This window comes from Triticum urartu, chromosome 6A (assembly GCF_056163025.1).
Source record: "Triticum urartu cultivar PI428250 chromosome 6A, HENAU_Tu73, whole genome shotgun sequence".
NCBI classification, from domain to species: Eukaryota; Viridiplantae; Streptophyta; class Magnoliopsida; order Poales; family Poaceae; genus Triticum; species Triticum urartu.
The window spans coordinates 408,532,222-408,604,310 of record NC_141878.1 but is presented as its reverse complement, the minus strand read 5'-3'; the positions used below and the strand labels follow the sequence as shown (position 1 = coordinate 408,604,310).

At 43.6% G+C, this 72,089-nt stretch overlaps 3 protein-coding genes across 3 annotated transcripts; 1 reads left to right on the top strand and 2 right to left on the bottom strand.

Annotated features, from left to right (window-relative positions):
- Positions 1–18,591: 18,591 nt before the first annotated feature.
- On the bottom strand, positions 18,592–23,835 carry LOC125513594 (uncharacterized). The gene is made up of 4 exons (XM_048678733.2): positions 23,646–23,835; positions 23,405–23,557; positions 19,402–19,466; positions 18,592–18,857 (listed from the first exon to the last, which is right to left on the bottom strand). The coding sequence occupies exons 2-4, from the start codon at positions 23,550–23,552 to the stop codon at positions 18,789–18,791; spliced, it is 282 nt and encodes a 93-aa protein (XP_048534690.1). The 5' UTR covers positions 23,553–23,557; positions 23,646–23,835; the 3' UTR covers positions 18,592–18,788.
- Positions 23,836–23,955: 120 nt separating this feature from the next.
- LOC125513593 (polyribonucleotide nucleotidyltransferase) lies at positions 23,956–33,944 on the top strand. Its single transcript, XM_048678732.2, has 16 exons — positions 23,956–24,362; positions 25,088–25,243; positions 25,336–25,506; positions 25,772–25,897; positions 25,968–26,129; positions 26,937–27,056; positions 28,036–28,173; positions 28,269–28,431; positions 28,772–28,897; positions 29,374–29,504; positions 29,613–29,832; positions 29,910–29,981; positions 31,335–31,414; positions 31,546–31,689; positions 32,434–33,165; positions 33,312–33,944. Exons 1-16 carry the CDS (start codon positions 24,039–24,041, stop codon positions 33,408–33,410), a joined length of 2,964 nt encoding a protein of 987 aa, XP_048534689.2. The 5' UTR covers positions 23,956–24,038; the 3' UTR covers positions 33,411–33,944.
- Positions 33,945–34,250: 306 nt separating this feature from the next.
- LOC125517620 (GDSL esterase/lipase At5g33370) lies at positions 34,251–36,615 on the bottom strand. The gene is made up of 5 exons (XM_048682830.2): positions 36,310–36,615; positions 36,051–36,178; positions 35,732–35,974; positions 34,782–35,034; positions 34,251–34,673 (listed from the first exon to the last, which is right to left on the bottom strand). Exons 1-5 carry the CDS (start codon positions 36,554–36,556, stop codon positions 34,429–34,431), a joined length of 1,116 nt encoding a protein of 371 aa, XP_048538787.2. The 5' UTR covers positions 36,557–36,615; the 3' UTR covers positions 34,251–34,428.
- Between the last annotated feature and the right edge of the window lie 35,474 nt (positions 36,616–72,089).

The following is a 72,089-nucleotide window of genomic DNA, read 5'->3' as shown; positions in this document are numbered from 1 at the left end:
TTGTAGCAGATGATTGGCTCCGCAAAATAGCTAGGGAGTTGACCACAGCAGGATGCACAGATGCGGAGAAGGTGAAGTTTGCCGCACATCAGTTAGAAGGACCCGCAGCAACTTGGTGGGAGAATTTCACAGCCACCTTCCCAGTCGACACTGTCACATGGGACCAGTTTCAGCAAGCTTTTCGTACCGCCCATGTTTCAGCAGAAGCAATGGCCATGAAGAAGCGTGAGTTTCTTAACTTGCGCCAAGGAGGACGGACAGTTGGCCAGTATGTGGAGGAGTTTAGTAAGCTAGCACGTTATGCACCAGATGACGTTGCTACAGATGCAGCTAAGCAGGAGAAATTCCTGGAAGGATTGAATGATGAATTGAGCATGCAGTTGATGGTAGCCACCTTCAACAACTACCAGGAGTTGGTAGATCATGCTCTCATGATTGAAGGGAAGCAGCAGCAAATTGAGAACCGCAAGAGGAAGTATGGACAAGGAAAGTATAATTCAGGAGCTCAGCAGAAGCCTCGCTTTACCCCTAGACCAGGAGGACATTTTCAGCATACCCATGGAGTAGGTAGCTCGCACAATCACAATGGCACCAAAAATGGTAATGGGAATGGAGGAAGTAATGGACAGAACCGCAGCACCCCATCAACCCCAACCAAGAAGGACTTGAGCCATGTCACTTGCTATAAGTGTTCGAAGCCAGGACATTTTGCAAATGAATGTCCTGAAGGCCAAAATGGCAATGGAAGTTCTGGAAAGAAGCCGAACCCTTTCAACAGGGGACAGGTGAACCACGTTAGCGTGGAGGAGGTTGAAGCTCAGCCCGATGCAGTAATAGGTAAGTTTTTGGTTAAGTCATTTACTGCACTCGTTCTTTTTGATATTGGTGCATCACATTCATACATCTCAAGGGGATTTGTGGATAAGTATAACCTATCAACCCAAGCCCTTAGGTCACCCATGTTAGTAATAGTATTGGAATCTCAAGGATTGGATGTGATATTAGGCATGGATTGGTTATCAAAGTATAAAGGGAATATTGAGTGTGCTAGTAAGTCAATCTTGCTTACCACACCAGATGGGAGAAGGATCAAGTATGTATCCCGGCATGTACCAAAAAGGACACAAGTGAATTGCCTAACAGGAGTTGTGCAAGAGGAAGTACCAGTGGTAAAGGATTTTCCTGATGTATTTCCCGAAGAGTTGCCAGGCATGCCACCGGATAGAGACAATGAGTTTTTGATTAAGCTATTGCCAGGCACTGGGCCAATATCAAAGAGACCATATAGGATGCCCGCAAAAGATTTGGTGGAAATTAAGAAGCAGATTAAGGAGTTACTGGTTAAGGGATATATTCGCCCAAGTTCTTCGCCTTGGGGATCACCAGTACTTCTAGTGGAGAAGAAGGATGGATCGTTAAGGATGGTTGTTGACTATCGAGGATTGAATGAAGTAACGATCAAGAACAAGTACCCACTACCAATGATCAACGATCTGTTTGATCGATTGCAAGGAGCAAAAGTGTTTTCCAAGATCGATTTGCGATCAGGATACCACCAGTTGAAGATTCGAGAACAGGATATTCCTAAGACAGCTTTCACCACCAGGTATGGGCTGTATGAGTATACCGTTATGTCATTTGGACTGACTAACGCGCCTGCCTATTTTATGAACATGATGAACAAAGTGTTTATGGAGTTTTTGGATAAGTTCGTCGTAGTGTTCATTGATGATATCCTCGTTTATTCGAAGAATGAAGAGGAGCATAAGGAGCATTTGCGTTTGGTACTTGGAAAGCTCAGAGAACATCAGTTATATGCCAAATTCAGCAAATGTGAGTTTTGGTTGAAGGAAGTAGGATTCCTCGGACACGTTATATCCGGAGAAGGTATAGCAGTAGATCCCGCTAAAGTTGAAACCGTGACCAAGTGGGAAGCACCAACAACAGTTGGAGAGATCCGGAGTTTTCTTGGACTCGCAGGATACTACCGGAGATTTATTAAGAATTTCTCAAAGATTGCAAAGCCTATGACGGAGTTGCTGAAGAAGGATACTAAGTTCAAATGGACTGAGGAGTGTGAGGCAAGTTTCCAGAAGTTGAAGAAACGTTTGGTTACCTCACCAGTGTTGATTTTGCCTGATCAAACCAAGGATTATGAGGTGTATTGCGACGCTTCACGTCGAGGACTTGGAGCGGTGCTTATGCAGGAAGGGAGAGTTGTTTCGTATGCTTCACGACAACTGAAGCCCCACGAATTGAATTATGCTACGCATGATTTGGAGTTAGCAGCCGTAGTGCATGCATTGAAGACATGGAGACATTTCCTCATTGAAAATCATTATGAGGTGTACACGGATCATAAGAGTTTGAAGTACATTTTCACGCAGAAGGAGTTGAATCTCAGACAAAGGAGATGATTGGAGCTTATCAAGGATTATGATATGAGATTGCATTATCATCCCGGGAAGGCTAATGTAGTAGCTGATGCAGCCGCAAGAGCCATGTCAATACACTGATGACGGGAGAAATACCCAAGGAGTTAGCAGAAAACCTTCATGAATTATGTGTGGAAATAGTTCCGAGAGGCTATGTAGTAGCATTGGAAATTCAGTCAACTTTGATGGATAGAATCAGAGAAGCTCAGAAATCTGACAAAGGGATTGCCGCTATAAAGGAGAAACTGAGCAAAGGAAAAGCTAGAGGATTTCATGAGAATGAGCACGACACCCTATGGTTTGAAGATCGTGTTTACGTGCCCAATGACCCGGAGATCAGGAAGTTGATTCTGCAAGAGGCACATGACTCACCGTATTCGATTCACCCAGGAAATACCAAGATGTATTTGGATTTGAAGGATATTTTCTGGTGGACTGGAATGAAGAAGGATATTGCGGAGTATGTAGCAGTTTGTGACGTGTGTCAGAGAGTAAAGGCAGAACATCAGAAGCCAGCAAGATTGTTGCAACCATTGCCGATACCCGAATGGAAGTGGGATAAGCTAGGCATGTATTTTATCACGGGATTACCAAGGACTCGTTCAGGCTATGACTCGATTTGGGTTGTAGTTGACCGATTGACGAAAGTAGCACATTTCATCCCAGTAAAGACCACTTACACCAGTGCTAAGTTGGCAAAGATATACATGACCAGGATCGTTTGTCTACATGGAGTTCCGAGGAGTATTGTATCAGATAGAGGAACCCAGTTTACCTCAAAGTTCTGGAAGCAGTTGCATGAGACTTTGGATACTAGGCTAGAGTTTAGTACAACTTTTCACCCGCAGACAGATGGACAGACTGAGAGAGTCAATCAGATTTTGGAAGATATGCTGAGAGCTTGTGCGCTAGATTATGGATCTAGTTGGGACGATAATTTGCCATATGCAGAGTTTTCTTACAATAATAGCTATCAGACCAGTTTGAAGATGGCCCCTTTCGAGGCTTTGTACGGAAGGAGGTGCAGGACACCGTTGTCATGGGACGAAGTTGGAGACCGCCAGTTGTTTGGACCAGATTTGATTAAAGAGTCTGAACAGAAGGTGAAGTTGATTCGCGATAGGCTCAAGGTAGCCCAGTCCAGCCAGAAGAGCTACGCAGATTCTAAACGCAAGGAGACAGTTTACGAAGTTGGAGATAGAGCTTATCTTCGAGTATCCCCACTTCGAGGGATTAAGCGCTTTGGAGTTAAGGGGAAGTTAGCGCCACGATTTGTAGGACCATATCGAGTTTTGGAGCGTATGGGAGAAGTGGCCTACAAGTTGGAATTGCCAGAAGGATTGGCCGGAGTGCATGATGTGTTCCACGTTTCTCAGTTAAAGAAGTGTCACGCGGAGATGGCTGATATACCTTTGGGAGACATAGTACCATTAGAAGCAATTCAGTTGGATAACAATTTGACCTATGAGGAGAAACCAGTCAAGATCCTCGAGTTTGCCAGCCGAGTTACTCGCAGCAAGGTTATCAAGTTTTGCAAAGTTCAGTGGAGCCACCACACAGAGGATGAAGCCACCTGGGAGCGAGAGGAAGATTTGCTCAAGGACCACCCTCACCTATTTTCTAGCCAACCCGAATCTCGAGGGCGAGATTCATCTTAAGGGGGTAGGTTTGTAACATCCCAAATTTTTAATTTGGAATGTTATACATTAGGTCATCATGCATATCATATTTTATTTTGCTTTTGGTTTTGATCCTAGAAAATCCTAAGCAACTCAAGGCCCCACGGAGAGAGTTGGGGATTTCGTTATTTACATATTTGAGTTTTCTCACATTATGTAAACAGGATCATTTGATTTTATTTATTTTATCATCAATTATTTCTATTACAAAAATATGAGAGAGGGAATAAAATGACTTTCCCAAAATATAGAAATATTGAAGATTTAATAAAAAAAATCAAATAAGATTTATTTCAGAGTTTTTCGGTATTTTTATTTGAATTTAGAAAAAATGCGTGTTTTTCAAAGTTGTAGTTCGGGCCCAGATAAATGTTCACTTTATCGGGCTTGATTTTAGAAACCCGACAAAATTTATTTCGTGATTTTTGGAGTCCGTTTAGTATTTCTTTTTATTTATTTTTTCCGAGCGGATTTATATATAAAAAAAACGCAAACCGACTTCGGGCCGTACCCGGCCAGGACTCCCTGGCCCGGCGCCTTTATATAGCGCCCGAGGCCCGGCCGAGAGCCCCAGCCCAGCCGAAACCCTAGCCGCCGCCTCCCAGCCGCCGTCGCCGGAGCGCGCCGCCCGAGGTTCGCCGCCGCCGCCTCATTTTCCGTGCAGTTTTTTTTAAAAAAAATTCTGTTCGTCGTTTGTCTTTTTCGTCGGATTTTCCGCGGTTATTTTCTGATCGCGATTTCTGATCCGATTTTCGTTTTAGTACAACTTTTCGCTCGTTTATCGGAATCAGGCGATTCAAGCGCCTGGAGTTTCGTCTCGAAACCCTCTTTCCGAATAATCAACTTAAACATGTTTTTGTTACTGTAAAATTTGCCCTAGATCCAGATTACTAGAACGGAGTTGTTTTCTTTCGCCGTTTGATTTCTTTTGCTTCGTTCGATTTGATTTTTTTGCCAACCAGGGTTCTTAAGTTGAACTTTCTGGTTAGATCTTCTATTTGAGTTTTACCTGTGCATTAGATGAGTACTTATTGTATGCTTGTTGTTTGTCTGTGATAGAATACCCGGAGTGCGCCGCCTGTTACGTTGAATCTCTAGGTTACGCGGATTATCAGCAAGGCAAGTAACACTTTGATCATACCTTTTTCTACAACCCAGTTTTATTGCATTAGATCAATCCTCACACATTTCATGATTAGGATCTAATTAAACTGCGGGATGGGAAGTAGATGAGGTAGTACCTATTACCTGTTTATTATCAAACCTTTGGGAGTTACTTCTACGTTTGCTTATTATGCCATGCTATGCTAGTAGACGTGGATTGGGTGAGTGATATCCATGACAGATGTGAGATTGTTAATTAATGGTTTATCTAAGGTGGCAACCTAACACACATCTGGGTGGATTGAGGCACCTGGGGTTTCCAGGACTTGCCTGTTTTTATTGGACCGCCACCCAGGCCCAAAGGGATCATGAGATTATTCATACTAGAAACTTCCGTGTGCAGCCACAAGCCATTATGGGCTCTGGCATAGTTGACTAAGTTGTGCAAACTCTTACAGTGGTAGACTAGCAGATGTAGGGGTTGTAGGTGGTACGGTCTACCCGATCGTAAGGTGCTAGCGCTTCTGAAAGACTATGTCTCGGTCATCCGTCTTCTCAAACACCCTGTAGTGCGAGAAACCAAACGGAGGCGATCGAGTCTTGTGGGGAAAAGTGCGCAAACCTCTGCAGAGTGTAACAAACTAATCATGGTTAGCCGTGTCCCCGGTTATGGACAAATCTTGAGTATCTAGTACTTGGATTATCATGTGAATCTCAACATGTTACTCTAAATTAATTTTGATGGGTTTTAATGATGTTACTTAATTGGGATTGAGGATGCTGTCAACCATTCTCAATGTTTCACAACCACCATGATAGTAATTAATTTTATTCCTTTGAAGTAGGGAAAAATTGGCTTTACGCAAAAACAGTAACCATAGAGCTTTCCACCAGCCAAATATGCATATAGTATAGTTGTTGCATTCCATTACTCTCTATGTGTTACCTTGCCAGCATATTCCATGTGCTGACCCGTTTTCGGGCTGCAATGTTAATGTTGCAGACTTTTCAGACGATGATTAAGGAGTTTTAGGTCGTGGTTCTATACTCAGTGATGCCGTTGGAATTGATGGACTCACTTATCTTCCAAGCCTTCCGCTGTTATCGTTATTAGATGGCCTTAAGCCATATTTATTATAATAAGTTCTCTTTTGAGACACTCGATGTAATAAGTGTGTGATTGCTACTCTGCTATAAATCCTCCGAGTACTGTGTGGTGTCAGCATTACTGATTCAGGGATGACACCGGAGCACAGAGATCAGACTGTTTGAGGTCTGGTCGCTACAGTTCCGCCCATGAACCTATGCATAGGGGTTGGCACACGTTTTCATCATGATTCTCCGGTAGAAACTTTGGGGCACTCTTTGAGGTCCTATGTGTTGGTTGAATAGATGAATCTGAGATTGTGTGATGCATATCGTATAATCATGCCCACGGATACTTGAGGTGACATTGGAGTTCTAGGTGACATTAGGGTTTTGGTTGATTTGTGTCTTAAGGTGTTATTCTAGTACGAACTCTAGGGCTGTTTGTGACACTTATAGGAATAGCCCAACGGATTGATTTGAAAGAATAACTTTGAGGTGGTTTCGTACCCTATCATAATCTCTTCGGTTGCTCTGTGCTATTAGTGACTTTGGAGTGACTCTTTGTTGCATGTTGAGGGATAGTTATGTGATCCGATTATGTTATTATTGTTAAGAGGACTTGCACTAGTGAAAGTATGAACCCTAGGCCTTGTTTCCTAGCATTGCAATACCGTTTACGCTCACTTTTATCATTAGTTACCTTGCTGTTTTTATTTTTTCAGATTACAAAAACCTTTATCTACCATTGATATTGCACTTGTATCGCCATCTCTTCGCCGAACTAGTGCACCTATACAATTTACCATTGTATTGGGTGTGTTGGGGACACAAGAGACTCTTTGTTATTTGATTGCAGGGTTGCTTGAGAGAGACCATCTTCATCCTACTCCTCCCACGGATTGATAAACCTTAGGTCATCCACTTGAAGGAAATTTGCTACTGTCCTACAAACCTCTGTACTTGGAGGCCCAACAACGTCTACAAGAAGAAGGTTGTGTAGTAGACATCAATTATCGACCACCGGGACCGAAGTGATCGGTCGGAGTGGTCAATTCCACTCACGTTGCGAACATCAAAGTGTTCCTTCATCCGAAGCCAACAAGCATCTCTACTTTGATCACCTCCAACGGATGGATCTCTCGACACTTGCAACCAAGTATTGCATAGTAAGATGTCATCGGCGTTGGTGTAATTGCCCGCTCTCCCTTTCGGTGCGTGGACAATGCCCTCACCCTCCTCGTCCACTTCGAACTCATGGTTTTCGAAATGCATGTCATTGGTTTGAGACCAATGCGAATTGTTGGAGCCAACACCCATCGTTGACATGTATGCATCATCATTGAGACTACAAAGTTTTTTGAACAATGCAAATAAGCTATCTATATGTGAATGCATTCAAAAAATAACAAAAAAATGAAAAGTTAGAATTTTTTTACCTTGGGGGCATTTCGTTGAACATGTTGTGCGCGTCGGCTGCCGGCTCAACGAGTGAGCTCGCCGGCGCTTCGGTAGCCGCCGCGCCCGTCGCACGCCCTGCAAGTTTCTTCCTCCTCGCCTTGGAGGTGCCGGAGCCGTCCGCCGCCTTGTTTTTCTTCGCCGATGTCTTGCCCTTCTTTGGCCGCGTCGCATTGGGGAGCTTTGAGGAGGAGGGGGCGGCGGCTCGGGCCGGCGCCGGCGCGACGCCACCCGCCGCCCAGGTCATCCGCGGCGGCATGAAGAGGCCGCACGCGAGGCCTATGGTCGGAGGAGTTTCGGCGGAGGCGAGGCCAACGCCACCCGGGCTAGGGTTTGCAACGGCGGCGGCGGGGGGGGGGGGGTGTCGCGGCTATAGGACGGGGTGAGCGGGGTGCAGGCGTGTGCGTCCATGGGGTGCGGGTCGCCGGCGCCGGCGCGCGCGGGGCGTTGGAGGCGGAGAAGACAGAGTTCACCGCGAGCGCTCGAGTGTGCCGCGCGCGAAAGCGGACGTCGCAAATACACCGCGCGAAATAGCGATTCCTGCTGCGCGCCCAACTCCTTATACCGCGCGCACGGTTATTACGCGTCTGCTGGAGCCACTTGCCGGATTGCGCGCGCACTAAACTGAATATATTTACGGCGTGGTGTCTGTTTAGCGCGCCTGTTGGAGATGCTTTAATACCTTTAGTTCATTGGCTGCATGCAAAAGGGAGAGAGATGACGCTGGGTATGGGTTGCATGCGTACTTGAGTGCCTCGTTTCTATTGGCTGCATGTAGGAGAGCGATTGAATTAATGGACTGCTAACCAACGATTCAGCCACAAGTCCCACTGTACCTTCCTAGAGAACCTGTCTTTGGGACTTTTAATCCCAGACGGAGGTAGTAATTCTTTACATACAAACTTAAATATACAGCGATGAATCAAGAAATTATGTTGAACCGTAATAATAAAATGTGCCCCGTTGCAATGCACATGTACTTAGCGAGTACCACTAAAGTGGCAGCTTTTCCATTTTTTAAAAAAAAGTAGCGGCTTTTTCCTCACTTCCCACGAATTTGTAAAAAGGAAAATAGCAGTTTTTCTCAAAACAATCTCCTGAGCGAGGCGATTAGACATACAGATGGACTTTGGCGGCGCCCGTGGATAAAATCAGCGGTATTTGAAAATGGTTCAACGTGTATCTAGAAAATGTTCAACCTATATGCATAAAATGGTCAATGTGTATTTAAAATAAGTCAACATGTATGAAAAATAAATAAAAATAAACTAAATGAAAATAAAAATGGACGAAGCCTAATAAAACTAAACGGATGGTTTGTAAAACCGACCATGGAAGGATTTCAAAACAGTCCGTAGAAGATTCACAAAACCATTTGGGTATGTTGTTGGGCTGGACCACTTCGCCGGACACTGTAGGCGAGCTATGCTTTTGTCTCGCAATAAGCAAGACATAGCATTTGCTTCCGCAAGCACTGGACCCAGAAAAAAAATTGTTAGCCGTTTTTTTAGTGTACTTTGCTTTGGACGTTATGATGTGCATGTTATATGGATGTTGTTCTAGTAGGATTTGCTGAACAATTTTCAAACATGCATTCTTTCTTCCCATACAAACTTAAAACATGCATTTCATTCAGCCATACAAATTTCAATTTTAATACTACATTGATTATGCTTATTTCGAGGTTGCATAGATATCTATTACAAAGCAACAGTGCACATGCACATTCCTAAAAAAAACATTGCACGTGGGCACATTATATCTTAACTAAGCCTGCAAGCACAATCATTACATGTTTCAGTTCTCTTTTTTATTCAACAAGAGCACTCTCATTGCTCCCCTGCCTACCATTGTTTTCCTCTTGGTCCTTCTTGTCACCCATCTTCATCTTGCTCTCCTTCTCATCCTTGCTCAATTGCCTAAGTTCAACAATGTTGTCTAGCTAACATTGCAATGTGCTCAAGCTCCTCATGTGCCAACATCATTTCAACGTACTCTTAAATGCAAATTACATCCAACAATTTTTTCTAGTCCACTCTAGCCAAATTGACAAAGACAACCTCACACCAACAATAGAAAACAATAACTTCGATTTCACAGGATAAGAGGCAAATCTCAGATTGATTTAGGGCTTACTATGTGATATGTGTTAAATGTAATCGAGAGACAAGTGATAGAGAGAATCAAGTCAGTCTTTATTGATAGATGATATGAGTTTATATACAATCTCAACAGGTTTCTCTAAAGGAGGCGACTATTCCTAAAAGGTTGGCTCCAAAGGTTGCAACGCTTCAAGGAGAAAGCCGCTCCATCGGTTGGAACTGCCCGTGCGGGAAGAGTGGAGATTATCCCATATTTAATGATGGGTTAATTATTCTTAACACTCCCCCTAATCACCGCTTGACTGCATAAGGATCCATCATCTTGATTAAGTTCTCCTCCAAAAACCCTGTGGGAAAAATGTGAGGAGTATAGTGTTTGATATGTTGCTAAAACTCCTTCAAACCCAGTGGGAAAAATAAGGAGAAAATGATGCAACATATAATGGTTATTGTCTCTTATAACTCAATATGAGAAAACCCATAGAATTTAGAGAACAATAAATATGTCATATGTACTTTCCTAAAAAACCCAGTGAGGAAAACCGAAAGTATGACATGTAATCTTGTGTTGATATTACCTCATTTAAAACCTTTATGATAACTTGTATATTAACTCATGAAGGGAAAAAGAGCATAATATGATGCATTGAACAGGAACAACTTAGGAAGATACTCCCCCTGATTCTTGCAAATTCCAAAGTCGGCATATACACATTCCTGGAATGTAAAAGTTGGTAGAGACTTGGTGAACAAATCAGTTGCATGATTTGACTTGCAAGATATGCAATATAGTGATATTGCTTATTATGTAGCCTGTTTGCATCCGGGCAACACAAACATTATCGTTAAGATAATGGTTGGTGGATGTAGCCATGAGGTATGTTTCGAAGACTCTTCATGAGAGGGCTTCCACATCTAGTAGGAACACTAAGCTTGTCTATGATCTGACATAGTGGGGATCTGATCGATGTATCCAATGATATCGGTGTTCACATTTCTGTGAAACTGAAAAACCAGGACAAGATGTTTGATGCCTTGGAGATATCGAAAGATATTTTTGAGTACCAACCAATTGTGTTTGGTGGATCCAATGGCATTATGGAATGTTGAGTCCCAATATCTCATCGCCATCATCTCTTAGTCTAAATAGATCTTTCTCTACGTCTAGAGAATGAACTACCATGAGAGTTATGGATGGATAAGATTTGTCCACAATGAATTTCTCCAATATATTATGGATGTAGACAACATAGTATACCATAATGTATGAATGAAGGTGCTCAATTTGTAGTAACGAGCGGTATTTTGGTTTACCCAAATCCCTCATTTTAAACTCCATCATTTAGATGATTACATGTGTTGTCATTGCAGACACACAAACATGGATAATCATCATTGTAGGAGTAATCCTTGTGTATAAGGATCTCACTACGTCGGCTGTACCATATGTACTGAGAAAAATAAGTCGTATGGTGACTTACTGAATTTACACAATGTATGTTGCATTTTGTATTTCGATTCAGAATTGAGACTCCATCGGGAATCAATCATATATGTCTGAATCTAGTGATCGACATGTATATGTAATCACTACATCTATCAACTGCAGAGATAGATGATTTTGAACTGCCAATGATATAAGTTATCGGAAAGAGATTCCACCTCTGGAGAATAGTTGGGTATCTGCGTGAACCCTTGTGCTACAATACTTGCTCTATGTTTCACCACCTTGTTGTTCTCAATTCTATTTTCAGAAAAAAACTGGTGTAGGTATTGCTTATGAATACCCTCTCATTATTGAGCAAGATCATTTCTACCTAGATTATACCCTTTGCTTGAGTTCAGTCCGAGTGTTGTTCACACTTTGCCATGGCCATGGTCTTTGGATCTGAATCACTTGAAAGGTTTTTTCAATCTAGTTGAGAAATGTATGTCGACAATTGTAGATTTCCGGTTATATGTTTCTCCAGATTCTATATATCAATATATAGTTGATGGAAATATCATTACCCGTAGTGATTGCTCGCGATTTCCCAATGCGATTGAGTCGGGTATTCCGATGTCCCGGTCATTGTGTGCACTATGACCTGGGTTGGTGGAGGTTTCCCGTCCACTGGGTGTATACTACCCATTAGGTGTGTGCCAACGTGAAGTTGACTTGCATTTACTGATTCACAGGCTTTGATATCCTTGCTTGCGAGAAGCTGAATCCTGATGTACTTCTGCCATACATCTCCCCCTATTGCTTTGAATGGAGAGTGGAGTGGATTTTGTTGGTACCCCCAGTCTTTTAGGCGTACTTTTGCAGGATTGTAGGATTGTGTGACACCTTTATAGTCAGTAAATGAATCTGGCAGGTTATTTGCAATATGTTGCAAATCTTCTGAACACATGGTTCAACTCTTTGAGTACATGGATATGAGGCAGAAATGTGTTGAAAATTCCACTAATTTCCTAGCATTCTTTATGGTACTTGAATTCTCCCCCTAATGCCTGGAAATATTCCTCATTGAATCAACATACTGGCCTTGAATAACTCCCCATGTGAGGGGCTTGAGGTATTGATGGTAATACAGTTATTCCTCGCATAGATCCCAACTATATGTTGAGGGGCCAATGATGTATGTCGGGGTGGTGATATCGGTGTGTAATCGAATTACCGCAGATAGGAAATACTTGGTAGATTTCCATGTATCAAAGACAAAGGGGAATAATATTATGCAGTTTGGTCATGAGCGTGTAAAACTACATGACTCCAACGTAAAGTTGGTAATTTGCAATTCCAGAGTAAAGATAATGCAATGAGCTTAACTCTTTGGATAAAGGGTTCTACCAAACCATTTTGTGTCTAGACATTAGGACAAATTGCTAAACTTCAATTCGAGGGCCATAGAGAAAGACACTCAAGGAGAATTCTGCAATGTTATCCATACGATTTTCTTGAAATCGATGTCAGGATAATGAGCCAATAGTTTTGTGTGAATAAAACACACATTTAAGACCATCATGTAGATATGTCTTTTAGAACCATGGAATACCTTAATAGTCTAGTCAATGGACGGGAAGAGCCACTTACCTCAACTTGATGCATTCAAGGAGTCTGAATGGTTCAACGTAGACTTAGCTTCCCTGTGTCACTTGTAGTGCACATAAAATCCAAATGCTGTTAGAATTTAGCATCATAATAATCATAAACTATTGGAATTGCTGACAGTTTGGGTTTCAACCCAATGTCTCGATGACCAAGGCGAGAATGCCAAATTCGTCATGTACAAGACATTTTGGAAAACTATCTTGTAAGCAACATGTGCTACGAGTTTTGTAGTATGTGTAGTACAATCCTGATGATACATAGAGAATGTGCTTGACATATCCATTACATATGGTAAAGAGGAGATATTCCTCTTTGTTGTCATCATAAGTTTCACTATGGAAACTATTTTGATGGATATCTCTATAGTTTAGTATGGTACGAGTTGATCCAGACACGATAAAGCATCCTCGATTCTAGTCAAGTACCCATAGGGATGGTAAATATGACTCGAGTTGAGCCAACAATTACATCATCGCGTCTAGGCGATTTTAAAATATCTCCTTTCTCTCAATGAGAGTGGAAACATTGGACTTCCCTGAGTATAGAGTTTGTGGTGCATATGTCCACAAGGCACATATCATTTTTCATCGGATTGACCACTGTAGAAATCTATATATAGACTTGAAGATTTTCAAAAATGAAAATCAAAGTCAGATATATAGAATACATACAAATGTATTTGTACCAAAGTGCTGATACAATATATTGTGATATACAATATATGATGACAACAATACTTATGTTGTTGTTACAACATCGTAAATGGACATTAATTATATTGACCACTTAGGAGATTAAAAGACTATTCATAGTCTCCAAACATGTCGGTTGAGACATATTCAACCATCACATTCTCTGTGCCCATAGGGTCCCCGTCATAGCTAGTGATGTCCGCTTGAAGGTTGAAGTAAGATTCAAACCTTTGCCCTCGAGGTTCATTCCCAGGAATTGCTAATCCAGAATAACCAGATGCTGAGATCTGAATCTAATGTCTTGTGATATATAAGACATCATTTTTCTGTTAGCGGTGTGATCCTGATCAGAGTGAATCCAGGATTGCACACATTATCCCATGAGACACAAGAGCGATCATGATGTCCATGGCCCAGATAGTGCAGTGGTGGCCACTGAGGGTGAATGCCTCAAATTATATAGCCATATGTTACCGCTATGGGTAAACCAGACATAATTAATTTACATTCAGTAAATTAAATACCATCATGGTTGATGTTGTAATGAACTTAGCAAAATCAATGGGTATTTCAAGAAGTTATCTTGAAATCATTAGTGTGAATCTCAAATTGCTAAATATGACACATTGAAGATAATCTCCAAAATGGAGTAGATCACGCAGCACTTTGTAAAGCAATTATAATATCATAATGACAAAATATAGGCTTTAACAGTAGTCATCGATAATCTGCGTAGGCAGTAGATCCATATGACTACCTTATGATGTCAAGCATCAATTTGAAGAAATCACCTTGAATTTTGCATTCTTATTTGCAAGAAATTGAAAATCTCAATTGCAAATAGACGTATTAATTTCGACATGTGTTTAACATGGAGATAGGTAAATCATAGAAAAATTCCGGAATACCTCGTACTCAACGGAGAAACAGTACTGCAGATAGGTACTGGATTTATCTTTGCAAGAGATTAAAAATCTCTATTGCAAATGGACATAATTAGTCTCAACACGTGATAAACGTGGGAATGTATTACATCAACTTAAAATTTGGAATACATCTCAATACTCAACAGAAAAATACTTCTAATGTAGTGAATAATAATGATGTTGCAAACTTGATGTTCAAGTGAAAATCTTGAATTGTATAGACCTCAAATTAAAATGAGATAATGTTGTATCAAGTTGCAAGATAATTCAACAAGGTGAATTAATAATATTCGAGAGATAAATGATCTCAATCGCAATGAGATTGTTTTGCGAGAAAATAATAATTCTCAATCGCAAATCTCCATTGTTGTGCGAGAAAACTTAATATCAATCGCGAAAAACATGTTCTATAGAATTTGATATGTGGTAAACACATTGAACATGTCAAGTATCAACATACACATATTTCTGGAATTATAAAATTCAACAGAAAATAGGCTAAATGCAGATCTATAGTCTTATTTGCAATTTATTGTAAGCCTACCAGCTTAACAGATAAGTGCAAGGACTTACTGGGAAATTTGCGGAGCATTTCGTAAATAACATAAAAGGTAAGGGTTAAGACGAAACATGATGAAGAGACAAGGTTCTCTATCGCTTCATGTGGTCTTGCATACGAATCAATGGATTCGTCTAGCTTTGCTCTAGCAGCCACGCCGTCGAATCCGCTGTGGGAGAGGCTGTGACGGCGAGCAGCCACGCCAGAGGACACCCCTGTGGTTGTGCTCTGCGTGTCGCGCTCGGACCTGGCAACCGCGGAGGGCGCCGTTGGCCACCGGGCCTTGTGCGAGCAGCACTTACAGGGGTGCCCCGCTCGGGCCGGCCGCTGTGGTTCTGTGCAGAGGCTCCGACAGTCGGTCGCCGCGGACGCGCGCTCGAGGGCCGGGGAGCCTTGCCTGACGTCACCGCCTTGCTTCAGCACCGGGCTGAACCATGCACCGCGTAGCCGCCGTGCGGAGGGGTGCCGACCGCTGCGCTATGAGCGGCCATGGCGTGTGGAGATGGGCCGGGCGCTGCCGCAAGCTGGGCATCGTTGGCTGTAAGCCACCGCCGTCGCCTCTGCCGTTGGCGAGAAATCGCGATTCTGGCCCGGGGGAAGCAGCGATGGAACGCCGTGCGACGCCGCACTGCTGCTACTGTGCGTAGGCACACCGTAACTGAGGGCCATGACGGCGTTGAGGCTCAAGGCCGGCCGTCGCAGAGGAGGGCACCGTGCGCCGGGGCTATTTCGCCGGCTCTGTTCAAAGAGAAGAAGGGAAGAAGGGGGCTGACGCGGCTCGCCGCGGTCGGAGAAACCGGGCCGTGGTCACATCCATCACGCCGCCCGCCTCCCGTGATGCAGTCGTGTCCAGCCGCTGCCACCACATCAGGGAGTGAGGCCGCGACGCCACGCGCGTGCCTGCGCTCGCTGCCGGTCGAGAAGACCATGCACACCGCCGTGTCGCTACACGCGCCTTGCCGGCAGGAGGGAGCGCTTTTGCCCGTTCGTTCTCTCCTTCTCGTCGAAATTGCTCTCGCCGGAGAGCAGTGCTGATAACGTGTTAAATGTAATCGAGAGACAAATGATAGAGAGAATCAAGTCAGTCTTTATTGATAGATGATATGAGTTTATATACAATCTCAACATGTGTCTTTAAAGGAGGCGACTATTCCGGAAAGGTTGGCTTCAAAGATTGCAACGCTTCAGGGAGAAAGCCGCTCCATCGGTTGGAACTGCCCGTACGGGAAAAGTGGGGATTATCTCATATTTAATGATGGGTTAATTATTCTTAACAATATGAGCATTTAAAGAACACACATGGCTAGGATTTCATGTGTGACTAAGACATGTCGATAATGGTGTCGCCATGGACAACCACGAGCTCCCAACCGCACTCGACCTTCCGACCATGGCGAAGAGACAAATAAGAGAGAGCAATTGATGAGATCAAGGGGATTGACAACCCTCTTATCTTTATTGGGTGCAAGCATTTGCTTTTTGTGTGTATTGGAACCGTTCACGTTGTTTGTGTGTCGTCCCTTTCTGATTAGATAAACCTTAGTTCTTAACCGAGGGAAATACCATCTGCTACTATACTACCTCACCCTCCCTCTTCAGTGAAACCCAACAACTCTATGAAGAGTAGCATCGGGATAAGTTGGATACACAAATATTGAACATGACATCACACGAGGGAATCAAATAATTCTAGTTTGTGAAATGGTAGGAAATATGCCATGCAGAAAATCAAGGATACATTTCAATCCAATCGAACTTCCTCTTGATATTTTGATCCAACTTTGTGCCTACTCAACTTCAAGCTTTTTCCTATCATTCTATTGAATTTGGGGCTAGATTACCTGTTGAAGAGTCAGTGGAAGAACGGGTAGCTGCCCTAGGGTTTGCTATGCCTCAATAAGATCCTTGTGAGCTCCGCTATTGCAAATGATGGAAACGACTTTGGAACCAAATGAATCTTTCGATATGAGAAGAGACCATAAAAGTGGCTTAGTAGCTGCGATGGAGTGAAAAAGCGGATCGGCCTATCATTCTAAGGTTAGGATTTAAAACAAGTCTGTCCTCAAACAAGAGTTGTTTTCAAAGCTTTTTCGAAAAGTGGACACCGTGATCTTCAATCTCCATAGCTGCTGCGCATTGGAGAGGTCGCATGCAAGCTCAAGCTTCCCGAATCGTCATCATTATGAGAGAGTCAGTGGAGACTTTCCTCATCTAATTGGTCTAATACCCTCCACTCAAAACCCAACTTATTCATGCAAGGTACAAATACTGATAGTGTGATATGATTGCGGATCTGGCAGAAAATACATGTATCCTATTTCTATTCCTTTAGAGAAGCGTCTTTTTTTTCCAGTCATGGTTTCACCAGTCCCGATCTTGAAGAGAAGTGGATGCCACTAGTTACAGATGCGGCTTTCTCAAAGCACCAACCTCCTTTTGAAGAGCTATAGCTCCTCTACTTCATCCATTGTGGCCCGTAATGTTGTGGAGCTATAGCTCCTCTACTTCATCCGTTGTGCCCCATAATATTGTGGCCCGTAATGTCATAGCTTTCGAGGTTGAGTTATGAACTTATGATACAACTCTATTCCTGAAATTTAAAAAATAAGACCAACCCAAGGGCTAACCCTCGTTGGCATTTTTTATAAGAGAAACTCCGCGGGCACCGCGCATCCGAGCCGGGATTCGAACTCGGGTGGGCTGGCAGCAACATCAGCTGCCAGCCAACGGGTCGACACCCCGTCCTCAAAAAATGAGACCAACCCAAGGACTAACCCTCGGTGGCTCTTCTTTATAGGAGAAACTCCGTGAGCACCGCACGTCCGTGTCAGGACTCGAACTCAGGTGGACTGGCAGCAACCTCAGCTGCCCAGCTATCCCTGGAATTTCGACCCAAAGGTCCGCCAACTTACAAAAAGGAAGGGCAATGACTACTGTATCTACTGTACTGTGGTGTTGAGGTGAAGCTTCCTCAAGAATTCAATCAGCAACAAAATTTGGTGAAGGAAGAAGCAGCGCAAAGGGAATAACAATCAGATTTCAAAGTTCAAAAAAAAAAATCTCACATTCTCATATGACTGTTGTGTGTAAAGTTTCATATAGAAATACATCGCCAAGCGAGCTAAAAGAAACACAAAATCATGATTTTGAAAACAGTGAACACTGTATGTACTGTTCACTATAAAAAACAATGATTTTGCTTTTTTGTCTTTTTGTGTAGCTCACACATCAAGTTTACATCATGAATTTTTTTCACATCTAGCATACATTCATATGAATATGTAGATTTTTCAGATTATTTTTTAAACTTTGAAATGCACTTTTTTTTAAAACGGTCTGACTTAACCCAAGCACACAAACGCCACTATATAAGATCCAGTACAAGTATCATGTATGTCAAGCAGATTGTAGCATCACTTGCTTCAGAAATGAACATCACAAATGCTAGAAAAAATGTGAACGCAGAGTAAATCAACATTGGTAAGAAAAAACGAATTTATGCTGAGGCACAAAGTTTGTTATTACGACTAGTCCACACGTAGCAATCTTGACGAGGTTAGATGCTCTGAACATGGGCACCGTAAGAAAACATAATTGCAAAGATGCATTGCATTCTTGTAAAACAAGTAACAACTAGAGCATCTAGAAACATATCAGTTCTTGTTTTCAGTTGAGGAGGCTCCGAGTTCGTCCCTGGCACATTGTGATACATATGGCTTCAACTGCAGTTATTTAAAGAAAGAGGAAACTGATTAGTTACAACACAAAGGCATAAAATGAAGGGAAAGATGATTCTCTCGGCCAAATCACATAGGGAGCTTTTTGCCCAATACACGTGATATCATCCACTTTCAGTTTCTCCACCTTTGCTTATAGGTTAAACAATGCAATCGTACTAAATTTGGAACATTAACTCTTAGCTAAATTTGGAATGGATATCACCCACTTTCAGTTTCTCCACTCTGGCTTATATAGGTTAAACAATGCAATGGTACTAAATTTGGAACATTAACTCTTCTTAGCTAAATTTGGAATAGTTTCATAGCTTCGCTTAAAATATGTTTGTGATTTTCTGTTTGTAGGTACTGCTAACTATTTTTACTATTTTAGTGCTCTATTTTTCTGAGTAAAAGAGCTAATATTCCAATATTCTACATCTTTTCCCACAAAATTGAGGTTGTAATAAAGTACATATAGGCAACTTTGGTACTTAAACGTAACTGGAAACTGTGCCAAATATTGAAACCCCAAAAATATGAGAGTCACCTTAAAATCAGTCAAGTCAGGGACCACGAATCTTGGTAACTTTGCATCCACCATCACATAGCCACCTACAAAATTACATCAACATTTCAAAAATAGTAAAACTCTTCCCTCTCATGAAAGAAATCCATACAAAAAACATGAAAGTCATATCCTAACATGAAAGTGATTTTTGTAGTTGTACAGTAGCATGAAAGTGATCGCATATGTTTACTTGAACCAAGTAACTTCAAGAATAGAATATCCGAGGAACTGGATCCTTATGTATAACAGTATAGGCATGCAACACATAATCAAATTAATCTATTGCAGCTAAAATATGTAAACAGTTTACAGTTCAAAGAAGCATAGTGTATTAGACTTTCAGTAGATGAGTCACATCTACACAAGGGTACCAGAGACAATGAACCGATCACAAGGTACTTGGAGCTTTCGGACGAATAGCGAACTAAAAAAACACTCAATGAAATCAAATGGACAAAAAACTTAAGCATAGTATCTTGAATTTGTTTCATTGAAACCCATGCTAAGTTTTAGCTGACATCAATACAACAATTATCTTATCTAACACATACACAACGCTTCAATGTTCCGAAATCTACCCAGATTCTAAGTTCAGCTAAATACCCACCATCACCAGTACATTATTCCTTGGCATTATCCAGCATGTGGTCTCCACAATGACCGAGCAATATAGCATTATTCATATTAGCTGGATGCACATACAGTTGCATTTCTTAGTGCAAGGTTGTATTACCATTCTTGTACATCATCATCATTATCAACACTCCTATAAATATTGGACTGGTGGTTCATCTAACATCCTACCCCCCCCCCCCCCCCCCTTCCAAGGTAACCCACTGACTGGTGGGGCGTTCTCCACGATTTCCACAATCCTGTTCAAGGGTATGCAAAATATGTACAATTCCAGTTTTAAAAAAAAATGTACAATTCCAAGAAGCTTGAATTATAGTGTTTGGATAGGTCCACTGATTTTTTTTTATTTCTCATCATGTGATCTATGAAAGAGTTTTTTTCCCCTTTGCATCCAATGTCGCCCCTGATATTTCGTTACTCACCGAGCCCATTTTGTTTCCCTCCGAGCCGGTCGTTCAGAATGCTAGTATGAGACATTATGATTTGCAATATTTGCTTCATAATCCTGCTGCAGGTCCAGGACTTCGGCTGATCGCTGACCCTCCAGTGAACAACCCAGGAAATGTCCCTGCTCTGGCTGGCCCTGTACCCCTGGCACCCATCCATGCTGGCGCGTGTTAGACCCGCCCCAAGCTACACGGATCATGCCACCTCGTCGAGCACATCGAGTGTGCTCGACGCGTAGCCATGCAGATGGTGCAACATCTGATGGGCCAGCCCAGCACTCGGCTTCGCCTCACGTTGGCGATCATTCTCCTGCTGGGCTTCCTCCGTCTCCGGCTCATGCTCCTGGACCGCTTACAGCAGCACCGGTGTGGCCTGTGATCACCCGCGGTGGTCGCATCAAGTGGTTCCGACGGATGGCACCATCTGCTATGACCCCAATAGACACGCCTTCTCGCCGAGCCTGTCTCATACCGTGCTGCTTGAGGTGATCCGCAGTGGCGCTCAGCTATGGAAGACGAGTTTGCAGCGCTTCGCCACAACTCAACGTGGTCGCTGGTTCCTCGCCCACCTGGTCAGAATCTCATTGGTTGCAAGTGGGTGTTTAAAGTTAACAATGACCCAATGGCTCAATCGACAAGTATAAAGCTCGCCTCATTGCCAAGGGTTTTACGCAGTGACACAGCATCGACTACGTTGGCATTTCGGTCCTGTCGTCAAACCGGCTACCATGCGTCGCTTGTTGTCTCTTGCAGTTAGTCATGGCTGAAATCAATAATGCTCCTTCATGGTGTTCTCCAAGAGGATGCATATATGCAGCAGCAGCCGGGTTTTGAAGATCGTGCTCATCCGACGCATGTATGCAAGTTGCACAAAGCAATCTATGGACTTAAACAGTCTGGTACTCACGTCTGAGTGATTGGCTTCAGTACATCTGTTGGTGGACACATCTTTGTTCATCTTCTCCCATGGCAGTGTCACCATCCATATGCTGGTTTATTATGTCGATGATATTGTCATTGCAAGCCCTTCTGTTGCAGCAACAGATCATCTTCTTTGCCATTTGGCTGCCACCTTCCCGGTTATAAGATCTCAGCCAGCTTCAGTACTTCATGGGCATTAAAGTGGCTCACAGTTCCAGGGCCATTGTCGCCGCGCAAAAGAAGTACACTCTTGATCTGCTTTAGCACACTCAGATGACAAATTGTAAGCCAGTTTCTACGCCCAAGTGTGTTCATGAGAAGTTGTCCCATGACCTTGGCATTCCTCCTCTTGGCGAAGCCGACATTCATACCTACCAGAGCACGGTCAGTGCACTGCAGTACCTTACATTGACTCGGCTGGATATCTCCTCTGCTGAGAACAAGGCGTGTCAGTATCTCTCCCAGCCAACAAATGTTCCTTGGGAAGCAGCCAAGAGGGTTCTCCGTTTCATCAAGGGACAAGGGTACAATAGCTACTGGCCTACATATTTGGAGGTCCAAGAACACATTGCTTAGCGTGTTTACAGACACACAGGGCAGGTTGCACTGATGACCGGAGATCCTCCAGCGGGTTCACAATTTTTTTCCGGTCCTAATCTCATCTCTTGAAGTGCTAGGAAACGGCCTGATATTTCCAGATCGTACACTGAGGCAGAATACAAAGCCCTGGCAAATGGTGCTGCAGAGCTTCTTGGGTTCAGTCGCTTCTACGAGAACCTCATGTCCCTCAGCCAAGACCTCCAGTTCTATGGTGCGATAATCTGGGTGCTAGTTCTTAACTACAAACCCAGTGTTTCATGCACGCACTAAACACATTGAAGTGGATTCCCACTTTGTTTGGGAGAAGGTTTGCATTTGGAGCTTTGGAAGTCTGTTTTGTGTCGTCAGCAGATCAGGTCGCTGACGTCTTCACCAAGCCATCAACGAAGCAGATGTTGGAACGTTTTAGAGCCAATCTCAACCTTGTTCATAGTGGTTGAGATTGCAGGGCATATTAACTCTTGTATATACTAGGCACTAGTTGTTCAGTTCCTAGTTGTTTCGTTTCTGCAACTCATATGGTAGCACTAGAATCAGTAACTATATCCATGATCTAGTGATCATGACTGTTTGTATGCCCGCACGGCAATATACAAATATAAGACAAGCCTACCATCGTAGGCATGACCAAAAACATCTCTTCTCACTTGCCATATAATCACAATACTGTTTTGCTATTTCTAAGCTGCCTTGTTTTTCCTAACTCCAAGTTTGTGTGGCCATGATAGAGAGACTGATGTGGCACATGATTGGAATGGCTCTTCCTCCATGAAGTGCAAGGCTGTATCAGTATTCTTGTATGTTATCGAAAGAAGCATCTATATTCTTCTTTGGTGAAATTGCTGAATTTGCTCTCCACAGTTGCAGTTCTTTCTAGCCATATGGTGTATGCATGAACAACGATTGAAAATACCTGGTACTAGTTTTTACAAATCCATGGTTAATACTAGTTCCCATGAACCTCCCCAATGGCTATAGACCGCCTACATTGAAATGTTTTGCACCTTGTCCACTCACCAAACTTTACCATATTATTATGATGTCAAATGCCAAGTAAGCATGCACTTGGTTCACATACGGTTTAATGGTTTACTCAGAACAACACACTTCACATTTGACATCCCATATTCGTTCCTAATATGGGGCAAATACTAGTTCCCATACGTCGAACTGAGAGCCAATTTGATCCGCTGTGCCATGTTATTTTAACTATCTGATTCAAAATCGTTTAGATTTCTCAACCGACCAGACCATGGCCTGCATCTTTGAATGTAAAAGACGCATCGAAGCAGAAGGTGATAAGAGCTGTGGTCTCGAACAGCGGGCATAAGATACCGAGAAGACAATTAGGTTCAGATCAGAGTTGCTGTCTAACTTGTCACCTTTGCGGGTGTGGAACCCGGTGGGCTTGCAGTTCTTGCCCTTGTAGTAATCCCGGGGCGCCCTCTTGGAGGAGAGGATATTGAGCGAGGACGTCCGCTTCCGCCGCATCGACCTCCCGATCGAGCTCAGTATCAGCCCCAGCGGCATCGTTCCTACGAATCCCGACGGCAAAATCAGCGGTCAGAAAGGAGGGGAGGAGAGGCGAGGCGAGGCCAGGAGAGGGCGATATGAAGGGCATACCGGAGGAGCGAGTGGGGCGACGGCGAGGACGGGAGGAGGCGCGGTAGGGTTTTGGGGGGTTTCGAGTCGGAGCTCTTCTTCCCGGCGGCGGCGGCAGGCGATCAGTGCGGGAGAGAGAGAGAGAGAGAAATGGGGTTTCTTTCGACACGATACGGGCGTCCTGAGCCGTCGGTCGCTCCTCGTACGGTCCAGATCTCGTGAGGGTCGTAAAACTGGAGAAGCTGTGTTCATTTGGCCCACTGACACATGGGTCCAGGATCGACCGCTGCACTGCACGGACCCGTGCCAAGACGGCGAAAGGCCCAACCATTTCGCCTCGCCGCTTAAACCCTAAACCCAGGCCCAAACCCCTCTTCCTCTTGCTGCCGCTCCTCCCAGTCCCCGCGCGCCACCATGTCGATGGCGGTGGCCTCGCTCCGCTTCCTCGCGCGCCGCCGGCACCAGCTCCGGCTCGCCGTCCCGGGCACGCGGGCCGCATTCCTCTCCGACACGGCGGAGGAGGCCCCGCAGGCGGCGCCGCCGCCGCCGGGGCGGAAGGTGCTGGAGAGCTTCCGCGAGGAGTTCGAGATCGGGGGTCGCCTCATCGCCTTCGAGACCGGGAAGATGGCGCGCTTCGCCAACGGCTCCGTGGTCATCTCCATGGAGGAGACCAACGTCCTGTCCACAGTCGCCGCCGCCAAGTCCTCCGACCCCGTCCGGGACTTCCTCCCTCTAACCGTAAGGATCGTTTTCCCCCTTCTGTAGACGTGACGTGTATTTCAGAGCCTGTTAATTCTCCTCCTATGTGGCAATTTAATCTGCATATACACAAACTTCCATTTGACGCAGTTTTAACTGTCTTCCAGCTACAGCATTTGATTTGTGCGACATGTTTTTCCTTTTTTGTTAGCACGATATGGTTCACAAGCACGGTTTGGTTGCAGTACTACTAATTATTATGCGTTCATTTGTGCGAATTACCAGTTTGGCGTAAGAGATTGTTCAAATTAAGGCTGTGTGTGGCATTGCAGTGGATTGTCATAATCCCGGTTGCCCAACCAGCTTTTGCCTATTTCCACGCTTGATTTTGGGCAGGTAGTGTTCAGTGCTACACGGTAATAAAGCGTAATTTTAGTACCCTCAAGCTGTTTCTTACAGCTGCTGATACCCTGCAGTAAAATTTGATAGAGCTAAATACATTGTCGACCCTTAAACTTCACTGAAGCACTTAAATAATCTACAGTTTTCTAGTTTAGGGACCTACTTGACCACCCCGGACAAGCTTAAAGGCCCATTGTGTACTTCACTTCTCTCATTGCCAATTGAACTTACTGGGGATATGCTATGCTTAACCCAAAAGGAAGAATGGAATATGTTTGACTTCACATTTTCAAGGCAACACTATTCATTTGCTATCTGCATCTTTCCCATGATGAGCATGTTGGTTATTTTGTCGCCTGTAGGTTGATTATCAAGAGAAGCAATATGCTCAAGGTGTTATTCCCACAACATATATGCGCAGGGAAGGTGCCCCTAAGGAAAGAGAACTTCTGTGCGGGCGCATAATCGATCGACCAATACGGCCATTGTTTCCTCATGGCTTTTACCATGAAGTCCAGGTGATTTTTCTGTTTAATATTTTATTCCTGAAGTTCGTGAAGTTTGCACAAGCATTATCACTCATTGATGGATTTGCATCCTGCTTTTGTAGATCACGGTAAATGTACTTTCCTCAGATGGAAAGCAGGACCCGGATGTTATGGCTGCTAATGCATCTTCAGCTGCTCTCATGCTTTCTGATGTACCTTGGAATGGGCCAATTGGAGTAATACGTGTTGGAAGGATTGATGGGAATTTCGTGTTGAACCCAACAGTGGATGAGGTAATATCGATCAAGTGCTACAATATGTAATCATTTTTATCTATCCTCCACTGTGCCTCAGTTGTACCCATGATGGTGTACGTCTGCACTCTTTGTGGATATAACATTTCCCAGGAGCGTTTCGTGGCTCATGGTGCCTATTCCATTTCTTTGTTATTTGCACCATAACTAACATCAGTTTATATGTGGTTTTCACATCCATTGTAAATATTGTGGTTTCATTCACTTTACTCATATTTTCTGTATATTTCTCTGTAACTTGCAGTTAGGTTTGAGTGATCTCAACCTAGTTTATGCATGCTCACGGGATAAAACACTAATGATAGATGTACAAGCTCGTGAGATAACTGAAAGGGATCTTCAAGCAGGAATGAAGCTTGCGCACTCTGAGGTATTATTTCTTTCTTATTTTAGTTGATGCATTATAATTATATTCTCATGCAGTTGGCTATGATTCTCAGGCAGTCAAGTATATCGACCCTCAAATTAGATTGGCCAAGCGAGCTGGCAAAGAGAAAAGAGAGTACAAGCTGTCAATGATTTCAGATGAAAACTACGAGAAAATCAGAACATTATCAGAAGCACCAATTGAGGAAGTCTTCACAGATAAATCATACGGCAAGGTATGTTGGGTATTCTCTTTTGACTGCAGGTCTTCCTTTCTAGTTGAAGTTCTTCCTTTCTAGTTTGTGGAGTTAAAAGCGGAAATGTGCGATTGTGAACTTTCTTAACAATTTTTGCCTCCGTCTCTAAGGGTGCATTTGGATCGTGACCAAAGTGAGCCCTGCTAATTTTTTGGTCAGGGCCAAAACATTGGCTTTTGTTTGGAGTATGACCAACCTTTTGACATGTCAATGCTCCAGCACCAACTTTAGTACATTTTTCTAGCCAATGTTGGCCAATCCATTGACAAGCAAATCTTCAACCAATTTTGTGTCTAGCCAACTTTTTGGCATGGCAACTTGCGGCACAAACTAAACATACCCTAAATGTAAGTTGCCCAGCCCTGGGATTTTGTGTGGTCAATCTTTATAAACTTTGAATAATAATATGTTTGGAAGATAAAGATTGACTTCATGGAAGTTGCCCAGCCCTGGGATTTTGTGTGGTCGATATTTATAAACTTTGAATAATAATATGTTGGAAGATAAAGATTGACTTCATGAAAGTAATGTAATTAGATTTGTCTAGAATATCATTTTCACTTCCTTTTGCAAGTATATTATGATGAAAACTATGTTCAAAGGTTGCCCAAAAAACCATATTTTGACTGCTTCAACTATAAATCATGAAGAATCAAAAACCATGAAAACCATGAAGAATCAAAAACTAACCTCTACCTTTTTGGAGGAGTCATCCAGTAATAAGTTAAATCTGTTCTTGTTTTCTGCTTGCACCATGAATTCATTGGATATTTTCATTTCCTGCAGTTTGAGCGTGGAGAAGCCCTGCAAAAGATCACAGAATCTGTAAAAGAGAAGCTTGAAGAAGAATGTGACGAGGAAAGCTTGAAGTTTCTTCCTAAAGCAGTTGATACTGTGAGAAAGCAGGTAGAGCACATTGATTTCTCTGGAAACTGGAAGATATAGATAAAAGTGTGGTCTTTGTTTGACGCGTAAGTGTGGGCTTTGTCAATAGATGAGCGGAAAATACATTCTTGCTGTTACAAATGCATCTATATCTATACCAATATAAAAAAGACCTGAAGGGGCAGATCCAACTAATCTAGACCATCAAACCATGTCAATCCAACGACCTAGATTACTCCGATGGCGAGCGCTCAACATGTTTAACATGCACTTAATGCCGTACCAAATATGAACGGCAGCACTAATCATGTAATTAACGTGCAATTAATATCCAACCTAATATGAGCGTGCAATTAATAGACTACGTAATAACAACGTGCATTGCACGTACACATTTACTAGTAGCTCATGGGTATCCTGTTTCAGTATGAGGAATGTTAACTCCAATGATTAATGTTTTAATCATATTTTTTGCCGTGCCTAAATGAATGATTCTGTCATATCTCATTTTACACACTGAAATCTGGAACTTTATGTAACATCTGCTGATCTTATCTGTTCAATGCACAAATGTATGTGCAATAGAAACAACCGAGCACATTGATCTCTTTATAATAGCGAATTCTTAACATTTGGCAAACTTGCAGCCATTGTACCAAACCTCTGTTTTCAGTCATGTGCATGAGTAATTTATAATTGGTAAACGAAAGATCTGGTCCCTATGCATTCACCTGACCTATTGTTTGCTCTATCCTTCTATACCTCTATTTCTGAATTCAGGATAAATTTTCTGTTCCAGTAGTACACGGAAAACTCTGAGAACTTGTGCAAATTATATTGAGTTATTGGGCTTATTAGCTTTTAATATCAAGATGAAAGTTGTGAGGAGCTACCATCTATCATTGGCATCACTTGATAGCATTTCATTCAGTGCAATTTTGTGTGTAGAATCACTTATATTATTTCAGTTCATAAAGAGTTGTGCCCTTCTTTTGTGCAGGTCATACGCAAGAGAATAATTAAAGAAGGCCTTAGAGTCGATGGTAGACGACTTGATGAGGTGCGGCCGTTGTACTGCGAATCAAGCACATACCCGATATTGCATGGTTCTGCACTGTTTTCACGTGGAGATACTCAGGTTCTCTCTCTCTCTCTCTCTCTCTCTAGCACAATGGCACACCAGAAAATCTGAATATGTATACACCACATGAATAATCCGAATTTTGCTTGTAGGTTTTATGTACAGTTACCCTTGGTGCTCCTGGTGATGCCCAGCGATTGGATTCAATTGTTGGCCCACCAACAAAGCGTTTCATGCTTCATTATAGTTTTCCACCATTTTCAATAAACGAAGTTGCCAAACGTGGGGGTTTGAATCGACGTGAAGTTGGACATGGTACGTATTTTCATTGTTGGTGCAGAGCTGCAGTTTAAAGAACTTATCTGTCCGTAAAGAGATATGTGTAGTACCATGTTTTAAAGAATACATAGCCTAGGGAACTTCTGCAAACTGCGCGGTTCAAAGCGTAGACTTTTGGTTTGTTGTGTGCATACTTGGGTTTCTACTATATGCTGAACGGCATCTGTTGCAATATTTAAGTTCTTGATCTGTGATTGTGTTTTCCTTTGTTTTTCTCCTGTTCAGCTTTTCTAATTTCAGCCTTAGTTTGTGTTGAAAGTTTTATGAGGGAAAATGAATACCACCAATTTCGCAATTTTGTTTTTCTATTGTGCAGGCACTCTTGCCGAGAAAGCACTACTTGCTGTGCTTCCTCCAGAAGGTGACTTTCCATATACTGTTCGGGTAAATTCAGAAGTCATGGCCTCTGATGGTTCAACATCAATGGCATCAGTATGTGGAGGTACGCATCTTTATTTAGTGTTACTATTATACACAAAATGGAACTCTTGGAGATGTTATTTTATTAGAACTAAATGCCATTTTATCTGATTGACCTTCATCCGTAGTTTGGTGATGGAATGCCATTCACTTGCAAACGCGTTAGTTTTGCAACATCATGTCCTGCACTATGTAAAATGAATCAAGGGTCTGTGCTTCGCTCTGTAGCAAAGCCATGAGAGGCATTACAATTGCCTTTATCATGTCTATAATGCAGAAATATCTTAAATGATTAGCAAGTGTAACACTTCCAAGAGACCTCTAAAATGACTTTATCTTGTATTGAGTTTAATAGGTTTCTAGGGTTCATCTGTTAATCTGGGTATAAAAATGCCTTTCCAGCGTCAATGTGATGTCCTTGAACTGCTCTGAAGTTTATTTTTATTTTTTGATATTATAAATTCTGCTTTTCATGCATTTCAAAATGGTGACTGACAGGAAGCATGGCTTTAATGGATGCTGGGATACCTGTAAGGGAGCATGTTGCTGGTGTTTCAGTGGGTCTTGTCAGTGAAACAGACCCAACTACTGGAGATATTTCTAGTTACCGTATATTAACGGATATTTTAGTAAGTCTTAGACACTCTTCATTTTCCTTGTCAGATTTTGACTAACTGTATATGTTGCTAGAGCAAAAAATTCCTTTCTGAACTAATCATGGCCATCGATGTACTCAGGGTCTTGAGGATCACCTGGGTGACATGGACTTCAAAATTGCAGGAACAAGGAGAGGTATTACTGCTATTCAGCTGGATATAAAACCTGCTGGAATACCATTGGACATAGTATGTGAAAGTTTGGAGCCTGCACGAAAGGCTCGTAATCAAATCCTTGATCGCATGGATCAGGAAATAAGTTCTGCTCGTGCTATCAATGATGGAAGTTCTCCTCGATTAGGTTTGTTGATGCACTTTCACTGTTCCCTTTTAGGTTAGGTTGATTTGTTGATGTCACAATTGCCTCTCTATTTGCAGCCACACTGAGCTTCAGCAGTGATTCTCTTAGGAAATTGCTTTTCCACAGGAAAAAAATTGAGCAAGATACAGGTATAAAGCTAGGTTTTACCTGATTTTTGTTCATGCCGTTTCTTAAGCTCTTCTTTAAGACATTATTCATGTCACATTTGACGCGAGGGTTAAATATTGCTACCTCTGTCTCATAATATAAGACGTTTTTTGAGACTGACAGTGTCAAAAAACGTCTTATATTATGACAGTGGGAGTACTAGTTTGTGGAATTTTGTAATTGTCTGCTGTGCCACAAATTATTTTGATGATTGATAACATGTGTTTCAGTTTTTGGCAACTTATTTTGGATCCTGTTTGCACTTTTCTTTTTCGTTGTAGAAAAACTGAATTGATTTTTTGAAGGCAACACTAAGAACCATCATCGACTCTGCCTAGATGAAATGAAATGAATAAAAAAGGGCAGCCTGGTGCACGTGGCTCCCGCTTGCGCAGGGTCCGGGGAAGGGTCCGGCCGCTTTGGATCTATAGTACGCAGCCTTTCCCTACATTTCTGCAAGAGGCCGTTTCCAGGACTCGAACCCGTGACCTCATGGTCACAAGGCAACAGCTTTACCGCTTGCGCCAAGGCTCCCCTTCATGAAATGAAATGAATACTTTTTGATATTTGTAAAGACTAAAAGATTAATCTCAGCTGAGCATTGACTGATTGCAGGGTTGCATTCTTTGAAATTTGAAGTTTTTCTTTATGGTTGCAGAACCTGGACTAATAATAAGAATAAAATACTGATACAGATTGTTTCATTTGATGATAGGAACATATGTTGCTACATACCACCTGTAGATCCCACGTGAGTTCGTGCTTGGAGATTCACATATTTTTATCTTTTCACTGTAGCGCATACACATTTTTTTTCCAAAACGGAGCGCATCCACATTTCACACCCTAATAAAAAAACAAGTGTACGCTACTGTCATGTCTAAAACATGGGCGATACAACCTTTATTCTGTCATCACGAAATGGCTTATTCATTTCAAGTCCTGATATATGGTCAAGTAGCTTGGGGTGGCGTCATCATCATCTGCTCGGTAGCAGTAGGGGTGTAAAAATAAAACCACGCTCTTTGATGTTAATACTCCTTGGGCTGTGTTTCTACAGACTTGCTTTTGGGCTGTTACTATTAGCTGTCACTCTGTGTGGAGGTCTAGATCTGCATGTCTGTGATAAGCCAAAGTCAGAAATTCAAGTTCCCTTCAGGATTAACTGGATATGGACGTATTCTAAAAGAAACTCAATATGGGCATATTTTGTCACCATTCTGTTTCGTAACTTGTATATTTGAATCCATGTATGTAGTTCATTTAGCTATCCCTTCTGTATTTTGTAAGAATTTTAGGCAGCTAACTTTGTAACTAATTTCCATTTTCTCAAGGTGCACGGGTATCTGTTAGTGATGGTACAGTCACTATTGTTGCTAAAACTCAGCCAATTATGGATAAGGCTATTGAGAAGGTATGTATCAGTTATTCAATGGCAGGTCGCTTAAGCCAGATATGACATCACCTTCTTTTATCATTCCTTGCAAGTGTTTGGGAGGAAGAATCTTTACATGAGAAAGTTTAACCTGTTCTATGTCTTTGCAGGTTGAATTTCTTGTGGGTCGTGAAATTGAAGTTGGCAAGACATACAAAGGAATTGTTTCCTCAATAAAGGAGTATGGCGCTTTTGTGGATTTCAATGGCGGACAGCAAGGTCTTCTTCACATTTCTGAGCTATCACATGAACCGGTATTTCTCTTGAAATTCTGCTTCACATTTCTGAGTTGTTTCATGGACCAGTTTTTATCATGAAATTTTGTAGAAGGTTGATAGGACTGACTATCTCGATTCTTTTACTTTGCCTTGAATAATTCAGTGCCATTCCTTCAGAATATACTCCCTCTGTTCACAAATATAAGATGTTCTAACTTTTTTCTGAATCGGATGTATATAGACACGTTTTAGTGTGTTGGTTCATTCATTTCAGTCCGTATGTAGTCTATATTAAAATAACCAAAACATCTTACATTTGTTAACGGAGGGTGCATGAATATTTTTGGGTATGTGGTACTCAAGTTGAAAAGTGTTTGCTGATACCGTTTGAATTCTTTAAAAAATATTTGGTTCCAGGATTGGATTGGTCTCTTTGGTTCAAGCCTTTCTTACTTGGTTTGAAGAACAGATTGGGTTGGTCCACCACCAATCCTAGTTTAGACTCCTGCTTTTTTCTTTCTGTTAATAGAGATTCCTCTTTGCTCTCCTTTTGAATGAAAGTGGTGCTTGCGATGCCCCTCCTTTTACTGCCTTGACTCACTATAACTATAATAGACAAGGAGCAATGACACTGCCACAAAAAACCATGAACCAGAGTTTTTGTTACCTTCTACACCGCATTTATAAGTTCTCCATTGTATTCTATATACTGGCAAAGCAGCTTTTAATTAGTTCTAACTATTATTTGTTTATTTTGTTTTATTTCCTTTCTTCCATCAGGTTTCAAAAGTCACGGATATTATATCTGTTGGTCAAGCGCTCTCATTGACATGCATTGGACAGGACGTGAGGGGTAATATTAAACTTTCACTCAAAGCAAACCTACCCCATTCCCATCAGCCTGAAAAGGAGTTAGCAAGTGAGGATGCTACTCTTTTGCCAAATCAAGACCTTGTTGGTTGGGCCGCCGTGGAGAACATGCCCAGCAAGGATGCTGATGTCAATTCATCCAATAGCAAAGATGAAGATGACACAACTGAGGAAACGCCTGCATTTTCTACTCCTACAGTTATAATTCGCAGTGCTGCTGACTGTGATGCTCAAGATGTTGCAAATGGTCCTACTAAGAAACGTTCAAAGGCGGCAAGTTCTAAGGTTGCAAAGCCATCCCCTAGAGCATCTAAACCAACCAAAGAACAGCAGGAGGCTAGGAAAGCTACCCCTAAGAAAGCATCAACTACGTCAACTGCCAAGAAAAGTAAGAAAGAAAAGGCTGATGATTCTGCAAGTAATGGGCTCGATAAAGGGAAGGCTGATGATTCTGCAAGTAATGGGCTCAATGCCATTCCAGAACAGGAAATAAGCAATACCCTGAAGCATTCGAGTCCCAAGAACTTCCGCTCAGGTTCTATAAACCTGGGCGATGTAGTTACTGCAAAGGTCTACCAAATACGGGCCTATGGATTAGTACTTGAGCTGAGTGATGGAGTTCGTGGAATGCACAAGTTTGTGGTAATTTCCTACCCATCTCTCTGGTGTTCTCTATTGGTTAATGCTGCCGCACGCAGTATTTCGTACATTGTTCAATTTTTTGAACCCGTTGTGGTTATGTCATCTTTTGGTCGTTGGTACTGAAATTCGGGTGAATGTTTTTGCAGGAAAATAGCCAGAACAACTTTGAGGTTGGAGAGGAAGTGCTTGTGAAATGCGACACTTTCAGTGCCAAGGGTGTCCCAGTCTTCTCAGTGCTTGATTAGTAAAATTTTGATGGGGCTAATTTGCTCTACTCTAGAGCTCTACAGAGATACACTTGTAAATGTGTACTCCCTCCGTTCCTAAATACTTGTCTTTCTAGGCATTTCAACAAGTGACTACATACGGAGCAAAATGAGTGAATCTACACTCTAAAATATGTCTACATACATCTGTATGTAGTAGTCATTTGAAATGTCTAGAAAGACAAATATTTAGGAACGGAGGTAGTAGTAGTTAATCCACTGACTTAATAAACATGGGAAGCAGCGAAGTAGCCTCAAATTTCGTCGGAATGCTGCACGAGTTTGTGCTTTTGCAGCCGTCGTGAGCATTTTGCTCCTGCATTTTTACTCTTCTAGCATGCAACCATGCATAGGAGGATGGGAAAATTGATCATGTGACTCAGCTGAAACATCGGACAATATGCAGCTTGTCCCAACTTTTGTATATTGTTAATTTTGATGGCCACAATGTTGCTCATTTATTGTATTAAACAATTGTTAAAGTCAAATTTCATTTATATGTACCATGGTTCATCCCATCAGTTCACTCCGTTCTTAGCAGTTTTCTAGGACGTGCATCAATATAATCATCTTTTTTTTGTGTGGACAAAGCTGAATTCACTTCAAAGAAGACTTGGTTATTTTCTTCAGAAAGGAATCAGGTATAAACTTAATTCAGTAACAAGTATCCTTCACGTCGTGACCATCGAGATAGAATGTTCACTCATGACCTTTTCTTTTGGACAGAAACTTGCACGCAGAACAGAAAAATAGCACTGAATGCATTATTTTGACTGTTGCATCATATCCGTGTCATTTGTACGCAGTACAAAAAGGCACTGAAACATTATGCTCTTACTTGGCCAGCTATCTTTTTTAAACACAGCACACACACAAATACACTGGCTCCTGTAAACGCACATGCACACACCCTGCCCTAGGAGCAAACTACTTCTAGCCAAGTACACGTGACATCGATCGATCAGGAGGATTAATAATACATAGCAGTGGTAATTAGCTAAAGAGAACCCTCCTGCAGCTGGTCCATGGCGAGTATGGTGCTGAGGTTCATGGGGTGCATGTAGTCGGTGGACCCATGCATGAACTGGCCGACGATGATCCGGTTGGCCCGCTCTGTGGGGTGGAAGGCGTCCCAGAAGGCGAACACCTCCCGGTTGGCGCACACGTTGGACGCCGCCGTGCACAGACCGATCCCGTTGTACGGCCCCTGCCCACAGCACGCCACCTTCACGTTCGTGAACCCTGCACGCACGCACGAAGGCAACCACAAGAACCAATCAGTATCAACGATCACACGGCGGCGTTCTGCGGGATGTCGCTCTGGGCGGCGGCAGGCAAGCACGTGTTTACCGTAGCTCTGCGGGTTGGTGAGGTAGTCGAAGTTGGCGCGGTAGGCGTTGGCGGAGACGAAGACGTCGGCGCCGGCGTCGCGGTTGAGGCCGCGCACCATGTCCACCAGCTGCGGGTTGAAGAGGTCCACGGCGCGGTTCAGCTCCGCCGCGCACTCGCCGTTGCTGCTGTGCTGCGCCAGCTCCGCCGGCACGCACCCCAGCGGCCCTGTCCCCGTCACGATCACGCGCCGCGCCCCCAGCTCGTACAGCCTCTGCACGCACACGCGGTGTCAGTTCATCGGTCTCATTCGGAATGGAGGGCGAGTGAATTCGAGAAGCTGCTGCACTGCACTGCACATGCACCGTACGTGCTGCAGCGCGCCAGGAGTGAATGCTGCAACTTCCGTCGGTCGCCAAGTCGCCATGTGTATACGGTTGTCTTTACCCTGCACCTACGGTACCCTTTGCTGGCTCCATTTACACTTGTCTTTACAGCTTGGGCAAAATGTGTGTGGATTCATGCTGCACCAGTTGATTTGACTGGTAGGTCATCAAGTGCTGCTGGCTGGTCTATGTTTTTTCATGTGCTCAAACTTAATTCATGAGCAGTACTCGATCGTTGGAACTGTAGTCGCAAATCTGGCATCCATTTATGTGGAGATCTTCCTTCTTGCTTCAATTCGGTCATAATTCTATTGCAGCGTGCATGCACGAATCGGCCATGTCAGGCTGCAGCTAGAGCAACAACTTGAATATACGATAAAAATACCAGATCTGTCACTCTCTTCTTCGTGCCACATGCCCTTACTTCTTATGGCCATGTCAGTTTGCAGTTAAGCAACAAACAGTTGAACGTACTAGTACGTTCTAATTACTAATTACCTACTCGCAAAAAAAATTCCTAATTACCTAGCGCACTGTGCACAAATTTGGGAGGAACATCAACTGTAAATTCACCGGAAGACTTACCGCGAGGATTTTCCTGTACTCGGAGATGATGAAGCTTACGTAGTCCGGGAGAGCGTACTGGCGAGACCTCATGGACATGGGCACCAGGTAGTAGTTGTTGACGAAGTCGTTGCCTCCCAGCGTGATGAGCACGAGCGCGCCGTTGACGAGCCTCGCCGCCTGCTCCTCGCCGGCGAAGGCCCTCAGCTTGCGCTGGTACTCCCCGAAGTAACGCAGCTGATCCCCCATCCTAATTATGTTCACCTGCTCGACCAATCATGCATGCATTATACATAAGCCGTCAATGCATGTTAATATGTCAGGGAAATGGAGCACGTACAAACTGCACTCCCGTGTCGTTGAGGATCCCGACGCCGGCCGACGCGAAGTTGGCGCCCACGAGCAGCTTCGCCCCTCGGAGCTCCGGGCTCAGGTACGGCAGCGCAGGCTCCGCCCCGAGGTGCTCACCTGAAACGACGGCGTCACCGCGTCAGTGCCTGACATTGTGTGCTCGAGTTCGAGCTCAACATAGCAGCATTCTCCTATCTGAAATTGAGATGCATGCATGGCGAATGGAGGCATGGAATGTACTGCATTACTGATGATGTCGGGGATGTTGAGGCCGTTGGAGAAGCGGCCCGTGGCGCGGTGCGACGGGAAGTCGATGCCGTAGGGCGGCGCGTCGGCGCGCGCGGTGGTGAGGAGGTAGTTGTTGTTGCCGTTGTCGACGAGGGAGTCGCCGAAGACGAAGAAGGCCCGCGGCGCCGCGGACGCCGCCGGGGCACGCGCCGCCGCCACCACCACGAGCACTACGTAGACGAGGAGAGGAACGAGAGCGGCGCCCATCTGCTCGCGACGTACGTACGCTTGAGACTTGGAGAGAATATAGATGCACGGGTGGCAAGGCTACGCGCGCGCGCTTTATACAGGCCGTCCGGGCAGCTTGGCGCCTGGGTGGCAAGTGCGTAGATGCGAGGTGGTTGGGGGATGGGTAGGTAGGTGGTGCCTCGGGGGACGTACGCAGTACGCTCGACCGGCTTGGATCATGTGCCCAGCAACGACCCAAGCAGCGTGTGATCGACACAGGTTGGAGAAGCCTTTTTGTGTTCGTCAAAGGAGGGGGGTTGCACGGCCGGTGCGTGCCGGTATTTAGGGTTCGTACGGAAGGAAATAATGCTTTGCTTCACGGCTGTCTCGTTTGCTGGTTGGAGGGGAGAGAATTTCAGTTATGATGAGTAGGAGTAAGATTTAAAGTTGGAATTGCATGTTTAGTTTGGCATCACGACAGTTTGTTAATTCAGTTGAAATTGCCGTGGATTTTTATTTTTTTGACCTACTCACTGATACATGCTTCTCAGTAAATTCAGTAGTATGTTGTTACAGTACTATTTCCCAAAATATAAGGTGCGGTTCATTTTTTCTGGTCTTTGTTGCGTGACTTTGACTACGATTTTCACTTATTGTATGTCTATGTCTGTAAAATTAGTGTAAAGACTTATAAAATAAAATTGTTTTGCAAGACAAATACGATGATGATGTCATTTATGCATGTGTTAATCCATGTACTCTGGTATATATTAACAGTTAAAGTCATGTATCAATAACCATGCAAAGTCAAGAGCCCGTGCGTCTACATGCCCAATAGAAATAACAGGCCTTGCAAGCCCAATAGAAAATAACTTGCAACCATGATAGGAAATAATGTGCAACCACGTACGGGTAGAAACATTTGCCCTTTATTTATTTACTAGCAAAAGATCCATACGTCTACAGGCCCAATAGAAATAACGGGCCTTGCAAGCCCAATATAAAATAACTTGCAAGCACGATAGGAAATAACGTGCAACGACGTACATGTAGAAACATTTGCCCTTTATTTTTTTGCTAGCAAAAGGGCCCGTGCGTCTACAGGCCCAATAGAAATAACGGGTCTTGCAAGCCTAATAGAAAACAACGTGCGACCACGATAGAAAATAACGTTCAACGATGTACGGGTAGAAACATTTGCCCTTTATTTATTTACTAGCAAAAGGGATCATACATTGCAACGGAAGAAAAATACCACAGACTCTTTAATTATAATCAACACTATTTACTTCTTGCCATAACACCCCATCTTTATTTCTTTATGGTGCACATCCCATATTTATGGGGTCTTTATTTTATTTCTTGTTGTGTCTTTATTTTTTCTTATAAAACACATTGATGAAAATATGCCCTAGAGGCAATAATAAAGTTGTTATTATTATATTTCCTTATTCATGATAAAAGTTTATTATTCATGCTAGAATTGTATTGATCGGAAACTTAAATACATGTGTGTATACATAAACAAATACCGTGTCCCTAGTGAGCCTCTACTAGACTAGCTCGTTGATCAAAGATGGTTAAGATTTCCTAATCATGAACATGTGTTGTCACTTGATAGCGGGATCACATCATTAGGAGAATGATGTGATGGACAAGACCCATCCGTTAGCTTAACATATGATCGTTCATTTTGTTGCTACTGATTTCTTAATGTCAAATACATATTCCTTCGACCATGAAATCATGCAACTTCCAGACACCTGAGGAATGCCTTGTGTGCTATCAAACATCACAACATAACTGAGTGATCATAAAGATGCTCTACATGTATCTCCGAATGTATCTGTTGAGTTGGCATGGATCGAGATTGAGATTTGTCACTCTGTGTTTCAGAGAGGTATCTCTGGGTCCTCTCGGTAAAACACATCACAAGAAGCTTGAAAGAAAAGTGACTAAGGAGTTAGTTACAAGATGATGTATTACGGAACGAGTAAAGAGACTTGCCAGTAACGAGATTGAACTAGGTATGAAGATACCGACGATCGAATCTCGGGCAAGTAACATACCGACAGACAAAGAGAATTACGTGTTGTCATAAGGTTCGACCGATAAAGATCTTCGTAAAATATTTAGGAACCAATATGGGCATCCAGGTTCCGCTATTGGTTATTGACCAGAGAGGCGTCTCGGTCATGTCTACATCATTCTCGAACCTGTAGGGTCCGCATGCTTAACGTTCGTTGACGATATAGTATTATACGAGTTATGTGATTTGGTGACCGAATGTTGTTCGGATTCCCAGATGAGATCACAGACATGACGATGAGCTCCGAAATGGTCCAGAGGTAAAAGATTGATATATATATAGGACGATGATATTTGGTCACCGGAAATGTTTCAAAGTGTATCGGATAGTCATCAGATCATCGGAAGGGGTTCCGAGAAGCCCCGGGAGGTTAATGGGCCTTATGGGCCAAGAGGGGGAACACACCAGCCCACAAGGGGCTGGCGCACCCCTTCCCTTGGCCGCCGGCCCTAGGGATAGAAAGGGGGGAGGGCTAGCCCCTCTTTCCTTCCCTCCACCTAGGAGGAAGGAAGGGGGGGGGTGCCACCTCCTCCTGCCTTCCCCTACCCCCGCATGCATACAAGGAAGGGGGGGGGGCTGATGAGGACACCACAACCATCGACAAATCTCCAACAATTATAGGTCCAATCACAAGAAGCCGCGCCAAACTAATAAGTGACCAGGTGAACGATAACTTAAGTTTACCTTGTAACCTTGATGACACAACTATGCTTTCATCCACATTGTTGTTGGTTGAATTTAGGTATCACATGGAAGAAATCCAACAACCTATGAGCTCTTGAAGCAACCGGTTTGGAGGAACAAGTTTGGAGAAAACAAGTTTCAAGTGAAGCCGATGCTATCAATTTTTAGCTCAGATGTTTCGTTGTGCCACACCCATGTGGTGAAAATACGGGGCCATAGGGTTACACCAACATAAGCTACATCAAATTATCTTTCCAATGCAAAAAACCTCACCTCATTTGGAGTTGTGAGTCAAAAGCTGTAGTCATTCTCGTGGAAGGTGTCCAGGTTGTCAAGGCTTCGCGAATTTTCGAGGAGCTCTCCAACAACTCTCAAAGCTGACTGCTTATTCCCCCAAGAAAGCCATGCAAACCTGTTTACTTTTGAAACCATTTTCACACCTAACTAAGGGGAGGTTGTCCCTACTATAAGATCCCGTCTTCCCCATCCTCTTAGGAACCTTTTGTCAAACCATTTAGCTATAAGCTTATGCAGCAAGACTGCTAGAGAGATCCGAGAGATCTTGCTACCTTTACTCTTGTGAGTTCATTCGGATTCGTGAGAAGGAGCCTTTGGTTCCCCCTAGTTTGTGCTCTACGGTTCCGGCCGTTTTGTGTGAATTAGTCCCGGTTTGTGGTTCTGTGATTGTCCGGACAACGGGTTGGAGTTCTTGAGTTTCAGCCAGCCATCCCCAACGTACGGGTTGCATCCAACCTTGGCAGGTATAAAGCTAGTTATCTCGGCTGCTTGCAGCTAGTTATCCCTTCCGATTCGATCCTACGACGTGGGGATCGAGCCACCCTCGGGCGTGAACTCATTCAGCGGGTTCCCACCTATCATCTAGTATCAGAGCCTTCGTTGACACGGTAGGATCTGTTATCCAAGTTTATCTTGCTATAATCCCTTTAGATCGAGTGTTTTCATGCTACATTTTCTATCCTAGAAGTCCAAAGCCCCACCAAAAATAAATCCAAACCTTGTTGGTGCTGAGATCTTGTTGTTGCATACCTTGCATGTTCTTCATCTTTTAGATCTGCACCAAGTTCATCTTCGTAATTGCTTTCAGATTTGGTTGTTGTGCTTTGGAAAAAGAGAGAAAAAAATTGACGAAAAATCAAAGAGAAAAAAAGAGTGGAAAAAAAGTCAAGAGAGAAAAAGAAAGTGTTGTGTAAGATCCAAAAGTTTCAGCTTGGTAGAAAAATTTCAGAAGCTTGTGTGTTGTGTGTTTTTCAATCTTGATGCAAAGGTGCAACAGATCTATTCCCATATTTTCTTGGTTTGCATCAACTTGATTTCAGCACAAGCCCCTTTTTGTTTACCTCAACGAGCTCCACCAAAAACCTAAGCTAATTCTTTTATTCCTGTCTTCTAATCGCTTTAACACATCTGGGAGAAGCACAATCTGATGTGAACTCATAAGAACTTTGATGAGTAAGAGGTGAGGTTGTGTGATTCCACAGAATTACCCTATTCCACTTTTGGCCTTACTAACATGGCAGGATCTAGATCGAGTGTTCATGGAGAAAACCATGGGGAAGAAGATGCCCCAGTCACACATGCTGATTTTCAGGAATTACGAAACATGGTTCGAGAACTTGGAAGGATGTTTCATGAGTGACCTCCAGCAGGTGGCGATAGGGTTCGACACCGACAACACCCTATTGACCCACTTTAGGAAGTTGGGGATGAGAATTCCGTGCATGCTGCTGTCGACGGTGCCTTGGAGGATGATAACAACAGGTATGGTGGACGTGTGGCTGCTGCTCATGGAGGGCAGTGAGGAGGGCAACTTCGAGGGTGAGGCCATGGTCCTTGTGGGCACTACTATGACCCTCATGAGCGTGTTGCTCGTGGTCATGGAGATGATTTTGATGATTATGATGGTGTCCCATAGCGTCGTGCTGCTGAAGATGGGCGTCGTGCAGAACATCGTGTCTGAGTTGGTCGAGATGACATAGCAATAATCAAGTTGCACATCCCCAAGTTCATAGGAAAGGAAGACCACGATGCATATTTTTATTGGGAAGAGCAGTGTGATCAGATTTTTCGTATCCATAACCTTGCTGATCCGAAGAGAGTAAACCTTGCTTGTGTTGAGTTTTCTGGTTACACACTCACTTGGTGGAACCAACTACAAGAAAATCAACTGCTGCTAGTCCGTGACCACATTGACACTTGGGAAGAGATGAAACTGAAGGAAATATGCCCTAGAGGCAATAATAAAGTTATTATTTATTTCCTTATTTCATGATAAATGTTTATTATTCATGCTAGAATTGTATTAACCGGAAACATAATACATGTGTGAATACATAGACAAACAGAGTGTCACTAGTATGCCTCTACTTGACTAGCTCGTTAATCAAAGATGGTTATGTTTCCTAACCATAGACAAAGAGTTGTTATTTGATTAACAGGATCACATCATTAGGAGAATGATGTGATTGACTTGACCCATTCCGTTAGCTTAGCACTCGATCGTTTAGTATGTTGCTATTGCTTTCTTCATGACTTGTACATGTTCCTATGACTATGAGATTATGCAACTCCCGTTTACCGGAGGAACACTTTGTGTGCTACCAAACATCACAACGTAACTGGGTGATTATAAAGGAGCTCTACAGGTGTCTCCAAAGGTACATGTTGGGTTGGCGTATTTCGAGATTAGGATTTGTCACTCCGATTGTCGGAGAGGTATCTCTGGGCCCTCTCGGTAATGCACATCACATAAGCCTTGCAAGTATTGCAACTAATGAGTTAGTTGTGAGATGATGTATTACAGAACGAGTAAAGAGACTTGCCGGTAACGAGATTGAACTAGGTATTGAGATACCGACGATCGAATCTCGGGCAAGTAACATACCGATGACAAAGGGAACAACGTATGTTGTTATGCGGTCTGACCGATAAAGATCTTCGTAGAATATGTAGGAGCCAATATGAGCATCCAGGTTCCTCTATTGGTTATTGACCGGAGACGTGACTCGGTCATGTCTACATTGTTCTCGAACCCGTAGGGTCCGCACGCTTAAGGTTTCGATGACAGTTATATTATGAGTTTATGAGTTTTGATGTACCGAAGGAGTTCGGAGTCCCGGATGAGATTGGGGACATGACGAGGAGTCTCGAAATGGTCGAGACGTAAAGATCGATATATTGGACGACTATATTCGGACATCATAAAGGTTCCGAGTGGTTCGGGTATTTTTTGGAGTACCGGGGAGTTTTGGGAATACAGGGGAAGAAGTATATGGGCCTTATTGGGCTTTAGGGGAGAGGGAGAGGCAGGCCGCGCGCCCCCCATTTACTAGTCCGAATTGGACTAGGGGGAGGGGCGCCGCCCCCTGCTTCCTTCTCTTCCCTCTTCCCCTTCCTTGTCTCCTACTCCCACTACATGGAAGGACTCCTAGTTGGACTAGGAAAGGGGGAATCCTACTCCCGGTGGGAGTAGGACTCCCCTAGGGCGCGCCATAGAGAGGACCGGCCCTCCCCTCCTCCACTCCTTTATATACGGGGCAGGGGCACCCCATAGACACACAAGTTGATCTTCGTGATCGTTCTCTTAGCCGTGTGCGGTGCCCCCCTCCACCATACTCCTCGATAATATTGTAGCGGTGCTTAGGCGAAGCCCTGCGACGGTAGAACATCAAGATCATCACCACGTCGTCGTGTTGACGGAACTCTTCCCCGACACTTTGCTGGATCGGAGTTCGGGGATCGTCATCGAGCTGAACGTGTGCTAGAACTCGGAGGTGCCGTAGTTTCGGTGCTTGATCGGTCGGGCCGTGAAGACGTACGACTACATCAACCACGTTGATATAACGCTTCCGCTGTCGGTCTACAAGGGTACGTAGATCACACTCTCCCCTCGTTGCTATGCATCACCATGATCTTGCATGTGCGTAGGATTTTTTTTTGAAATTACTACGTTCCCCAACAGTGGCATCCGAGCCTAGGTTTTATGTGTTGATGTTATATGCACGAGTAGGACATAAGTGAGTTGTGGGCGATATAAGTCATACTGCTTACCAGCATGTCATACTTTGGTTCAGCGGTATTGTTGGATGAAGCGGCCCGGACCGACATTACGCGTACGCTTACGCGAGACTGGTTCTACCGACGTGCTTTGCACACAGGTGGCTGGCGGGTGTCAGTTTCTCCAACTTTAGTTGAACCGAGTGTGGCTACGCCTGGTCCTTGCGAAGGTGAAAACAGCACCAACTTGACAAACTATCGTTGTGGTTTTGATGCGTAGGTAAGATTGGTTCTTGCTTAAGCCCGTAGCAGCCACGTAAAACTTGCAACAAACAAAGTAGAGGACGTCTAACTTGTTTTTGCAGGACGTGTTGTGATGTGATATGGTCAAGACATGATGCTAATTTTTATTGTATGAGATGATCATGTTTTGTAACCGAGTTATCGGCAACTAGCAGGAGCCATATGGTTGTCGCTTTATTGTATGCAATGCAATCGCCCTGTAATGCTTTACTTTATCACTAAGCAGTAGCGATAGTCGTAGAAGCATAAGATTGGCGAGACAACAACGATGCTACGATGGAGATCAAGGTGTCGCGCCAGTGACGATGGTGATCATGACGATGCTTCGGAGATGGAGATCACAAGCACAAGATGATGATGGCCATATCATATCACTTATATTGATTGCATGTGATGTTTATCTTTTATGCATCTTATCTTGCTTTGATTGACGGTAGCATTATAAGATGATCTCTCACTAAATTTCAAGATAAAAGTGTTCTCCCTGAGTATGCACCGTTGCCAAAGTTCGTCATGCCCAGACACCACGTGATGATCGGGTGTGATAAGCTCTACGTCCATCTACAACGGGTGCAAGCCAGTTTTGCACATGCAGAATACTCAGGTTAAACTTGACGAGCCTAACATATACAGATATGGCCTCGGAACACTGGAGACCGAAAGGTCGAGCGTGATCATATAGTAGATATGATCAACATAGTGATGTTCACCATTGAAAACTACTCCATCTCACGTGATGATCGGACATGGTTTAGTTGATTTGGATCACGTGATCACTTAAATGATTAGAGGGATGTCTATCTAAGTGGGAGTTCTTAAGTAATATGATTAATTGAACTTAAATTTATTATGAACTTAGTCCTGGTAGTATTTTGCAAATTATGTTGTAGATCAATAGCTCACGTTGTTGCTTTCATATGTTTATTTTGATATGTTCCTAGAGAAAATTGTGTTGAAAGATATTAGTAGCAATGATGCGGATTGGATCCGTGATCTGAGGTTTATCCTCATTGCTGCACAGAAGAATTATGTCCTTGATGCACCGCTAGGTGACAGACCTATTGCAGGAGCAGATGCAGACGTTATGAACGTTTGGCTAGCTCAATATGATGACTACTTGATAGTTTAGTGCACCATGCTTAACGGCTTAGAATTGGGACTTCAAAGACATTTTGAACGTCATGGACCATATGAGATGTTCCAGGAGTTGAAGTTAATATTTCAAGCAAATACCCGAGTTGAGAGATATGAAGTCTCCAACATGTTCTATAGCTAAAAGATGGAGGAGAATCGCTCAACTAGTGAGCATGTGCTCAGATTGTCTGGGTACTACAATCGCTTGAATCAAGTGGGAGTTAATCTTCCAGATAAAATAGTGATTGACAGAATTCTCTAGTCACCATCACCAAGTTAGTAGAACTTTGTGATGAACTATGATATGCAAGGGATAATAGAAACGATTCCCAAGCTCTTCGTAATGCTGAAATTGATGAAGGTAGAAATCAAGAAAAACATCAAGTGTTGATGGTTGACGAGACCACTAGTTTCAAGAAAAGGGCAAAGGAAAAAAGGGGAACTTCAAGAAGAACAGCAAGCAAGTTGCCGCTCAAGTGAAGAAGCCCAAGTCTGGTCCTAAGCCTGAGACTAAGTGCTTCTACTGCAAAGGGACTGGTCACTGGAAGCGGAACTACCCAAGTATTTGGCGGATAAGAAAGGATGGCAAAGTAAACAAAGGTATATTTGATATACATGTTATTGATGTGTACTTTACTAGTGTTCATAGCAACCCCTCAGTATTTGGTACTAGTTCAGTTGCTAAGATTAGTAACTTGAATCGGGAGTTGCAGAATGAACAGAGACTAGTTAAGGGTAAGGTGACGATGTGTGTTTGAAGTAGTTCCAAGATTGATATGATCATCATCGCACACTCCCTATACTTTCGGGATTAGTGTTGAACCTAAATAAGTGTTATTTGGTGTTTGCGTTGAGCATAAATATGATTTGATCATGTTTATTGCAATACGGTTATTCATTTAAGTAAGAGAATAAATTGTTGTTCTGTTTACATGAATAAAACCTTATATGTTTACACACCCAATGAAAATGGTTCGCTGGATCTTGATCGTAGTGATACACATATTTATAATATTGAAACCAAAAGATGCAAAGTTAATAATGATAGTGCAACTTATTTGTGGCACTGCCGTTTAGGTCATATTGGTGTAAAGCGCATGAAGAACTCCATGCTGATGGGTTTTTGGAATCACTTGATGCTTGCGAACCATGCCTCATGGGCAAGATGACTAAAACGCCGTTCTCCGAATGGAGCGAGCAACTGACTTATTGGAAATAAAACATACTGATGTATGCGATCCGATGAGTGTTGAGGCTCGCGGCGGGTATCGTTATTTTCTGACCTTCACAGATGATTTAAATAGATATGGGTATATCTACTTGATGAAACATAAGTCTGAAACATTTGAACAGTTCAAAGAATTTCAGAGTGAAGTGGAAAATCATCATGACAAGAAGATAAGGTTTCCACGATCTGATCGCGGAGACGAATATTTGAGTTACGAGTTTGGTCTTCAATTAAAACAATGTGGAATAGTTTCACAAATTCATGCCACCTGGAACACCACAGCATAATGGTGTGTCCGAACGTCATAACCGTACTTTATTGGATATAGTGCAATCTATGATGTTTCTTACCAATTTACCACTATAGTTTTGGGGTTATGCATTAGAGACAGCTGCATTCACGTTAAAAAGGGCACCATCTAAATCCAACGGCACCGTATGAACTGTGGTTTGGCAAGAAACCAAAGTTGTCGTTTCTTAAAGTTTGGGGTTGCGATGCTTATATGAAAAAGTTTCATCTTGATAAGCTCAAACCCAAATCGGATAAGTGCGTGTTCATAGGATACCCAAAAGAAAATGTTGGGTACACCTTCTATCACAGATCCGAAGGCAAGATATTCGTTGCTGAGAATGGATCCTTTCCAGAGAAGGAGTTTCTCTCGAAAGAAGTGAGTGGGAGGAAAGTACAAAACTTGATAAGGTAATTGTACCTTCTCCCTTATTGGAAAGTAGTTCATCACAGAAATCTGTTCTTGTGACTACTACACCAATTAGTGAGGAAGCTAATGATGATGATCATGTAACTTCAGATCAAGTTACTACTGAATCTCGTAGGTAAACCAGAGTGAGATCCGCACCAGAGTGGTACGGTAATCCTGTTCTGGAAGTCATGTTACTAGACCATGACGAACTTGCGAACTATGAGGAAGCGATGATGAGCCCAGATTCCGCGAAATGGTTTGAGGCCATGAAATCTGAGATATGATCCATGTATGAGAACAAAGTACGGACTTTGATGGATTTGCCCGTTGATCGGCAAGCCATAAAAAATAAATGGATCTTCAAGAGGAAGACGGACACTGATAGTAGTGTTACTATCTACAAAGCTAGAATTGTCGCAAAAGGTTTTTGACAAGTTCAAGGTGTTGACTACGATGAGAGTTTCTCACTCGTATCTATGCTTAAGTCTGTCCGAATCATGTTAGCAATTGCCGCATTTTATGAAATCTGGCAAATGGATAAACAAAATTGCATTCCTTAATGGATTTATTAAAGAAGAGTTGTATACGATGCAACTAGAAGGTATTGTCGATCCTAAAGGTGTTAACTAAATATGCAAGCTCCAGTGATCCATCTATGGACTGGTGCAAGCATCTCGGAGTTGGAATATACGCTTTGATAAGTTTATCAAAGCATATAGTTTTATATAGACTTGCGGTGAAGCCTGTATTTACAAGAAAGTGAGTGGGAGCACTACAGCATTCCTGATAAGTATATGTGAATGATATATTGTTGATCGGAAATAATGTAGAATTATCCTGCAAAGCATAAAGGAGTGTTTGAAAGGATTTTTTCAAAGAAAACCTCGGTGAAGCTGCTTACATATTAAACATCAAGATCTATAGAGATAGATCAAGACGCTTGATAAGTTTTTTCAATGAGTACATACCTTGACAAGATTTTGAAGTAGTTCAAAATGGAACAGTCAAAGAAAGAGTTCTTGCCTGTGTTACAAGGTGTGAAATTGAGTAAGACTCAAAACCCGACCACGGCAGAAGATAGAAAGAGAATGAAAGTCATTCCCTATGCCTCAGCCATAGGTTCTATAAAGTATGCCATGCTGTGTACCAGATCTATTGTATACCCTACACTGATGTTGGCAAGGGAGTACAATAGTGATCTAGGAGTAGATCACTAGACAGCGGTCAAAATTATCCTTAGTGGAATAAGGATATGTTTCTCGATTATGGAGGTGACAAAAGGTTCGTCATAAAGGGTTACGTCGATGCAAATTTTGACACTGATCCAGATGATTCTAAGTCTCAATCTGGATGCATATTGAAAGTGGGAGCAATTAGCTAGAGTAGGTCCGTGCAGAGCATTGTTGACATAGAAATTTGCAAAATACATACGGATCTGAATATGGCAGAACCGTTGACTAAACTTCTCTCACAGGCAAAACATGATCACACCTTAGTACTCTTTGGGTGTTAATCACATAGCGATGTGAACTATATTATTGACTCTAGTAAACCCTTTGAGTGTTGGTCACATAATGATGTGAACTATTGGTGTTAAATCACATGGCAATGTGAACTAGATTATTGACTCTAGTGCAAGTGGGAGACTGAAGGAAATATGCCCTAGAGGCAATAATAAAGTTATTATTTATTTCCTTATTTCATGATAAATGTTTATTATTCATGCTAGAATTGTATTAATCGGAAACATAATACATGTGTGAATACATAGACAAACAGAGTGTCACTAGTATGCATGTACTTGACTAGCTCGTTAATCAAAGATGGTTATGTTTTCTAACCATAGACAAAGATTTGTTGTTTGATTAACAAGATCACATCATTAGGAGAATGATGTGATTGACTTGACCCATTCCGTTAGCTTAGCACTCGATCGTTTAGTATGTTGCTATTGCTTTCTTCATGACTTGTACATGTTCCTATGACTATGAGATTATGCAACTCCCGTTTACCGGAGGAACACTTTGTGTGCTACCAAATGTCACAACGTAACTGGGTGATTATAAAGGAGCTCTACAGGTGTCTCCAAAGGTACATGTTGGGTTGGCGTATTTCGAGATTAGGATTTGTCACTCCGATTGTCGGAGAGGTATCTATGGGCCCTCTCGGTAATGCACATCACATAAGCCTTACAAGCATTGCAATTAATGAGTTAGTTGCGAGATGATGTATTACGGAACGAGTAAAGAGACTTTCCGGTAACGAGATTGAACTAGGTATTGAGATACCGACGATCGAATCTCGGGAAAGTAACATACCGATGACAAAGGGAACAACGTATGTTGTTATGCGGTCTGACCGATAAAGATCTTCGTAGAATATGTAGGAGCCAATATGAGCATCCAGGTTCCTCTATTGGTTATTGACCGGAGACATGTCTCGGTCATGTCTACATTGTTCTCGAACCCGTAGGGTCCGCACGCTTAAGGTTTCGATGACAGTTATATTATGAGTTTATGAGTTTTGATGTACCGAAGGAGTTCGGAGTCCCGGATGAGATCGGGGACATGACGAGGAGTCTCGAAATGGTCGAGATGTAAAGATCGATATATTGGACGACTATATTCGGACATCGGAAAGGTTCCGAGTGGTTCGGGTAGTTTTCAGAGTACCGGGGAGTTATGGGAATACAGGGGAAGAAGTATATGGGCCTTATTGGGCTTTAGGGGAGAGGGAGAGGCAGGCCGCGCGCCCCCCCATTGACTAGTCCAAATTGTACTAGGGGGAGGGGTGGCGCCCCCTCCTTCCTTCTCTTCCCTCTTCCCCTTCCTTTCCCCTACTCCCACTACATGGAAGGACTCCTAGTTGGACTAGGAAAGGGGGAATCCTACTCCCAGTGGGAGTAGGACTCCCCTAGGGCACGCCATAGAGAGGGCCGACCCTCCTTCCTCCACTCCTTTATATACGGGGGCAGGGGGCACCCCATAGACACACAAGTTGATCTTCGTGATCGTTCTCTTAGCCGTGTGCGGTGCCCCCCTCCACCATACTCCTCGATAATATTGTAGCGGTGCTTAGGCGAAGCCCTGCGACGGTAGAACATCAAGATCGTCACCACGCCGTCGTGCTGACGAAACTCTTCCCCGACACTTTGCTGGATCGGAGTCCGGGGATCGTCATCGAGCTGAACGTGTGCTAGAACTCGGAGGTGCCGTAGTTTCGGTGCTTGATCGATCGGGCCATGAAGACGTACAACTACATCAACCGTGTTGATATAACGCTTCCGCTGTCGGTCTACAAGGGTACATAGATCACACTCTCCCCTCGTTGCTATGCATCACTATGATCTTGCGTGTGCGTAGGAATTTTTTTGAAATTACTATGTTCCCCAACAGAAACAAGCCATGAGGCGAAGGTTTGTTCCTTCACAATATCAAAGAGATCTCCGAAATAGATTGCAGCGCCTCAGCCAAGGTACTCGCACAGTGGATGAGTACTATAAAGAGATGGAATTGTTGTTGGTTCGTGCTCATATTCATGAAGGTGAGGAGTCAAAGATGGCAAGATTTCTGCATGGTCTCAACAATGAAATTTCTAATTTTGTGGAGATGGTTCCCTCTAACACTCTACAAGATATTCTGGAGCAAGCAAAGCGCACGGAGAGGAAGGTGCATCGGAGTGATCATGGACGGATATCTCATAACCACACCACCACACCATGGCAAAGGTTGCAGCCAAGTGCCTCTCATGGTGGTTCTCAGTTTCAGTATACTTCACACCCTACTGCCACCAGGCGAACAACAGCTTCATCGGCATCATCACCTGCTCCAAGGAATGTTGATAAGCATGCTCCCTCTGTTGCTGGAAGTACTTCTAACCCCATAGTTGTACCATCATCTCGAAGCCGAGATATTGAGTGTTGAAAATGCAAAGGGCATGGTCACATTTCTGCAGAATTATTGTTGACAATGGCAGCTGCAACAACATTGCAAGTTCAGATTTAGTAGAGAAATTGGGGCTGAAACAAAGAAGGCACCCGATTCCATATAAGATGCAATGGCTCAATGATTGTGGCACACTTTGAGTACATAGTCACCGTTCAGATTTCCATTGGGAAGTATTGAGGTCAAGTGGAATGTGACGTGGTGCCAATGCAAGCATGCCAATTGGTGTTGGGAAGACCTTGGTTGTATGATCACGATGTGCAAATTAGCGGCCGTGCTAATCGTCTCTCGTTCCAATACGAGGGAGAACGCATATCTTTGCTCCCTTTGACACCTAAAGAAATATTGATGGATGATCTGAAAAGGAAAGAGAGAGTGAGCGAGAAACACTTGAGTGACATCCACCAGCATAGTGAGCGAGAGAGTCCAAAGCCAAATAAAACCCCACAGCTTAAATTGACCAAGACATGGGAAAAAACATGGATTAGTTATGATGGCTAGGAAAAGGGACATGAGAGAGTTGAGAGAACACAATTCCGTGTTCTTTGTACTTTTGTACAACGGCAACTTTCTTTCTACTAACAAATTATCCTCTAGCACTCCTAGTGTTGTTGCTGGAATTTTGCAGGTGTATGAAGATGTGTTCCCCGAGGAGATACCACCGGGGCTGCCACCACAAAGAGGCATTGAGCACCAAATTGATTTGGTCACAGGAGCCCCATTACCTAACCGACCACCATACCGCACAAACCCAGAGGAAACCAAGGAGATTCAGCGACAAGTTGAAGGCCTACTAAACAAAGGTTATTCAAGGGAAAGTCTCTCACCTTGTGTTGTACCCATTCTTTTAGTACCAAAAAAGATGGATCTTCCTGAATGTGTTGTGATTGTAGGCTTATTAACAACATCACCGTGAGGTATAGGCACCCATACCTAGGCTTGATGATATGCTTGATGAACTTAGTGGTGCCACCATCTTTTCTAGAATTGATTTGCGAAGTGGCTACCATCAAATTAGAATGAGAGAGGGTGATGACTGGAAAACTACTTTCAAAACAAAATCTGTTTTGTATGAGTGGTTAGTTATGCCATTTGGATTGACAAATGCACCTAGTACCTTCATGAGATTAATGAATCATGTGCTTAGAATGTTCATTGGCAAGTTTGTGGTTGTTTACTTTGATGACATCCTAATTTATAGCAAAACTTTGGATGAACATGTTGAACACATCCGGTGTGTGCTTGATGTCCTAAGAGAGGAGATATTATATGCCAACAAGGAAAACTGCATATTTTGCACAGACAAAGTTGTGTTTATTGGTGTTGTTGTTTCAGGTAAAGGTGTGGAGGTAGATTAGGAGAAAGTCAAAGCCATCCGTGAGTGGATGCCTCCACAAAATGTAAGCCAAGTACGAAGCTTTCTTGGCCTTGCTGGTTTCTACCATCGGTTTGTGAAGGACTTTAGCACCATGAAGGAAATATGCCCTAGAGGCAACAATAAAGTTGTTATTTGAATTTCCTTATATCATAATAAATGTTTATTATTCATGCTAAAATTGTATTAACCGGAAACTTGATACATGTGTGAATACATAGACAAACAGAGTGTCCCTAGTATGCCTCTACTTGACTAGCTCGTTAATCAAAGATGGTTAAGTTTCCTAGCCAAAGACATGTGTTGTCATTTGATGAACGGGATCACATCATTAGAGAATGATGTGATGGACAAGACCCATCCGTTAGCTTAGCACTATGTGTTGGGGAACGTAGTAATTTCAAAATTTTCCTACGCACACGCAAGATCATGGTGATGCATAGCAACAAGAGGGGAGAGTGTGATCTACGTACCCTTGTAGATCGACAACGGAAGCGTTTGGTTGATGTAGTCGTACGTCTCCATGGCCCGACCGATCAAGCACCGAAACTACGGCACCTCCGAGTTCTAGCACACGTTCAGCTCGATAACGATCCCCGGACTCCGATCCAGCAAAGTGTCGGGGAAGAGTTCCGTCAGCACGACGGCGTGGTGACGATCTTGATGTACTACTGTCGCAGGGCTTCGCCTAAGCACCGCTACAATATTATCGAGGACTATGGTGGCAGGGGGCGCCGCACACGGCTAAGAATATGATCACGTGGATCAACTTGTGTGTCTATGGTGTGCCCCCTGCCCCCGTATATAAAGGAGTGGAGGAGGGGAGGGCCGGCCCTCTCTATGGCGCGCCTAGGGGAGTCCTACTCCCACCGGGAGTAGGATTCCCCTTTCCTAGTCCAACTAGGAGTCCTTCCATGTAGTAGGAGTAGGAAACAAGGAAGGGGCGCAGCCCCTCCCCCTAGTCCAATTCGGACTAGGCCTTGGGGGGGCGCACGGCCTGCCCTAGGCAGCCCCTCTCTCTTTCCCGTATGGCCCAATAAGGCCCAATACTTCTCCCGGCGAATTCCCGTAACTCTCCGGTACTCCGAAAAATACTCGAATCACTCGGAACCTTTCCGATGTCCGAATATAGTCGTCCAATATATCGATTTTTATGTCTCGACCATTTCGAGACTCCTCGACATGTCCCCGATCTCATCCGGGACTCCGAACTCCTTCGGTATATCAAAACTCATAAACTCATAATATAACTGTCATTGAAACCTTAAGCGTGCGGACCCTACGGGTTCGAGAAAAATGTAGACATGACCGAGACACGTCTCCGGTCAATAACCAATAGCGGGACCTGGATGCCCATATTGGCTCCTACATATTCTACGAAGATCTTTATCGGTCAGACCGCATAACAACATACGTTGTTCCCTTTGTCATCGGTATGTTACTTGCCCGAGATTCGATCGTCGGTATCTCAATACCTAGTTCAATCTCGTTACCGGCAAGTCTCTTTACTCGTTCCGAAATACATCATCTCACAACTAACTCATTAGTTGCAATGCTTGCAAGGCTTATGTGATGTGCATTATCGAGAGGGCCCAGAGATACCTCTCCGACAATCGGAGTGACAAATCCTAATCTCGAAATACGCCAACCCAACATGTACCTTTGGAGACACCTGTAGAGCACCTTTATAATCACCCAGTTACGTTGTGACGTTTGGTAGCACACAAAGTGTTCCTCCGTTTAACGGGAGTTGCATAATCTCATAGTCATAGGAACATGTATAAGTCATGAAGAAAGCAATAGCAACATACTAAACGATCGGGTGCTAAGCTAATGGAATGGGTCATGTCAATCAGATCATTCACCTAATGATGTGATCCCGTTAATCAAATAACAACTCTTTGTCCATGGTTAGGAAACATAACCATATTTGATTAACGAGCTAGTCAAGTAGAGGCATACTAGTGACACTCTGTTTGTCTATGTATTCACACATGTATTATGTTTCCGGTTAATACAATTCTAGCATGAATAATAAACATTTATCATGATATAAGGAAATAAATAATAACTTTATTATTGCCTCTAGGGCATATTTCCTTCAGTCTCCCACTTGCACTAGAGTCAATAATCTAGATCACATCGCCATGTGATTTAACATCAATAGTTCACATCTTTATGTGATTGGTTCACATCTCCATGTGACTAACACCCAAAGGGTTTACTAGATTCAATAATCTAGTTCACATCGCTATGTGATTAAGACCCAAAAAGTGATCATGTTTTGCTTGTGAGAGAAGTTTAGTCAACGGGTCTGCCCCATTCAGATCCGCATGTATTTTGCAAATTTCTATGTCAACAATGCTCTGCATGGAGCTACTCTAGCTAATTGCTCCCACTTTCAATATGTATCCAGATTGAGACTTAGAGTCATCTGGATCAGTGTCAAAACTTGCATCGACGTAACCCTTTACGACGAACCTTTTGTCACCTCCGTAATCGAGAAACATATCCTTATTCCAGTAAGGATAATTTTGACCGCTGTCCATTGATCTACTCCTAGATCACTATTGTACTCCCTCTCTTAACATAGTGTATGGTATACAATAGATCTGGTACACAGCATGGCATACTTTATAGAACCTATGACTGAGGCATAGGGAATGACTTTCATTCTCTTTCTATCTTCTGCCGTGGTCGGGCTTTGAGTCTTACTCAACTTCACACCTTGTAACACAGGCAAGAAACTTTTTCTTTGACTGTTCCATTTTGAACTACGTCAAAATCTTGTCAAGGTATGTACTCATTGAAAAAACTTATCAAGCGTCTTGATCTATCTCTATAGATCTTGATACTCAATATGTAAGCAGCTTCACCGAGGTCTTTCTTTGAAAAACTCCTTTCAAACATTCCTTTATGCTTTGTAGAATAATTCTACATTATCTCCGATCAACAATATGTCTTTCACATATACTTTATCAGAAGTGTTGTAGTGCTCCCACTCACTTTCTTGTAAATACAGGCTTCACCGCAAGTCTGTATAAAACTATATGCTTTGATCAACTTATCAAAGCGTATATTCCAACTCCGAGATGTTTGCACCAGTCCATAGATGGATCGCTGGAGCTTGCACATTTTGTTAGCATCTTTAAGATTGACAAAACCTTCTAGTTGTATCATATACAACTCTTCTTTAATAAATCCATTAAGGAATGTAGTTTTGTTTATCCATTTGCCGGATTTCATAAAATGCGGCAATTGCTAACATGATTCAGACAGACTTAAGCATAGATACGAGTGAGAAACTCTCATCGTAGTCAACACCTTGAACTTGTCGAAAACCTTTTTGCGACAATTCTAGATTTGTAGATAGTAACACTACTATCAGCGTCCGTATTTCTCTTGAAGATCCATTTATTTTCTATGGCTTGCCGATCATCGGGCAAATCCATCAAAGTCCATACTTTGTTCTCATACATGGATCATATCTCAGATTTCATGGCCTCAAACCATTTCGCGGAATCTGGGCTCATCATCGCTTCCTCATAGTTCGCAAGTTCGTCATGGTCAAGTAACATGACCTCCAGAATAGGATTACCGTACCACTCTGGTGCGGATCTCACTCTGGTTTACCTACGAGATTCGATAGTAACTTGATCTGAAGTTACATGATCATCATCATTAGCTTCCTCACTAATTGGTGTAGTAGTCACAGGAACAAATTTCTGTGATGAACTACTTTCCAATAAGGGAGCAGGTATAGTTACCTCATCAAGTTCTCTACTTTCCTCCCACTCACTTCTTTCGAGAGAAACTCCTTCTCTAGAAAGGATCCATTCTTAGCAACGAATGTCTTGCCTTCGGATCTATGATAGAAGGTGTACCCAACTGTCTCCTTTGGGTATCCTATGAAGACATATTTCTCCGATTTGAGTTTGAGCTTATCGAGATGAAACTTTTTCACATAAGCATCGCAACTCCAAACTTTAAGAAACGACAGCTTAGGTTTCTTGCCAAACCATAGTTCACACGGTGTCGTCTCAACGGATTTAGATGGTGCCCTATTTAACGTGAATGCAACTGTCTCTAATGCATAACCCCAAAACGATAGTGGTAGATCGGTAAGAGACATCATAGATCGCACTATATCTAATAAAGTACGGTTATGACGTTCGGACACGCCATTACACTATGGTGTTCCAGGTGGCGTGAGTAGTGAAACTATTTCACATTGTTTTAATTGAAGGCCAAACTTGTAACTCAAATATTTTACCTCTGCGATCATATCGTAGAAACTTTTATTTTCTTGTCACGATGATTTTCCACTTCACTCTGAAATTCTTTGAACTTTTCAAATGTTTCAGACTTATGTTTCATCAAGTAGATATACCCATATCTTCTCAAATCATCTGTGAAGATTAGAAAATAATGATACCTACCACGAGCCTATTCATCGGACCACATACATCAGTATGTATGATTTCCAACAAATCTGTCGCTCGCTCCATTGTTCCGGAGAATGGAGTCTTAGTCATCTTTGCCCATGAGGCATGGTTCGTAAGCATCAACTGATTCATAATCAAGTGATTCCAAAATCCCATCAGCATGGAGTTTCTTCATGCGCTTTACACCAATATGACCTAAACGGCAGTGCCACAAATAAGTTGCACTATCATTATTAACTTTGCTTCTTTTGGCTTCAATATCATGAATATGTGTATTACTACGATCGAGATCCAACGAACCATTTTCATTGGGTGTGTAACCATATAAGGTTTTATTCATGTAAACAGAACAACAATTTATTCTCTTACTTAAATGAATAACCATATTGCAATAAACATGATCGAATCATATTTATGCTCAATGCAAACACCAAATAACACTTATTTAGGTTCAACACTAATCCCGAAAGTACAGGGAGTGTGCGATGATGATCATGTCAATCTTGGAACCACTTCCAACACACATTGTCACTTCACCCTTAACTAGTCTCTGTTTATTCTGCAACTCCCATTTCGAGTTACTAGTCTTAGCAACTGAACTAGTATCAAATACTGAGGGGTTGCTATAAACACTAGTAAAGTACACATCAATAACATGTATATCAAATATACTTATGTTCACTTTGCCATCCTTCTTATCCGCCAATCACTTGGGGTAGTTCCGCTTCCAGTGACCAGTCCCTTTGCAGTAGAAGCACTTAGTCTCAGGCTTAGGATCAGACTTGGGCTTCTTCACTTGAGCAACAACTTGCTTGCTGTTCTTTTTGAAGTTCCCCTTCTTCCCTCTGCCCTTTTCTTGAAACTAGTGGTCTTGTCTACCATCAACACTTGATGTTTTTCTCGATTTCTACCTTCATCAATTTCCGCATTACGAAGAGCTTGGGAATCGTTTCCGTTATCCCTTGCATATCATAGTTCATCACGAAGTTCTAGTAACTTGGTGATGGTGGCTAGAGAATTCTGTCAATCACTATCTTATCTGGAAGATTAACTCCCACTTGATTCAAGCGATTGTAGTACTCAGACAATCTGGGCACATGCTCACTAGTTGAGCGATTCTCCTCCATCTTTTAGCTATAGAACTTGTTGGAAACTTCATATCTCTCAACTCGGGTATTTGCTTGAAATATTAACTTCAACTCCTGGAACATCTCATATGGTCCATGACGTTCAAAACGTCTTTGAAGTCCCGATTCTAAGCTATTAAGCATGGTGCACTAAACTATCAAGTAGTCATCATATTGAGCTAGCCAAACATTCATAACGTCTGCATCTGCTCCTGCAATAGGCCCGTCACCTAGCGGTGCATCAAGGACATAATTCTTCTGTGCAGCAATGAGGATAAACCTCAGTTCACGGATCCAGTCCGTATCATTGCTACTAGCATCTTTCAACACAATTTTCTCTAGGAACATATCAAAATAAACACAGGGAAGCAACAACGCGAGCTATTGATCTACAACATGATTTGCAAAATACTACCAGGACTAAGTTCATGATAAATTTAAGTTCAATTAATCATATTACTTAAGAACTCCCACTTAGATAGACATCCCTCTAATCCTCTAAGTGATTACGTGATCCAAATCAACTAAACCATGTCCGATCATCACGTGAGATGGAGTAGTTTCATTGGTGAACATCACTATGTTGATCATATCTACTATATGATTCACGCTCGACCTTTCGGTCTCCGTGTTCCGAGGCCATATCTGTATATGCTTGGCTCGTCAAGTATAACCTGAGTATTCCGCGTGTGCAACTGTTTTGCACCCGTTGTATTTGAACGTAGAGCCTATCACACCCGATCATCACGTGGTGTCTCAGCACGAAGAACTTTCGCAACGGTGCATACTCAGGGAGAACACTTCTTGATAATTAGTGAGAGATCATCTTATAATGCTACCGTCAATCAAAGCAAGATAAGATGCATAAAAGATAAACATCACATGCAATCAATATAAGTGATATGATATGGCCATCATCTTGTGCTTGTGATCTCCATCTCCGAAGCACCGTCGTGATCACCATCGTCACCGGCGCGACACCTTGATCTCCATCACAGCATCGTTGTCGTCTCGCCAATCTTATGCTTCCACGACTATCGCTACCACTTAGTGATAAAGTAAAGTATTACAGCGCGATTGCATTGCATACAATAAAGCGACAACCATATGGCTCCTGCCAGTTGCCGATAACTCGGTTACAAAACATGATCATCTCATACAATAAAATTTAGCATCATGTCTTGACCATATCACATCACAACATGCCCTGCAAAAACAAGTTAGACGTCCTCTACTTTGTTGTTGCAAGTTTTACGTGGCTGCTACGGGCTTAAGCAAGAACCAATCTTACCTACGCATCAAAACCACAATGATAGTTTGTCAAGTTGGTGCTGTTTTAACCTTCGCAAGGACCGGGCGTAGCCACACTCGGTTCAACTAAAGTTGGAGAAACTGTCACCCGCAAGCCACCTATGTGCAAAGCACGTCGGGAGAACCGGTCTCGCGTAAGCGTACGCGTAATGTCGGTCCGGGCCGCTTCGTCCAACAATACCGCCGAACCAAAGTATGACATGCTGGTAAGCAGTATGACTTATATCGCCCACAACTCACTTGTGTTCTACTCATGCATATAACATCAACACATAAAACCTAGGCTCGGATGCCACTGTTGGGGAACGTAGTAATTTCAAAATTTTCCTACGCACACGCAAGATCATGGTGATGCATAGCAACGAGAGGGGAGAGTGTGATCTACGTACCCTTGTAGATCGACAACGGAAGCGTTTGCTTGATGTAGTCGTACGTCTCCACGGCCCGACCGATCAAGCACCGAAACTACGGCACCTCTGAGTTCTAGCACACGTTCAGCTCGATGACGATCCCCGGACTCCGATCCAGCAAAGTGTCGGAGAAGAGTTCCGTCAGCACAACGGCGTGGTGACGATCTTGATGTACTACTGTCGCAGGGCTTCGCCTAAGCACCGCTACAATATTATCGAGGACTATGGTGGCAGGGGGCGCCGCACACGGCTAAAAATATGATCACGTGGATCAACTTGTGTGTCTATGGGGTGCCCCCTGCCCCCGTATATAAAGGAGTGGAGGAGGGGAGGGCCAGCCCTCTCTATGGCGCGCCTAGGGGAGTCCTACTCCCACCGGGAGTAGGATTCCCCTTTCCTAGTCCAACTAGGAGTCCTTCCATGTAGTAGGAGTAGGAAACAAGGAAGGGGCGCAGCCCCTCCCCCTAGTCCAATTCGGACTAGGCCTTGGGGGGGCGCGCGGCCTGCCCTAGGCAGCCCCTCTCTCTTTCCCGTATGGCCCAATAAGGCCCAATACTTCTCCGGCGAATTCCCGTAACTCTCCGGTACTCCGAAAAATACTCGAATCACTCGGAACCTTTCCGATGTCCGAATATAGTCGTCCAATATATCGATTTTTACGTCTTGACCATTTCGAGACTCCTCGTCTTGTCCCCGATCTCATACGGGACTCCGAACTCCTTTGGTACATCAAAACTCATAAACTCATAATATAACTGTCATCGAAACCTTAAGCGTGCGGACCCTACGGGTTCGAGAACAATGTAGACATGACCGAGACACGTCTCCAGTCAATAACCAATAGCGGGACCTGGATGCCCATATTGGCTCCTACATATTCTACGAAGATCTTTATCGGTCAGACCGCATAACAACATACATTGTTCCCTTTGTCATCGGTATGTTACTTGCCCGAGATTCGATCGTCGGTATCTCAATACCTAGTTCAATCTCGTTACCGGCAAGTCTCTTTACTCGTTCCATAATACATCATCTCACAACTAACTCATTAGTTGCAATGCTTGCAAGGCTTATATGATGTGCATTACCGAGAGGGCCCAGAGATACCTCTCCGACAATCGGAGTGACAAATCTTAATCTCGAAATACGCCAACCCAACATGTACCTTTGGAGACACCTGTAGAGCACCTTTATAATCACCCAGTTATGTTGTGACGTTTGGTAGCACACAAAGTGTTCCTCTGGTAAACGGGAGTTGCATAATCTCATAGTCATAGGAACATGTATAAGTCATGAAGAAAGCAATAGCAACATACTAAACGATCGGGTGCTAAGCTAATGGAATGGGTAATGTCAATCAGATCATTCACCTAATGATGTGATCCTGTTAATCAAATAACAACTCTTTGTCCATGGTTAGGAAACATAACCATCTTTGATTAACGAGCTAGTCAAGTAGAGGCATACTAGTGACACTCTGTTTGTCTATGTATTCACACATGTATTATGTTTCCGGTTAATACAATTCTAGCATGAATAATAAACATTTATCATGATATAAGGAAATAAATAATAACTTTATTATTGCCTCTAGGGCATATTTCCTTCACTATGATCATTTAGTTTGTTGCTATTGCTTTTTTCATGACTTATACATGTTCCTATGACTATGAGATTGTGCAACTCCCGGATACCGGAGGAACACTTAGTGTGCTATCAAACGTCACAACGTAACTGAGTGATTATAAAGATGCTCTACAGGTGTCTCCGATGGTGTTTGTTGAGTTGGCATAGATCGAGATTAGGATTTGTCACTCCGTGTATCGGAGAGGTATATCTGGGCCCTCTCGGTAATGCACATCACTATAAGCCTTGCAAGCAATGTGACTAATGAGTTAGTTACGAGATGTTGCATTATGGAGCGAGTAAAGAGACTTGCCGGTAACGAGATTGAACTAGGTATTGAGATACCGACGATCGAATCTCAGGCAAGTAATATACCGATGACAAAGGGAACAACATATGTTGTTGTGCGGTTTGACCGATAAAGATCTTTGTAGAATATGTAGGAACCAATATGAGCATCTAGGTTCTGCTATTGGTTATTGACCAGAGATGAGTCTCGGTCATGTCTACATAGTTCTCGAACCCGTAGGGTCCGCACGCTTAACGTTCGGTGATGATCGGTATTACATGTTTATGTGTTTTGATGTACAGAAGGTAGTTCGGAGTCCCGGATATGATCACGGACATGACGAGGAGTCTCTGAATGGTCGAGACATAAATATCGATATATTGGAAGGCTATGTTTGGACATCGGAATGTTTCCAGGATAGTTCGGGCATTTAGCAGAGTACCGTGGGGTTACCGGAACCCCCCGGGGAGTATATGGGCCTTATTGGGCCTTAGTGGAAAAGAGGAGAGGAAGGCCAAGGTGGAGGGTGCCCCCCCTAGTCCAATCTGAATTGTGTGGGGGGCCGCCCCCCCTTCCTTCCCTCTCTCTCCCCTTTCCTTCTCTCCTACTCTAACAAGGGAAAGGGGGAATCCTACTCCCACCGGGAGTAGGACTACCCCCATTGGGCGCGCCATAGAGGGTCGGCCCTCCCCCTCCTCCACTCCTTTATATACGGGGGAGGGGGCCACCCCATAGACACACAAGTTGATCTCTTAGCCGTGTGCGGTGCCCCCCTCCACATATTTCCACCTCGGTCATATCGTTGTAGTGCTTAGGCGAAAAAGCCCTGCATCGGTAACTTCATCGTCACCGTCATCATGCCGTCGTGCTGACGAAGCTCCCCCTCGACACTCAGCTGGATCTAGAGTTCGTGGGACATCACTGAGCTGAACGTGTGCAGATCGCGGAGGTGGCGTACTTTCGGTGCTAGGATCGGTCGGATCGTGAAGACGTACAACTACATCAACCGTGTTGTCATAACGCTTCCGCTTACGGTCTACGAGGGTACGTGGACAACACTCTCCCCTCTCGTTGCTATGCATCGCCTAGATGGATCTTGCATGTGCATAGGAAAATTTTGAAATTACCGTGTTCCCCAACAGTGGCATCCGAGCCAGGTCTATGCGTAGATATTATATGCATGAGTAGAACACAAAGGAGTTGTGGGCGCGGGTATATACATATTGCTTGCCGTCACTAGTTGTTTCTTGATTCGGCGGTATTGTTGGATGAAGCGGCCTGGACCGACATTACATGACCGCGTTCATGAGACTGGTTCTACCGACGTGCTTTGCACACATGTGGCTGGCGGGTGTCAGTTTCTCCAACTTTAGTATAATCAGATTCAATGAACAGGGTTCTTTCTGAAGATCAAAAATCAATCACTATACCGCGTTATGGTTTTTGATGCGTAGGTAAGAGCGGTTCTTGCTAAGCCCGTAGCAGCCACGTAAAACTCGCAACAACAAAGTAGAGGACGTCTAACTTGTTTTTGCAGGGCATGTTGTGATGTGATATGGTCAAGACGTGATTATATAAATTTTTGTATGAGATGATCATGTTTTGTAACACGGTTATCGGCAACTAGCAGGAGCCATATGGTTGTCACTTTATTGTATGAAATGCAATCGCCATGTAATTGCTTTACTTTATCTCTAAGCGATAGCGATAGTCGTGGAAGCAATAGTTGGCAAGACGACAACAATGCTACGATGGAGATCAAGGTGTCAAGCCGGTGACGATGGTGATCATGACGGTGCTTTGGAGATGGAGATCAAAGGCACAAGATGATGATGGCCATATCATACCACTTAAAATAAGGATAGAAAGAAAAAAACAATTAAAAACGGATGCACTAACCGGCAGCTTCCCAAATCTATAAGTTAACAGATAAATCTTTCCCTTAACAGGCATATCATGGTTGTATATTGTCAACTTTATTCGTCAGGTGTGATACGCGTGGCGTCAACGTGTGCATAACTAAAACTGTTGGGGAACGTTGCAGAAAAACAAAATTTTCCTACGGTTTCACCAAGATCCATCTATGAGTTCATCTAGCAACGAGTGTTCGGATTGCATCTACATACCTTTGTAGATCACGCGCGGAAGCGTTTAAAGAACGGGGATGAGGAAGTCGTACTCGACGTGATCCAAATCACCGGAGATCCTAGCGCCGAACGGACGACACCTCTGTGTTCAACACACGTATGGTCAGCGTGACGTCTCCTCCTTCTTGATCCAGCAAGGGGGAAGGAGAGGTTGAGGAAGATGGCTCCAGCAGCAGCACGACGGCGTGGTGGTGGAGCTGCAGTACTCCAGCAGGGCTTCGCCAAGCTCTATGGAGGAGGAGGAGGTGTTGGAGAGGGAGAGGGAGGCACCAAAGGCAAAGGTGAGAGGTCCTCCATCCCCCCACTATATATAGGGGGGCCTAGGGGGGGGCGGCCCTAGGAGATGCAATCTCCTAGGGGGGCGGCGGCCAAGGGGTGGGGGGGCTTGCCCCCCAAGCAAGGGGGCGCCCCCCTTTAGGGTTTCCCCCACCCTAGGCGCATGGGCCCTAGGGGAAGTGGCGCCCCAGCCCACTTTGGGCTGGATCCCTTCCCACTTCAGCCCATGGGGCCCTCTGGGATAGGTGGCCCCACCCGGTGGACCCCCGGGACCCTTCCGGTGGTCCCGGTACAATACCGGTGACCCCGAAACTTGTCCCGATGGCCGAAATAGCATTTCCTATATATAATTCTTTACCTACGGACCATTCCGAAACTCCTCGTGACGTCCGGGATCTCATCCGGGACTCCGAACAACATTTGGGTTACTGCATATACATAGCCCTACAACCCTAGCGTCACCGAACCTTAAGTGTGCAGACCCTACGGGTTCGGGAGACATGTAGACATGACCGAGATTGCTCTCCGGTCAATAACCAACAGCGGGATCTGGATACCCATGTTGGCTCCCACATGCTCCTCGATGATCTCATCGGATGAACCACGATGTCGAGGATTCAAGCAACCCCGTACACAATTCCCTTCGTTAATCGGTATGTTACTTGCCCGAGATTCGATCGTCGGTATCCCAATACCTCGTTCAATCTCATTACCGGCAAGTCACTTTACTCGTACCGTAATGCATGATCCCGTGACCAGACACTTGGTCACTTTGAGCTCATTATGATGATGCATTACCGAGTGGGCCCAGTGATACCTCTCCGTCATACGGAGTGACAAATCCCAGTCTCGATCCGTGTCAACCCAACAGACACTTTCGGAGATACCCGTAGTATACCTTTATAGTCACCCAGTTATGTTGTGACGTTTGGTACACCCAAAGCACTCCTACGGTATCCGGGAGTTACACGATCTCATGGTCTAAGGAAAAGATACTTGACATTGGAAAACTCTAGCAAACGAACTATACGATCTTATGCTATGTTTAGGATTGGGTCTTGTCCATCACATCATTCTCCTAATTATGTGATCTCGTTATCAATGACATCCAATGTCCATAGTCAGGAAACCATGACTATCTGTTGATCAACGAGCTAGTCAACTAGAGGCTTACTAGGGACATGTTGGTGTCTATTATTCACACATGTATTACGATTTCCGGATAACACAATTATAGCATGAATAAAGACAATTATCATGAACAAGGAAATATAATAATAATGCTTTTATTATTGCCTCTAGGGCATATTTCCAACAGTCTCCCACTTGCACTAGAGTCAATAATCTAGTTACATTGTGATGAATCGAACACCCATGGAATACTGGTGTTGATCATGTTTTGCTCTAGGGAGAGGTTTAGTCAACGGATCTGCTACATTCAGGTCCGTATGTACTTTACAAATATCTATGTCTCCATCTTGAACATTTTCACGAATGGAGTTGAAGCGACGCTTGATGTGCCTGGTCTTCTTGTGAAACCTGGGCTCCTTGGCAAGTGCAATAGCTCCAGTGTTGTTACAGAAGAGTTTGATTGGCCCCGACGCATTGGGTATGACTCCTAGGTCGGTGATGAACTCCTTTACCCAAATTGCTTCATGCGTTGCCTCCGAGGCTGCCATGTACTCCGCTTCACATGTAGATCCCGCTACGACGTTCTTCTTGCAACTGCACCAGCTTACTGCCCCACCATTCAAAATATACACGTATCTGGTTTGTGACTTGGAGTCATCCAGATCTGTGTCGAAGCTAGCGTCGACGTAACCTTTTACGATGAGCTCTTCATCACCTCCATAAACGAGAAACATTTCCTTAGTCCTTTTCAGGTACTTCAGGATATTCTTGACCACTGTCCAGTGTTCCTTGCCGGGATTACTTTGGTACCTTCCTACCAAACTTAAGGCAAGGTTTACATCAGGTCTGGTACACAGCATGGCATACATAATAGAACCTATGGCCGAGGCATAGGGGATGACACTCATCTCTTCTATATCTTCTGCCGTGGTCGGACATTGAGCTGAGCTCAATTTCACACCTTGCAACACAGGCAAGAACCCCTTGTTAGACTGATCCATATTGAACTTCTTCAATATCTCATCAAGGTATGTGCTTTGTGAAAGACCTATGAGGCGTCTTGATCTATCTCTATAGATCTTGATGCCTAATATATATGCAGCTTCTCCAAGGTCCTTCATTGAAAAACTCTTATTCAATTAGGCCTTAATGCTGTCCAAGAGTTCTATATCATTTCCCATCAAAAGTATGTCATCTACATATAATATGAGAAATGCTACAGAGCTCCCACTCACTTTCTTGTAAACACAGGCTTCTCCATAAGTGTGCGTAAACCCAAACGCTTTGATCATCTCATCAAAGCGAATGTTCCAACTCCGAGATGCTTGCACCATCCCATAAATCGAGCGTTGGAGCTTGCACACCTTGTTAGCATTCTTAGGATCGACAAAACCTTCCGGCTGCATCATATACAATTCTTCCTTAAGGAAACCATTAAGGAATGCCGTTTTGACGTCCATTTGCCATATTTCATAATCATAGAATGCGGCAATTGCTAACATGATTCGGACGGACTTCAGCTTCGCTACCGGTGAGAAAGTCTCATCGTAGTCAACCCCTTGAACTTGTCGATAACCCTTAGCGACAAGCCGAGCTTTATAGATGGTCACATTACCATCCGCGTCTGTCTTCTTCTTAAAGATCCATTTATTTTCTATGGCTCGCCTCTCTACGGGCAAGTCAGTAAAAGTCCATACTTCGTTTTCATACATGGATCCTATCTCGGATTTCATGGCTTCTAGCCATTTGTCGGAATTCGGGCCCGCCATCGCTTCTTCATAGTTCGAAGGTTCACCGTTGTCTAACAACATGATTTCCAAGACAGGGTTGCCGTACCACTCTGGTGCGGAACGTGTCCTTGTGGACCTACGAAGTTCAGTAGCAACTTGATCTGAAGTTTCATGATCATCATCATTAACTTCCTCTCTAGTCGGTGCAGGCACCTCAGGAACATTTTCTTGAGTTGCGCCATTTTCCGGTTCAAGAGGTAATACTTCATCAAGTTCTACTTTCCTCCCACTTACTTCTTTCGAGAGAAAGTCCTTCTCTAGAAAGGATCCATTCTTGGCAACAAAGATCTTGCCTTCGGATCTGAGGTAGAAGGTATACCCAATAGTTTCTTTAGGGTATCCTATGAAGACGCATTTTTCCGACTTGGGTTCGAGCTTTTCAGGTTGAAGTTTCTTGACATAAGCATCGCATCCCCAAACTTTTAGAAATGACAGCTTAGGTTTCTTCCCAAACCATAATTCATATGGTGTCGTCTCAACGGATTTTGACGGAGCCCTATTTAAAGTGAATGCGGCAGTCTCTAAAGCATAGCCCCAAAAAGATAGCGGTAAATCGGTAAGAGACATCATAGATCGCACCATATCTAATAGAGTGCGATTACAACGTTCGGACACACCATTACGCTGAGGTGTTTCAGGCGGCGTGAGTTGTGAAACTATTCCACATTTTCTTAAGTGTGTGCCATACTTGTGACTCAAGTATTCTCCTCCACGATCTGATCGCAGGAACTTGATTTTCCTGTCACGTTGATTCTCAACCTCACTCTGAAATTCCTTGAACTTTTCAAAGGTCTCAGACTTGTGTTTCATTAAGTAGACATACCCATATCTACTCAAGTCATCGGTGAGGGTGAGAACATAACGATAGCCACCGTGAGCCTCAACACTCATTGGACCGCACACATCAGTATGTATGATTTCCAATAAGTTGGTTGCTCGCCCCATTGTTCCTGAGAACGGAGTCTTGGTCATTTTACCCATGAGGCATGGTTCGCACGTGTCAAATGATTCGTAATCAAGAGACTCTAAAAGTCCATCATCATGGAGCTTCTTCATGCGTTTGACACCTATGTGACCAAGGCGGCAGTGCCACAAGTATGTGGGACTATCATTATCAATCTTACATCTTTTGGTACTCACACTATGAACATGTGTAGCATTACACTCGAGATTCATTAAGAATAAACCATTCACCATCGGAGCATGACCATAAAACATATCTCTCATATAAATAGAACAACCATTATTCTTGGATTTAAATGAGTAGCCATCTCGAATTAAACGAGATCCTGATACACTGTTCATGCTCAAAGCTGGCACTAAATAACAATTATTAAGGTTTAAAACTAATCCCGAAGGTAAATGTAGAGGTAGCGTGCCGACGGCGATCACATTGACCTTGGAACCATTCCCGACGTGCATCGTCACCTCGTCCTTCGCCAGTCTCCGCTTATTCCACAGCTCCTCTTTTGAGTTACAAATGTCAGCAACCGCACCAGTATCAAATACCCAGGAGCTACTACGAGTACTGGTAAGGTACACATCAATTACATGTATATCACATATACCTTTCGTGATGCCGGCCTTCTTGTCCGCTAAGTTTTTGGGGCAGTTCCGCTTCCAGTGACCACTTCCCTTGCAATAAAAGCACTCAGTCTCGGGCTTGGGTCCATTCTTTGGCTTCTTCCCGACAGCTTGCTTGCCGGGCGCGGCAACTCCCTTGCTGTCCTTCTTGAAGGCTTTCTTACCCTTGCCCTTCTTGAACTTAGTGGTTTTATTCACCATCAAGACTTGATGTTCCTTTTTGACTTCTACCTCTGCTGATTTCAGCATTGCAAATACTTCAGGAATGGTCTTTTCCATCCCCTACATATTGAAGTTCATCACAAAGCTCTTGTAGCTCGGTGGAAGCGACTGAAGGATTCTGTCAATGACCGCGTCATCCGGGAGATTAACTCCCAGCTGAGTCAAGCGGTTATGCAACCCAGACATAATGAGTATGTGCTCACTGACAGAACTGTTTTCCTCCATCTTACAGCTGAAGAACTTGTCGGATACTTGATATCTCTCGACCCGGGCATGAGCTTGGAAAACCATTTTCAGCTCTTCAAACATCTCATATGCTCCGTGTCTCTCAAAACGCTTTTGGAGCCCTGGCTCTAAGCTGTAAAGCATGCCGCACTGAACGAGGGAGTAGTCATCGGTACGTGCCTGCCAAGCGTTCATAACGTCTTGTTCTGCAGGGAGAACAGGTGCGTCACCTAGCGGTGCTTGTAGGACATAATCTTTCTTGGAAGCTATGAGGATGATCCTCAGGTTCCGGACCCAGTCCGTGTAGTTGCTGCCATCGTCTTTCAGCTTGGTTTTCTCTAGGAACGCGTTGAAGTCGAGGACTACGTTGGCCATTTTATCTACAAGACATATTGTAAAATTTTTTAGACTAAGTTCATGATAATTAAGTTCATCTAATCAAATTATTCAATGAACTCCCACTTAGATAGACATCCCTCCAGTAATCTAAGTATAACATGATCCGAGTTAACTAGGCCATGTCCGATCATCACGTGAGACGGACTAGTCAACATCGGTGAACATCTTCATGTTGATCGTATCTTCTATACGACTCATGCTCGACCTTTCGGTCTTCTGTGTTCCGAGGCCATGTCTTTACATTCTAGGCTCGTCAAGTCAACCTAAGTGTTTGCATGTGTAAATCTGTCTTACACCCGTTGTATGTGAACGTTGGAATCTAACACCCGATCATCACGTGGTGCTTCGAAACAACGAACTGTCGCAACGGTGCACAGCTAGGGGGAACAATTTCTTGAAATTATTATGAGGGATCATCTTATTTACTACCGTCGTTCTAAGTAAACAAGATGCATAATCATGATAAACATCACATGCAATCAAATAATAATAGTGACATGATATGGCCAATATCACATAGCTCCTTTGATCTCCATCTTGGGGCTCCATGATCATCTTGTCACCGGCATGACACCATGATCTCCATCATCATGATCTCCATCATCGTGTCTCCATGAAGTTGCTCGCCAACTATTACTTCTACTACTACGGCTAACGCGTTTAGCAATAAAGTAAAGTAATTTACATGGCGTTTCTCAATGACACGCAGGTCATACAAAAAATAAAGACAACTCCTATGGCTCCTGCCGGTTGTCATACTCATGGACATGCAAGTCGTGATTCCTATTACAACAGCATGAACATCTCATATATCACATATATATCATTCATCATTCATCACAACTTTGGCCATATCATATCACAAAGCACTTGCTGCAAAAACAAGTTAGACGTCCTCTAATTGTTGTTGCAAGTTTTACGTGGCTGAAATAGGGTTCTAGCAAGAACATTTCTTTACCTACGTGAAAGCCACAACGTGATTTGTCAACTTCTATTTACCCTTCATAAGGACCCTTTTCATCAAATCCGCTCCAACTAAAGTGGGAGAGACAGACACCCGCCAGCCACCTTATGCAACTAGTGCATGTCAGTCGGTGGAACCGGTCTCACGTAAGCGTACGTGTAAGGTTGGTCCAGGCCGCTTCATCCCACAACACCGCTGAAGCAAGATAAGACTAGTAGCGGCAAGAAAGTTGACAACATCTACGCCCACAACAAATTGTGTTTTACTCGTGCAAAAGAGAACTATGCATAAACCTAGCTCATGATGCCACTGTTGGGGAACGTTGCAGAAAAACAAAATTTTCCTACGGTTTCACCAAGATACATCTATGAGTTCATCTAGCAACGAGTGATCGGATTGCATCTACATACCTTTGTAGATCACGCGCGGAAGCGTTTAAAGAACGGGGATGAGGAAGTCTTACTCGACGTGATCCAAATCACCGGAGATCCTAGCGCCGAACGGACGGCACCTCCGTGTTCAACACACGTACGGTCAGCGTGACGTCTCCTCCTTCTTGATCCAGCAAGGGGGAAGGAGAGGTTGAGGAAGATGGCTCCAGCAGCAGCACGACGGCGTGGTGGTGGTGGAGCTGCAGTACTCCGACAGGGCTTCGCCAAGCTCTATGGAGGAGGAGGAGGTGTTGGAGAGGGAGAGGGAGGCACCAAAGGCAAAGGTGAGAGGTCCTCCATGCCCCCACTATATATAGGGGGGCCTAGGGGGGGCGCCGGCCCTAGGAGATGCAATCTCCTAGGGGGGCGGCGGCCAAGGGGTGGGGGGCTTGCCCCCCAAGCAAGGGGGCGCCCCCCTTTAGGGTTTCCCCCACCCTAGGCGCATGGGCCCTAGGGGAAGTGGCACCCCAGCCCACTTTGGGCTGGATCCCTTCCCACTTCAGCCCATGGGGCCCTCCGGGATAGGTGGCCCGACCCGGTGGACCCCCGGGACCCTTCCGGTGGTCCCGGTACAATACCGGTGACCCCGAAACTTGTCCCGATGGCCGAAATAGCATTTCCTATATATAATTCTTTACCTCCGGACCATTCCGAAACTCCTCGTGACGTCCGGGATCTCATCCGGGACTCCGAACAACATTCGGGTTACTGCATATACATATCCCTACAACCCTAGCGTCACCGAACCTTAAGTGTGCAGACCCTACGGGTTCGGGAGACATGTAGACATGACCGAGATTGCTCTCCGGTCAATAACCAACAGCGGGATCTGGATACCCATGTTGGCTCCCACATGCTCCTCGATGATCTCATCGGATGAACCACGATGTCGAGGATTCAAGCAACCCCGTACACAATTCCCTTCGTCAATCGGTATGTTACTTGCCCGAGATTCGATCGTCGGTATCCCAATACCTCATTCAATCTCGTTACCGGCAAGTCACTTTACTCGTACCGTAATGCATGATCCCGTGACCAGACACTTGGTCACTTTGAGCTCATTATGATGATGCATTACCGAGTGGGCCCAGTGATACCTCTCCGTCATACGGAGTGACAAATCCCAGTCTCGATCCGTGTCAACCCAACAGACACTTTCGGAGATACCCGTAGTATACCTTTATAGTCACCCAGTTACGTTGTGACGTTTGGTACACCCAAAGCACTCCTACGGTATCCAGGAGTTACACGATCTCATGGTCTAAGGTAAAGATACTTGACATTGGAAAACTCTAGCAAACGAACTATACGATCTTATGCTATGTTTAGGATTGGGTCTTGTCCATCACATCATTCTCCTAATGATGTGATCTCGTTATCAATGACATCCAATGTCCATAGTCAGGAAACCATGACTATCTGTTGATCAACGAGCTAGTCAACTAGAGGCTTACTAGGGACATGTTGGTGTCTATTATTCACACATGTATTACGATTTCCGGATAACACAATTATAGCATGAATAAAGACAATTATCATGAACAAGGAAATATAATAATAATGCTTTTATTATTGCCTCTAGGGCATATTTCCAACAAAAACTTTGCGATGGTTCAAGCAATCCAGGTACATAATCAGGGGGACAATAGCACAACATCAACGCAATTCTGCTTACTACCTTCTGACTACCACTTCGCCACAGCTAACTCGAGCTCATTGACAAG

Excerpts from the sequence above, each read along its gene's own strand:
- LOC125513594 (XM_048678733.2), bottom strand. The coding sequence starts at position 23,552 with ATGCCGCTGGGGCTGATACTGAGCTCGATCGGGAGGTCGATGCGGCGG. Across the intron at positions 19,467-23,404 it reads CGGGTTCCACACCCGCAAAG|GTGGCTATGTGATGGTGGAT; the intron begins GTGACAAGTTAG and ends GTAATTTTGTAG. Across the intron at positions 18,858-19,401 it reads CTGACTTGACTGATTTTAAG|TTGAAGCCATATGTATCACA; the intron begins GTGACTCTCATA and ends AAATAACTGCAG.
- LOC125513593 (XM_048678732.2), top strand. The coding sequence starts at position 24,039 with ATGTCGATGGCGGTGGCCTCGCTCCGCTTCCTCGCGCGCCGCCGGCAC. Across the intron at positions 25,244-25,335 it reads GCTTTTACCATGAAGTCCAG|ATCACGGTAAATGTACTTTC; the intron begins GTGATTTTTCTG and ends CTGCTTTTGTAG. Across the intron at positions 29,833-29,909 it reads TGGAAGTTCTCCTCGATTAG|CCACACTGAGCTTCAGCAGT; the intron begins GTTTGTTGATGC and ends CTCTATTTGCAG.
- LOC125517620 (XM_048682830.2), bottom strand. The coding sequence starts at position 36,556 with ATGGGCGCCGCTCTCGTTCCTCTCCTCGTCTACGTAGTGCTCGTGGTG. Across the intron at positions 36,179-36,309 it reads CAACATCCCCGACATCATCA|GTGAGCACCTCGGGGCGGAG; the intron begins GTAATGCAGTAC and ends CCGTCGTTTCAG. Across the intron at positions 35,975-36,050 it reads ACGACACGGGAGTGCAGTTT|GTGAACATAATTAGGATGGG; the intron begins GTACGTGCTCCA and ends TTGGTCGAGCAG.